At 32.2% G+C, this 72,089-nt stretch overlaps 3 protein-coding genes and 2 long non-coding RNA genes across 14 annotated transcripts; 1 reads left to right on the top strand and 4 right to left on the bottom strand.

Moving 5' to 3' along the window:
• Positions 1 to 17,687: 17,687 nt before the first annotated feature.
• On the bottom strand, positions 17,688 to 20,040 carry LOC137806708 (uncharacterized). 5 transcript variants are annotated; one of them, XR_016519489.1, is made up of 4 exons: positions 19,795 to 20,040; positions 18,922 to 18,979; positions 18,566 to 18,833; positions 17,688 to 18,086 (listed from the first exon to the last, which is right to left on the bottom strand). It is a non-coding gene; the product is annotated as an uncharacterized LOC137806708 (long non-coding RNA). The 5 variants fall into 5 exon arrangements; XR_016519488.1 differs by lacking the exon at positions 18,566 to 18,833 and adding an exon at positions 19,528 to 19,579 and having other exon boundaries at positions 19,795 to 20,034; XR_016519490.1 differs by lacking the exon at positions 18,566 to 18,833 and having other exon boundaries at positions 19,812 to 20,029.
• A 21,286-nt stretch (positions 20,041 to 41,326) lies between these two features.
• Positions 41,327 to 43,520, bottom strand: LOC150028710 (uncharacterized). The gene is made up of 2 exons (XR_016519491.1): positions 42,410 to 43,520; positions 41,327 to 42,213 (listed from the first exon to the last, which is right to left on the bottom strand). It is a non-coding gene; the product is annotated as an uncharacterized LOC150028710 (long non-coding RNA).
• A 1,787-nt stretch (positions 43,521 to 45,307) lies between these two features.
• Positions 45,308 to 46,308, top strand: LOC137806707 (uncharacterized). Of its 3 annotated transcripts, none has more exons than XM_068606949.2 (2): positions 45,308 to 45,459; positions 45,835 to 46,308. In XM_068606949.2, the coding sequence occupies exon 2, from the start codon at positions 45,848 to 45,850 to the stop codon at positions 46,052 to 46,054; it is 207 nt and encodes a 68-aa protein (XP_068463050.1). In that variant the 5' UTR covers positions 45,308 to 45,459; positions 45,835 to 45,847; the 3' UTR covers positions 46,055 to 46,308. The 3 variants fall into 3 exon arrangements, with proteins under 3 accessions (XP_068463050.1, XP_068463052.1, XP_068463051.1); XM_068606951.2 differs by having other exon boundaries at positions 45,336 to 45,709; positions 45,803 to 46,308; XM_068606950.2 differs by having other exon boundaries at positions 45,338 to 45,709.
• Positions 46,309 to 48,707: 2,399 nt separating this feature from the next.
• LOC137806705 (autophagy-related protein 8C) lies at positions 48,708 to 51,666 on the bottom strand. The gene is made up of 6 exons (XM_068606947.2): positions 51,454 to 51,666; positions 51,338 to 51,387; positions 50,858 to 50,913; positions 50,727 to 50,779; positions 49,090 to 49,208; positions 48,708 to 49,005 (listed from the first exon to the last, which is right to left on the bottom strand). The coding sequence occupies exons 2-6, from the start codon at positions 51,372 to 51,374 to the stop codon at positions 48,911 to 48,913; spliced, it is 360 nt and encodes a 119-aa protein (XP_068463048.1). The 5' UTR covers positions 51,375 to 51,387; positions 51,454 to 51,666; the 3' UTR covers positions 48,708 to 48,910.
• Positions 51,667 to 63,811: 12,145 nt separating this feature from the next.
• On the bottom strand, positions 63,812 to 70,066 carry LOC137806704 (putative beta-1,3-galactosyltransferase 3). 4 transcript variants are annotated; one of them, XM_090300364.1, is made up of 12 exons: positions 69,386 to 70,066; positions 69,149 to 69,295; positions 68,409 to 68,499; positions 67,325 to 67,393; positions 67,018 to 67,132; positions 66,834 to 66,897; positions 66,386 to 66,458; positions 66,146 to 66,266; positions 65,103 to 65,190; positions 64,902 to 65,027; positions 64,578 to 64,687; positions 63,812 to 64,295 (listed from the first exon to the last, which is right to left on the bottom strand). In XM_090300364.1, exons 2-12 carry the CDS (start codon positions 69,265 to 69,267, stop codon positions 64,147 to 64,149), a joined length of 1,125 nt encoding a protein of 374 aa, XP_090156490.1. In that variant the 5' UTR covers positions 69,268 to 69,295; positions 69,386 to 70,066; the 3' UTR covers positions 63,812 to 64,146. The 4 variants fall into 4 exon arrangements, 3 of the variants coding, with proteins under 3 accessions (XP_090156490.1, XP_068463045.1, XP_090156489.1); XM_068606944.2 differs by having other exon boundaries at positions 67,018 to 67,137; positions 67,320 to 67,393; positions 69,386 to 69,813; XR_016519522.1 differs by lacking the exons at positions 68,409 to 68,499; positions 69,149 to 69,295; positions 69,386 to 70,066 and having other exon boundaries at positions 64,578 to 64,817; positions 67,018 to 67,228; positions 67,320 to 67,393.
• Positions 70,067 to 72,089: the final 2,023 nt, after the last annotated feature.

Below are 72,089 nucleotides of genomic sequence, written 5' to 3'. Positions count from 1 at the left end.
TCTGGATCTAAACAGATTGAGGTGTTAGAAGAAAAGTGCAAAAAAAATTGAAGCAAAACTCGAAATAGAAAAAAAATGATAAATCAAATTCAAACAGTGTGCAATTATGGTGCAAAAAAAATGGTGAAGTGGCATCAGATTTGAAAATTTTATCATATTTAATTGATACACTCTTTTAGCATGATTCCAACACCAAAAGTTAGTTAAGATCTTGAGCTGTCTGTGGTTTAAAATTAAAATTAAAATTTAAAAGATCCAGCTCAACATAAATTTTTTAAGTCACGCATTTGAAACCTCAAAATTCCAGTAGTAGTGTTTTGGTTTTATTAATCCAATTCTAGTACCATTCATTAGGTTAATTTGTGTGCTATCGTTTTGTTGTGTACCTTATTTTGTTTGATTGTGAATTTTTGTTCAATTGCTCTTTCAAGTTGTCATATATCAACTCCTTTTGCTGTATTCCAATTTCAAATTGATTTTTGTTGCTTTAACTTTTGTTGATCTCATTTCTTGGTGGATAAGTAATTCAAAGGTGCATTGTTATGTTTGGAGCTAACATCTTTGGTGAGAGTTTTATTACTTAGTAGATGCTGATTTGAATTCTTAAAGTTGAATATCCTTGAGAGGTTGAGCAAGAGGACAACAACAAGTGAGCTAAAACACTTACACAAAGAAGGACTGCCAAAAAGAAAAGAAGGATTGCATAGAATAGGAATTTCTAAATTTTGTCAATTCAATTTTCTTTGAGTTGTAATTTGCAAAACCTTGAATAATTAGTGGATTAATTACACATTAGACGATGAGTGTGTCTTCAAGGTTCAAAGAGCCAAGAAGCCTCACCTTAGGAAATGCCTAGTTTACAAGCTTTTCTAGATAGCAATTTTTTCTATTAAGTGTTTTTATTGCTTTGTATTTGTTTGATTGCATTAAATTGTGTTTTCATTCTTGATTGTGCTCTAAGTGAATTACTTAGAGAAAGGTTTGTGAAAGTCTTGAAGGATAGAATCTGGCTAGGAAAAGCTTGGTACTTAAGTAATCCAGGGAATCTACCTACATTACTCCACTTATCTTTCTTTTGGTAAATTCCTTTTAACACATAACTTTAACCATGTCTTCTCATTCTCATCATTCTAGTGAAAGTGATAGAGATGTTGAATCAAGTGTTTTCAAGCTTTGAAGAATCCAAATTCTTTAAGTTTCATGGAAGGCTGGATGTACTTGTTGTTGCTGAGGTGTTCTAGAATAGGATCTGGGATAGATTATCTGTGTAAATCCACTATTGATTGAATCCAAAGCTTAAGTATTTTCAAACCTTTTGAATTGAAAGTGTTTTTCAAACTAAGTGAAAAACAACCTGTTGTTTTGTCGAAACAACCGATTGTTTAATACTTAGGTGTTTTGAGAAAGGTTGAAAACTGTTTTTGATGGTTGACTTGCTGTCAAACCAAAACAACCGATTGATTCGCACATTCAACCAATTGTTTGTTTTCAAACCATAACATAAAACTGTTTTGAGTGTTGACTAAGCTTTAAATGATTTTATAACTGAATGCGCTTCTGTTATAAATGCTTTACCAATCTTTTAAAGCTATAAAATGTTTGTTCAGCTTTTGTCACAAACAACAACTGAGATTTAATCATAGAAAAACATATTTGAGTTTTTCACTATTTTTTCTTTTCAAGACTTAAAGATTGCTTTGATCAAAGAGAGAGTGGAATAGGATTTCATCCTGTATTGATTTCAGATCATTCTATAACAAGTGTAATCCTTCTGTACTTTGTGTAAATTCTGGTGTGATAGGCCAAAAAGTGTTGTGTGCAATTGAGGTTGTCAAGATCAGCATTCTTGGTGGTGTATGTGCTGAGCCAAAGGAAGTGTGCGTCTTGAGGGGATCAAGGTCACTTCTTTGGTGGTGTGTGTAAGTAATCTAGGTTTGATTGCTTAGTGGATTCTCCCAATGGTTTCTGGGAAGACTGGATGTAGCTCTTGGTTTAAGAGTGAACCAGTATAAACTGTGTGTGCAATCTCTCTTTCCCTTAAACTCTTTAATTTCAGTTTGTATGTTTTAACTGGTATAAACAACCGATTGTTTATGTGAAACAACCCATTCTTTTTCTGGTGTTGTGCTACATTGCTTTGTGTTTTTGCCAAACTGAGTTCTGAATCAAGTTTTCTCAAAGGAATTTCATTCTAGACTAAAAAGTTTGCAAAAACCCTCTTTAAACTATTCACCCCCCCTCTAGTTTAAAGCCATACATTCTAACAATTGGCATCAAGAGCTTGGTTCTTGAAATTTATTCAAGTGTGATCCTAAAACTGTTTTTATATGGCTGATAGATTATTCTTTGGGGAGGTTGCTTCAATTAACAGACCACCTCTGTTTTGTGGTTTGAACTACCAATTTTGGAAAGTCATAATGAAAACCTTTGTGGAATCCCTTGACAAAGGAATTTGGGATGCAATTGAAAAGGGCCCTTTGTTCCAAAATTTGAAAAAGATGGATCTTCCATTGAAAAATCTTGGTCTCAATGGACTGATTCTGAAAGCAAGAAGGCCAAATTTGATTGCATTGCTAAAAGCATAAAAACTTCTGCCTTGAATTCAGATGAATTTTTCAGGGTCTCTCAATGCAAATCAGCAAAGGAGATGTGGGACACCTTGGAGGTAACTCATGAAGGTACCAATGAGGTGAAAAGAGCCAGAAAGCATACTCTAATTCAAGAGTATGAAATGTTTAGAATGCTCAAGGATGAGACTATTGCTGAAGTTCAAAAGAGGTTCACTCACATCATCAACCACCTCATGAGCCTTGAGAAAACCTTTGAAAAAGAAGAGCTAAACATCAAGATCCTCAAAAATGTCTTGATAGATCTTGGCAACCTAAGGTAACTGCTATATCTGAATCAAAAGATCTAACATCGTTGAGTATGACTTCTTTGTTTGGAAAGCTTAGGCAACATGAGTTGGAGATGAGTAGACTCAATGTTCAAGAAAGTGAAGACAAGCATGTGAGGAGCATTGCCTTAAAAGCTGTCAAGCACAGAAGCAAGCAAGAATCCAGTGATGAAAGTGATGAAGAGAAACTTAGCTTGCTATCTAGAAAGTTTAGAAAATTCTTGGAAAGGAACCGCAACACAGACATCAACAAAGAAAGGTATGGATACAAAAATTCCAATGATTTTAATTCCAATAACTATACTTGTTTTGGTTGTGGTGAGCAAGGGCACATAAAGGCAGATTGCCTAAATAAAGAAAGCAAGGAGAAGAAGTCAAGCTACAAAGAAAAGAAAGGAAAGTCAAAAGGGGCCTACATAGCTTGGGATGAGAATGAAGTCTCCTCATCAAGTGAAGAAGAAAAGGCAAATATATGCTTGATTGCAGAAGGAGATGATGAGTCATGTAGCTCAAGTGAAGTTAGTTCATGTTCTTCTCTAAATGCTGAAATTTATAGTAAATTGCTTGAAGCTTTTAAAGAAACACATGATGAAGCTAACCGATTGGTTCTTTCAAACAACCGATTAAAAGGGCTTAACAGCTGGCTTGAAAAGAGAGTTAAGGCACTTGAAGAAGAGCTGGAAAAATCAAAAAGTGATTTTGAAAATCTGAAAACTCATTGCAAAAACCCTTCTTGCAAGTGTGACACTCTCATTTGTGAAAATTGTGAAAATCTTGAAAAGAAAGTACATTATCTTATTAGTACTGTGGATAAGCTTTCAAAAGGAAAATCCAACTTTGAGAATGTCTTGGCATCTCAAAACTGTGTTTTTGGAAGAGCTGGATTAGGTTTTAATCCACAAAACAAGCAAGATAATTTTTCAAAACAACCGATTGTTAAGTCGAAACAACCGGTTGTTACATGCTTTTATTGCATGAAGAAAGGCCATTCTGTTAGATTCTGCAAAATAAGGAAATTTTCTGTTCCCAGAGGCTTTATGAAATGGATTCCCAAAGGTTGTGAGGTTTCAAATGATAAATATAAACCAAATGGACCCACATTTGTAAGGGGACCAAACCTTGTTGCTTGAATTCATGTTTGTGCAGGGAGTCTAGAAGAACATGAGGCACTGAGTCATCTGATCAGGTTCTTGGAAGGAAAAGATTAACATTGGAGCTGAATCAATGTTATGTACCAGTCCATGTCTCTCCATAAGTCAAAAGAGGCTTCTTGATCACAAACAAATGACTCATTGAAGAAACTTCATAAAGGATAAGACCTTCCTTATCTCTATCTTTAATTCTTTTTAAATTCAAACTCATGCTTAAATGTTGTTAAATGTTCAATTACATATACATTAAATCTTATCTGCTCATTCTTAATAATTCAAAATTTGTTATACTGCTGCAGAAAAACAACCGATTGTTTCCACGAAACAACCAATTGTTTTCTCTTTGACAGCACTGTGAAAGAATGGATTTAATTCTTTTTAAAATTCAATCTGTTGCAGATCTCAATTATGAAAGAATCCTGAGTCAATAAAGCTGTGTTGAAAGCCTGATCATATTCTGGAGGAAGTTACAACATGTCATAAAGGAATATATTCCAAAATCTTGAAAATTTAAGAGCCTTTATGACTAGTCAAAGATCAGATGTGATGACCATGTGATTTTCTGCTTTTTCTGACGTTTTCAGTGCAGGTCTTGGTCAAGTCTTTTCTCTTTGAAGACTAAAACCCACTCACTTCAATTGAATGTAGTTTGATTCAGTTTCTCTTTAAATTCTGGTGCAGCTGTTCTCTCTCACCAGAACAATCAATTGATTCATCTCTTGCAACATCTCTTGCTCTCCTTGTGTGAGTCTTCTTTGCCTCATTTTCTGCTATCATGGAATCCACTCCTCCTACATCAAAGAGGATAAAAAAAAGAGCAGTGAGGTCTGGAGGGATACTATGGGGCTGGTTTTCAGGTGACAATGAGCTCATTGAAAAGTATCGTTTTGAAACTAGCACAAAGGTGATCAAAAACCCCAAAGTTGTTTCCTTTGATTGGCTGAAAAGCCAAAAGCTAGACAATGTGAGGAAGCTTCTCAAGGACCAGCTGCTAAGAAGGTTATTGTAGATGAAGGGAAACATATACCATGATTTGATTCGGGTATTCTACACCAATCTCAAGTTTGAGGGAAACAATCTTGTTTCTCATGTGAAGGGTGTTGACATGGAGATCACTCATGATGTGTGAACTACTGTAGCTGGTCTGAAATATGCTGGTCTAAGGATCAACAAGGGAAATCTTGGAGTAGTGGAGGATTTTAACAAAGTCCAATACTACAAGAATTGCTTGAAGAATCAACAAGCCCAAGTGAGAACTTGTTTGGTTAGAGGCTTAAAGCTGGATGAAAGGGTGTTTGCTCTTATTGTAACTTGGATTCTTACTCCAAGGGGGAGCAACCATTCTGTCTTAACAGAAGAAGACCTTGTATACATCTACTGCATCATGAAAAAGATCAAGATCAACTAGATCCACATCATTAAAGAACACATGCAAAAAGCCATGAGGTTAAGTGATTACCACTATCCCTATGTTGTTTTAATCTCTAAATTCTTGCTCTATTTTGAAGTGAATCTTGAAAATGAGTCATCTGAGCTGGTTAAGTCAATACAAGAAATGGACAATGGCTCTCTAAGAAAGATGGGATTCACCAAAATAAATGGAAAATGGGTGAGCAACGATGGTGATCAAGGTGGTTCATCAAGTGCTGCAGCTGCTGATTTTGATGAAGAAGATCAAGATGCTGAGATGGATATTCACCATGAAGAACAGCCTGCAACAAATTTTGGTGCTGGAACCAGTGCAGGAGATCAAGGAGATGAAATGCCATCCATGTATTCTTTTGAAAGATACATGGTAAATAGGCTTGATGGCTTTGCTGAGAATCAAATAAATCTCCATGATTTATGTGTGAGCAACTTCCAGAGTATAGACAACAAATTCAACAGCATGGATACTCGGTTTATGACCTTGGATGAACAAATTGAAGCTGTTCAAAATCAGATCTTTGAACTCCAGTATGGCAAGGATGTTTAAAGGAAAAACAATCGGTTGGATTCACGAAACAATAGATTGTTTTTGGCCCTGTTTCAATTTAAGAGCTTTTGTTTTAAATTTTTGTATAATCTGGAACAATTGTCTTTTTATCTCTTCTTATTGTCGATTTGTAAAGACAAATAGGGGGAGATTTTATGTTGTGTTGTCTTTTATTATTTTTTATTTTATGCAAAACTCTATGTTGTGATGTTGTGTTTAAGTGAGCTTTATTTCTGCTGTTTTTTGTACTGATAGACTGGTTTTTAATGCTACTGATATGTTGTTTTTGTTCTTCTGCTCTAATCTTCTATCAGAGATATTGTGCATTGCTTAAACTTTGTTTTGCAGGAACTGCTCCAGATTCAATCAAATCCAACACAAGCAACCAAGGATTTGGCTTCACCAAATAGGGGGAGATTGTTGAATCAAGTGTGTTCAAGCTTTGAAGAATCCAAACCCTTTGAAGTTTGATGGAAGGCTAGTTGTACTTGCTGTTGCAGAGGTGTTTTAGAATAGGATCTAGGGTAGACTTTCTGTGTAAATCCACTCTTGATTGAATCCAAAGCTTAAGCATTCTTAAACCTTTTAATTGAAAGTGTTTTTCAAACTAAGTGAAAAACAACCTGTTGTTTTGTCGAAACAACCGATTGTTTTATACTTAGGTGTTTTTAGAAAGGTTGAATTTTTTTTTTGATGGTTGACTTGTTGCCAAACCAAAACAACCGATTGATTCGAGTATTCAACTGATTGTTTGTTTTGGGACCATAACAGAAAACTGTTGTGTGCTTTGACTGAGCATTAAATGATTTTATATTGATTACGCTCCAGTTTTAAATGCTTTGACCAGTCTTTGAAAGCAATAAATAGTTTGTTATGTTTGTGTAACAAAAAAGAAAAGAGATTTAATCAAAGAAAAATAGATTTGAGTTTTTCACTGATTTTGCTTTTGAAGAGTTGAAGTTTGCTTTGAGATTGCTTGGATCAAGAGAGTGTGGAATAGGATTTTCATCTTGTATTGATTTAAGATCTTTCTGTAACAAGTGTAATCCTTTTGTACTGTGTGAAGCTAAGAAGTGTTGTGTGTTCTTGAGGTTGTCAAGATCATCATTCTTAGTGGTGTTTGTGCTGAGCCAAAGGAAGTGTGTGTCTTGAGGGGATCAAGGTCACTTCTTTGGTGGTGTTGTAAGTAATATAGGGTTGATTGCTTAGTGGATTCCCCAGTGGTTTCTGGGAAGACTGGATGTAGCTCTTGGTTAAGAGTGAACCAGTATAACTCTGTGTGTACAATCTCTCTATCCCTTGAACTCTTTAATTTCAGTTTATATTTGTTAACTGATATAAACAGACGATTGTTTCAACGAAACAAGCGATTTTTTTTCCGGTGTTGTGCTAAATTGCTTTGTATTTTTTGGCAAACTGAATTCTGATTCAAGTTTTCTCAAAGGAATTTCATTCTAGACTAAAAAGTTTGTGAAAACCCTCTTTAAACCATTCACCCCCTCTAGTTTAAAGCCATACTTTCTTACAATTGGCGTCAAGAGCTTGGTTCTTGAAATTTATTCAAGTGTGATCCTAAAACTGTTTTTATATGGCTGATAGACTACCTTCTGGGGAAGGTGCTTCAATCAACAGACCACCTCTGTTTTGAGGTTTGAACTACCAATTTTGGAAAGTCAAAATGAAAATCTTTGTGGAATCACTTGACAAAGGTATTTGGGATGCAATTGAAAATGGTCCCTTTGTTCCAAAATTTGAAAACGATGGATCTTCCATTGAAAAACCTTGGTCTCAATGGACTGATTCTGAAAGTAAGAAGGACAAATTTGATTGCATTGCTAAAAACATAATAACTTCTGCCTTGAATTCGGATGAATTTTTCAGGGTCTCTCAATGCAAATCAGCAAAGGAAATGTGGGACACCTTGGAGGTAACTCATGAAGGTACCAATGAGGTGAAAAGAGCCAGAAAACATACTCTAATCCAAGAGTATGAAATGTTCTGAATGCTCAAGGGTGAGACCATTGCTGAAGTCCAGAAGAGGTTCACTTACATCATCAATCACCTCATGAGCCTTGAGAAAACCTTTGAGAAAGAAGATCTAAACATCAAGATCGTCAAATGTCTTGATAGGTCATGGCAACCTAAGGTAACTGCTATATCTGAATCAAAAGATCTAACATCATTAAGTATGGCTTCTTTGTTTGGCAAGCTTAGGGAACATGAGTTGGAGATTAATAGACTCAATGTTCAAGAAAGTGAAGACAAGCATGTAAGGAGTATTGCCTTAAAAGCTGTCAAGCACAAAAACAAGCAAGAATCCAGTGATGAAAGTGATTAAGAGAACCTTAGTTTGCTATCTAGAAAGTTTAGCAAATTCTTGAAAAGGAATCGCAACAAAGACACCAACAAAGAAAGGTATGGAAACAAAAAAATCCAATGATTTTAATTCCAATAACTATACTTGTTTTGGTTGTGGTGACCAAGGGCACATAAAGGCAGATTTCCCAAATAAATAAAGCAAGGAGAAGAAGTCAAGCTACAAAGAAAAGAAGGGAAAGTCAAAAAGGGCCTACATAGGTTGGGATAAGAATGAAGTCTCCTCATCAAGCTCATCATCAAGTGAAGAAGAAAAGGCAAACATATGCTTGATTGCAGAAGGGGATGATGAGTCTTGCAGTTCAAGTGATGTAAGTTTATGTGCTTCTCTAAATGTTGAAAATTATAGTGAATTGCTTGAAGCTTTTGAAGAAACACATGATGAAGCTAATAGATTGATTCTTTCAAACAACCGATTGAAAGAGCTTAACAGCTGGCTTGAAAAGAGAGTTAAGGCACTTGAAGAAGAGTTGGAAAAACAAAAAGTGATTTTGAAAATCTAGAAACTCATTGCTAAAACTCTTCTTGCAAGTGTGACACTCTCATTTGTGAAAATCTTGAAAGGAAAGTGCATTATGTTGTGAGTACTGTGGATAAGCTTTCAAAAGGAAAGTCCAACTTTGAGAATGTCTTAGCATCTCAAAACTGTGTTTTTGGAAGAGCTGGATTAGGTTTTAATCCACAAAACAAGCAAGATAAGTTTTCAAAGAATTTTCCAAAACAGCCAGTAAAACAATCGATTGTTAAGTCAAAACAACCGGTTGTTACATGCTTTTATTGCATGAAGAAAGGCATTTTGTTAGATTCTACAAAATAAGGAAATTTTTTGTTCCTGGAGGCTTTATGAAATGGATTCCCAAAGGTTGTGAGGTTTCAAATGATAAAAGGAAACCAAATGGACCCAGATTTGTAAGGGGACCAAACCTTGTTGCTTGAATTCATGTTTATGCAGGGAATCTAGAGAAACATGAGACACTGAGTCATCTGATCAGGTTCTTTGAAGGAAAAGATCAACATTGAAGCTGAATCAATGTTATGTATCAATCCAAGGTACTTAATAGTCAAAAGAGGCTTCTTGATCAAAAGGCATATGACTCATTGAAGGAACATCATAAAGGATAAGACCTTCCTTATCTCTATCTTTAATTCCTTTTAAAATTCATATTCATGCTTAATATATCTGGTTAAATGCTTAATTTCATTCACACTGAATTCTATCTGCAAATTCTTAAAAGTCAAAATCTGTTTTGCTGTTGCAGAAAAACAACCGATTGTTTTTTCGAAACAATCAATTGTTTCCTCTCTGACAGCACTGTGAAAGAATGGATTTAATTCTTTTTTGAATTCTGTATGTTGCAGATCTCAATTATGAAAGAATCCTTAGTCAATAAAGCAGTGTTGAAAGCTGATCACCTTCTGGAGGAAGTTACAACATGTCATAAAGGAATATATACCAAAATCTTGAAAATTTAAGAGCCTTTATGACTAGTCAAAGATCACATGTGATGACCATGTGATTTTCTGCTTTTTCTGACGTTTTCTGTGCAGGTCTTGGTCAAGTCTCTTCTCTATGAAAAACTAAAACTCACTCACATTAGTGAATGCAGTTTGGTTATGTGTTTCTTTAAATTTTGTTGCAGTTGGTCTCTCTCACAAGAACAATCAATTGAGCCATCTCTTGCAACATCTCTTACTCTCCTTGTGTGAGTCTTCTTTGCCCCTTTTTTCTGCTGTCATGGAATCAACTCCTCCTATATCAAAGAGGGTCAAAACCAGAGTTGTGAGGTCTGGAGGGAGATTAGAGGTTGGTTTTCTGGAGACAATGAGCTCATTGAAAGGTATAGGTTTGAAACTAGCACAAAGGTGATCAACAATCCCAAAGTTGTTTCCCTTGATTAGCTGAAAAGCCAAAAGCTAGATAATGTGAGGAAGTTGCTCAAAGATCAATCTCTAAGAAGGCTCTTGGAGATGAAGGGAAACATATACCCTGATTTAATCCGGGTATTCTACACCAATCTCAAGTTTAAGGGAAACAACCTTGTTTCTCATGTGAAGGGAGTTGACATGGAGATCACTTATGATGTGTGGACTGTTGTTGCTGGTCTGAAATATGATGGACTAAGAATCAATAAGGGAAATCTTGGAGTAGTGGAGGATTTTAACAAAGTCCAATACTACAAGAGTTGCTTGAAGAATCAAAATGCCGAAGTGAGAACTTGTTCGGTTGGAGGCTTAAAGCTAGATGAAAGGGTGCTTGCTCTTATTGTAACTTGGATTCTTACTCCAAGGGGGAGCAAGCTTTCTGTCCTAACAGAAGAAGACCTTGTGTACATCTACTGCATCATGAAGAAGATCAAGATCAACTGGATCCACATCATCAAAGAACACATGCAAAAAGCCATGAGGTTAAGTGATTATCACTATCCCTATGCTATTTTAATCTCTAAATTCTTGCTCTTTTTTGAAGTGAATCTTGAGGATGAGGCATCTGAGCTGGTTTAGTCAACACAAGAGATGAACAATGGCTCTCTTACAAGAAGGGATTCACCAAAATAAATGGGAAATGGGTGAGCAAAGAAGGAGATCATGGTGTTTCATCAAGTGCTGCAGCTGCTGACATGGATTTTCACCATGCAGAAAAACCTGAAATCAATCTAGGTGTTGGAACCAGTGCAAGAAATCAAGGAGATGAAATGCCATCCATGTCTTCTTTTTAAAGATACATGGTAAATAGACTTGATGGTTTTGCCGAGAACCAAAGAAATCTTCATGATTTGTGTCTAAGCAACTTCCAGAGTATAGACAACAGGTTCAACAGCATGGGTACACGATTTATGACCTTGGATGAACAGATAGAAGCCTTTCAGAATCAGATTTTCGAACTCCAGTATGGCAATGATGATTAAAGGAAAAACAAATGATTGAATTCACGAAACAACCGATTGTTTTTGGTCTTGTATCAGTTTAAGTGCTTCTGTTTTTCAATTCTGTATAATTTGGAACAATTATGTTTTTATCTCTTCTTTTTGTCTATTTGTGAAGACAAATAGTGGGAGATTTTATGTTGTGTTGTCTTTCATTATCTTTTATATTTCTGCAAACTCTATGTTGTGTATGAGTGTTTAAGTAAGCCTTATTTCTGCTGGTTTTAATGTTGCTGATATACTGTTTCTATTTTTGCTCTACCTTCTATCAGAGATATTGTGCTTTGCTTAAACTTTGTCTTGCAGGAACTGCTTTAGATTCAATCACATCCAACACAAGCAACCAGGGATTTGTCTTCATCAAATAGGGGGAGATTGTTGGATCAAGTGTGTTCAAGCTTTGAAGAATCCAAACGCTTTGAAGTTTGATGGAAGGTTGGTTGTGCTTGCTGTTGCAGAGGTGTTTTAGAATAGGATCTGGGGTAGATTTTCTGTGTAAATCCACTCTTGATTGAATCCAAATCTTAAGCATTCTTAAACCTTTTAATTGAAAGTGTTTTTCAAACTAAGTGAAAAACAACCTGTTGTTTTGTCGAAACAACCGATTGTTTTATACTTAGGTGTTTTTAGAAAGGTTGAATTTTTTTTTTATGGTTGACTTGTTACCAAACCAAAACAACCGATTGATTCGAGTATTCAACCGATTGTTTGTTTTGGGACCATAACAGAAAACTGTTGTGTGCTTTGACTGAGCATTAAATGATTTTATATTGATTACGCTCCAGTTTTAAATGCTTTGACCAGTCTTTGAAAGCAATAAATAGTTTGTTATGTTTGTGTAACAAAAAAGAAAAGAGATTTAATCAAAGAAAAACAGATTTGAGTTTTTCACTGATTTTGCTTTTGAAGAGTTGAAGTTTGCTTTGAGATTGCTTGGATCAAGAGAGTGTGGAATAGGATTTTCATCTTGTATTGATTTAAGATCTTTCTGTAACAAGTGTAATCCTTTTGTACTGTGTGAAGCTAAGAAGTGTTGTGTGTTCTTGAGGTTGTCAAGATCATCATTCTTAATGGTGTTTGTGCTGAGCCAAAGGAAGTGTGTGTCTTGAGGGGATCAAGGTCACTTCTTTGGTGGTGTTGTAAGTAATCTAGGGTTGATTGCTTAGTGGATTCCCCAGTGGTTTCTGGGAATACTGGATGTAGCTCTTGGTTAAGAGTGAACCAATATAACTCTGTGTGTACAATCTCTCTATCCCTTGAACTCTTTAATTTCAGTTTATATTTGTTAACTGGTATAAACAACCGATTGTTTCTGCAAAACAACCGATTGTTTTTCTGGTGCTATGCTAAATTGCTCTGTGTTTTTGGAAAACTAAATTCTGATTCAAGTTTTCTCAAAGGAATTTCATTCTAGACTAAAAAGTTTGCGAAAACCCTCTTTAGAGCATTCACCCCCCTCTAGTTTAAAGTCATACTTTCTTACAAGGTGTCATAAATTTGAAGTATTGAATGACAAAGTATGTATTAAACTAACATTTCCTTAAATTCGATTTCCTCTTTAGACTATATGTTATATATTATTTTCGTACAGTGCAAGCAATTTTGTAGACAAATCTTGTCTACAGTGAAATAAAATGCATTATGTTATTATAAAAATCATCTAAATACAATAATAATAAAAAAAACAATTTACAGTTTCATGAGTTCACAGAACCTGGAAAATCTTTACTTTAACAAACTGCACACCGATGACCACATGTTGCAGCTCTCTTGATGACAAAACTGCATTCAACTGATCAAAATAGTTCCCAAATAAGGTACACTCCATGTTCAAGTTGTTGTAAATTAAAACTAAAATTGTAAGAACACACATTTTGGATTGGTTGTACTACCAAATATTAGCTTACCCATAAGCTTCAATGGAGATGACATTTAACTTAGTTGATGAGCCTGTTCTATTAAGCTCTCTTTTAGTGCCTACACCGGTCAGTATTCCAATAATATCAGGAAAAACAAAATTATGTAAGCACATATGGAAACAAATATGTTGAACTCAAACCATATTAAGTAAACTTACCCACTGAGTAGTCAATATCAAAATCAGGGGCTTTTAACATAGATATTGAGGTATTGCACATGATACCAAATCATTACCTACACAGATTAGCTTAGTTCCAAACTGGAAAATTACTTTTGTATTGGTGACAGGTTGTTTTATAAGATCTTGAATTAGTAGCCACACTAAAAAAATTGAAGGAATAAACCTTATCCTAAAAAATATCGTTTTGAAATTTATAAATTAGTGTTCTTCTAATATAAACATGAATTTTATCACCCTGAAAGAGAACAACAAAGATTAACTATGATTACAACAATTTATATTAAACTTTTGTAGAAAACAATAAGAAAATAAATGATAAAATAGTTTACCTCCTTATCTTGTATGACCATTTCCATTGAGAATGGAAACTTGGTTTTCTTGAAGTTCGACACAAACCACAAACGAATGATCCTTGCTATCAGGATCCAATTTTCATTTTTTTGATTCACATCTTTGATGGAATTTGTATTTTTTCTTAACAAAGACATTGTAAGGGTGACTTTTTAAGAAATTAAGTAAAAGGAAAATGCACAATCAGCAATGAATAAATAGAATAAAATGGGACACTTGAGGGGTGTCCCAACCCGTATACAAAACCACTCATAGCTTAAGCAAGCAAATAACCAGAGCAAAGATAAAACTAAACAAAGAACTTAAGTTATTTAGAAACCCTTGCCCCGCATCAAAAGAGAGCTGCATAGGTTCAACATAGAAGAACTATTACAAAGTTAATCACTTAACAGTTATTGATAGGGTGATCTCCGCCATAGCAACTATGTCCAAACAAAAAGCACGGCCACAGTTTGCTTCTCAAAAGCAACCCATAACAATGCATGCTGACAAAAGGTTACCTCCATGTTCCCACCTGAATCTTCTTGTATTCTATTTTGCAATGTGAAACAAAGAACGTACCAATATATATATATATAGAAGATGTGCTACTTAATTATTTTGAAAAAGAAAAAAAACCTACGAATAGTAAGAAAACATAATGGAAGTATTGTCAGAAAAAGAAACCATTTCAATTTTGCAATTGGAAATAGTTTTACCTAAGCAAAAACATGACTTTAGTTAAAAAATGTCCATAACAGAAAAAAGTACAAAAATTAAAGATCATGAAAAATAATTGATGATTAATTTATACCAAATATACATAAAAACAAAAAGTCCATCACTTAAGGTTCATGAAAAAGAAAACATTTTTGAAAGAATCAAAATTTAAAAAGGTCGAATACAGTTTTAGTAAAATACATACTCTAAGCGTAAGAGTGTCAGAAAAAGAAGATAAACTATAAATAAGACTGAGTTGTGCAATTTTGAATGAATGAGAAACCATATTGAGTTCGAAAACGTATAAAAGTAAACATTAACAATATAAAAAAATCTTAACTTTTAAACTGTGCAAACAAAATTTCTTTCCATTCCAATGAACATGGCTCTACTTTAAGCATTACCATTAATGAAATTGTTGTTTGACTTTAGAAAGAGAAACTCGCAGGGAAATATAGTTTTCAGGTTGTATACTGAAGAGATTTAAATAGACATCTATCTATAAATAATCACCTTAAATAATTGAACGTCCAAACAATATGTCAAAAAGGTAAAACATAAAGTACACCATTTTAAAAATTTAGAGAATGATTTCAGAACCCTAGTATGTGAAAGAATGGGAACTTTACATAGGTTTGTTTTTCATAATTGCAAAAGAGCCTTTATATTTAAAAAAAAAAGGAACCCTTGCCTTGGAAATTTATGAAATAATACACAAATTGCAAGAATACAAATTTTACCTAATAAGATTGACTTTTCAAATTTAGAATCAAGGAAAAACCCTGATAACTACGAAAATGTATAAAAACAAACATTACCCATACCAAAAATAGAAATAGAAATAAGAATAAACAGAAGTTTAATTTAGTGAGAAAATGTGCACGCAACCAAAAAGTGCAGAATCTAAGGATCATGAAAAATGAAAAAATCTGATAAATCTACATATAAAAGGTTTAACACAGTTTGGGAAAAATCAATATGCTAAGCACAACATTGTGAGAAAAACAACATACAACAGAACGAAACGTGGTGTTTTGAAATGTTAAAATAATCACAATCCATAATGACTCTGAAAACGTATAAAACAACATAATCGGAAATCACTAAGTTCTTACCACTTTCATTGAACGATGTAGTGTTGCTTTCCCATGTGTACAGAAGAAGGAAAAAAATCTTACCTTGATGGTTGATATATGGTGGATTTAGTTTGACAAACATGGAAATGAAGAAAAACCTATCAAAGTAGTGATAGCTGTGACAGAGAAAATGTGAGAAACAAAGAACAAAGAGCCACATTTATCAGGTAAGGTAATCAGGTGATAAATAAAATGCAAGACAGGCGATGAAGGCAGAAAATTATGTGTAAGTTTAGTGAGAGTAGAAAATGACACGTGTCAGATGCATAATGAATTTGAGAATGAATCATCTGATCAAATTTTTACTACTTCATTTAACTTTTTTGATGAACGATTTAAAGACATTAATTTTTCATTTCATAAAATATTTTCAAAGTTCTTAGACATAATAGAGAGATTGTAAGAATACAAAGTTTACTTAAAATTTGTTTAAGAAGCACCAAAAGTCTCATTTTAATTACACTGTCTGATTCCATGAATGGGCATTCATGGTTTGTATTTCCTAAGTTGACGAAACCAAAACAAAAAAAATCAAATATACATAAAATTTTAAATAAAAGAAATATAAGAATATGTTTTGAATAAATTCCTGAAATTGTTAAATCTGTGACTTTAATACATGTAAAAATGCAAATTTTATTAACCCTTTGTGTTCAGAATGACCTAAAATGAAACCTTTACTTACCTTTTCGCTTCATGCTTAGCCATGTAGTCGCTATGGTTCCTAGTTCACTATTGGCAAGACTAACGAAAGAAAAATAAAGGTCTTAAGGGGTCGACCATAGCCATGAACAAAAAACCATAAAAGTAGAAATATAAAGCACAAAATCTGCATGTGATGATAAGGTATTGTATAAAAAATCCCTAACAGAGTAAGAACTCTACAACAATGGAGACAGCACAGTAAATAAATTTGTAAGAAGGAATGGAAGTAAAGCCATTTTTGGACCGTGGTTCTTTATTCGCTGGAAAAAGTATGAGTTGCCTTTAATGGACTGTTGAAGGACTTGAAAAAAAGGACCATTGATTGACACTATGTGTAGCAAACCTAATGGTCTATTTGCTTTTTCGAGAAAGCTCCTCACTCAAACCAACCTTAATCTCATCATCATCTTATTAATATTTTAAGTTAACTAAAATGAAAATCTTTTCTATTTAAATTCATTTTCAAGGTTAATATTCTTCTATTCATAGTGATATAATATTATTATATTATTATACTTAATTTTTTCCTTATTTCCTCTTTTTAAAGTTCTTAGACATTTATTTTATTGTATTTAACATTTTTAAATTTGTCTTATTTTTTATTAAAGTACATAAATTATAATTGTCCAAAGAGTACAAAAAATGATAAAGTAACACATTGAAATAAAAAAATACGACATAATATATTCCATAATAACAAATAACATGAAATTACATAAGTTTAGAATGTAAGTACTCAAAATTTCATAACTAAAGAACAGTAAACATGATAAATGTTGTCCACAAAGTGGACATTACAATAAAAATTATAGAATTATATTGGTGTCCTGGCCAGCAACTACATAGTCTTATGTGGGATTAATATATCTTGTAGTACTTCTTGCAATGTCAAATGTCAAATAAATAATTTTTAAAATAAGAATTATTGTTAAAAGTAAAATTAAGTACATCAAATTGAATGAATAAAAATGTATGTTTCTTAACAGGAACGTGATTTTGGTGAAAAACACATTAAGTTCTGCCACCACCTTTGTCATTAAATTCAAATGATAAGAAATGAATATTATTTTATATTCATAGAAATATAAAAAGAATAGAAATTCATTGAGTGAAGTAAACATGCATGCACCAGTTCTCTGCTAAATCAAAAACAACTAATACATGATTAAATATTAATAATATAATAAGAAACACCATTACCAAATATTAAGACAAAATAAGCCATGAACAAAAAATCACAAATATGTTTTTATGAAGTTTAATGTACTGCCAATTGTTTTAGGGTTAAGCATTTTTATTTATGCAAACAACTTAAGAATCTGCCAGATAAGGAATGAAAAAATTTAAGCAGTAAGTATCCATATTGTAAATAATAAACAAAAAATAAACATAAACATTAACAAAAAATTTAAATTGTTCTGGTTTCCACCAAAGAGAAACCATTAGCCTGAACGACTAACAAACATAAAATTTACAGTTGTGAAATAAACCAACAAACATATTAGTCTGAATGACTAAGAAAATAAGGAACATTCCTCAAATAAATGAACCAAAATAAATATTGTTTTCATTTCAACCAGATGGAAATAATTAGCCTAAAAGGCTAACATAATGAAGACAAAACAATGCTTCCAACCGATGCCAAGTTTCACAGTTCTACCAGAAAAAGATTTGGATAAGACCTAGTACTCAACCTCCTATAGAAATCCATGTATAAACACCTTTCTGAACATCCATTTGCCAAGGTATTCCACAAATGTCGTAGGAACATCCTTCAATAACATCCCAAGTAATAAGTAAACAAAAATATATACGGTATAAGGCATGACATTTAAAAAGACATGAATGAGAAAGTGACCACAGCAAAACCATACATTTTGATAATACAGTTTTGAAGACTAACCTTGTATACAGTGAAAAAAAAGTACATTACCTTACAATAAAAATGAGAAAAATACCAAAATAAAAAACATAAAATACAATTTCATGACTTCACATACCTTCCAAAATCATCATTTTAGCATATTGCATAGTGATAACCACATTATGAAACTCTCCGGGTAACAAAAATGCATTCAGGTAATCAACATAGTTCCAAAAAAAGGTACACTCCATTTCAATGGAGATGAAATTTAACTTAGTTGATTTCTTTGATCTATTAAGAACTCGTTAAGTGCATAATGATCTGAGCATTGCAATAACATCTGGAAAAAAAATATATTGAACACTAAACCATAATAACTAAACTTACCCACTAAGTAGTTAGCATAAAAAACAGGGGCTCTTCACACAGGCATTGGGGTGTGTTGAGGTCTTGCACTTGAAACAAAATCCTTACCTAAATAGGTTACCTTAGTTCCAAACTGAAAATTAATTTTATACAGGTGAGGGGTTGTTCTATAAGATCCTGCATTAGTGGCAACACTAAAAAATTGGAAACAATAAACCTTATTCCAAACAATATGGTTTTGAAATTTATAAAGGAGTGTTTTCCTAACAGAAACATGAATTATATGACCCTAAAAAACAACAATAGAGATAAAACATGATTAGTCAGAATTTATATCACAAGAAAACAATGACAAAGCAAATGATAAAACAATTTACCTCTTTATCTTGTATGACCATTTCCATTGACAACGAAAACTTGGTTTTCTTCAAGTCACTGACAAACCACAAACAAATGAACCTTGCTATCAGGATCCAATTTTCATTTCCAAGATTAACATCTTTGATGGAATGCATATTTTTTTCTTAAAAAAGACATTGTAAGGCTCAATCGTAAAATAAAAGGAAAATACAGAATGAAATTGGTGAACTGTGAATCAAACAACATACACACATGCATCTATATACTAAAGATGTGGAAACCCTAAATATTAAAAAAAGGTGGAAAACATAGATACTAAAAACAATTACTCTATTCACGATTAAACACTAAAAAAACTATAATAAAAAAACCCATGCGTACAAAAGAAGGAAAAAATCTAACCCCGGTGCTTGAACATACGCTGGATTCAGTTTCATAAATATGGAAATGAAAAAAAAAACTATCAGAGTAGTAGTCGTTGTGATAGATTAACGAAAGACCAAATGAAATGAGAGAGGAAAAAATGTGAGAGACACTAAGCAGAGAGCCACAAACACTCCTTTATAAAGACCGATGCCTCAAAAAACGTATAAAGACAAACATTAACCATGAAAAGTGGATACCTTTAACAAAAATACTTGAAAATACGCTGAAAAGTGGAAAAAGTTGGAAACCCTATACAAAAAAAATAGTCAAAAAGCGATTAAGAAAAAGATTAACAATAGAAATGAAATGTCTTTGAGAAGAAAAAATTGATATACAGTTCAGAAAGGATTAAAAGCCGAAACCCTAGCTAATCAAAAAAGGAAATTACTCCATTAACGATTAATACCTCAAAAAACCTATAAATCAAAACACCCATGCATACAGAAATAGGAAAATATCTTAACTTGGTGCTTGAACATACGATTGATTGAGTTTGCCAAACATGAAAATGAAGAAAAACCTATCACAGTACTGATGGCTACAACAGAATACCATAACCCAAATGAAATGAGAGAGTGCCAAATGTGAGAGACAGAGGGCACACAGTTTCAAAGTAAATGAAAGAGATAGAAACAAAAAAAGGTAATGAAACATAAAAAATGAAAACACGATGCGTGAGAATAAACAAAAAAGAGAGAAACGAAAAGAAGTAATAAAAAGCGGGAAACGTGGTGAAAGATTTTAAAATGAGAGTTGTGCCACATGTAAGCAATGAAGTGTGTCACTTGTCATTCCCATAATGCATTTGAGAATTTTATTTTGGGTTAAATTTGCATTGTTTTTACTTTGATTTATTTTTAACTTTTTTTCTTGTGCTACCATATTTCAAAACTTGCCTTCAGAGTCCTCTCTATTTGTATTATAGATAGATTTATATATAAAGAAAATATTTTAATTGAACAATTTTACTCTTTAATAATTAAAAAATAATTTATTTATTTAATAAAATAAATAATCAAATAATTTCTTATTATTTCAAAATAATTAAATAATTTCTTTAAATAATAATTATATTTTTAATATTATTTTTATAAAATTTAATTTTTTATTTTATTTTTATATTTTTAATTAACTACTAAAAATAAAAATAAAAATTTAATAAAACAAAAATATAAATACATATAAGTATTTATTTTCACTAGTATAATAATTGTATGTGAAAATTCACGTTTCAAGATAATTCTTACTAATTATAAAAGTGTGCATGTCATGTCACACACTAACTATTTGCATTTTAGGTTTAATTACATATTCGTCGTTCAAAATTTTGTAAATATTACCATTTAAGTCTGTTTTAAATGTCTTTACCATTTTATCAACCAAAACATAAATGTGATACATTGTATTGTTGGCAAAAGAGTGATTAGTGGTAATTGTGTAGAACTATACAGACATGGAATAGTGTTAGAAAAGGAATATATAGAGTTCAGTTAACTACTTTAGTAGTCATAAAATCTATTTGTCCACCCTCATTACTGTTGGTTCTGCATGTGTTATGGAGTATGGAGTGATAGACATATACTCATATCTTCACCTACATAGCTGAAAAGGATGGGTAGAATATGGTTGATAAAAGATCTTTATCAAAACAACTTAAAACAACATGTTTGAAAAGAAAATATACAACCACCTTGACGATTCTCTTAAGTCTATATCATGAAGGCTAGTTAAATGGTCTTGGCCCAACCACCTTCATCAATATTAAAATAGTTTAATATATATATATATATATATATATATATATATATATATATATATTTATAATATTAATCATAGTTTATCACTACTAAATATGTATAAAATTAGTCTTAAAAAAGGTTTAATGTTTTAACTTCTTATTAATGTAAAAATAATTTTTTTTTAACTGTGAACACTTTAAGCTCTAGTAATAATATTTTTGTATTAAAATATATTATTATGCTTAAGTTATAATAAGAATACAGAATGATAATAATAAAAGTGATGAGGAATCCTTTGATAAAAAACATATTCATAGGCCTTTAGGTTTTCGTAAATAGGTTTAGTAATATTTTCATTTCTTAGTTTTGTTTCTTGCACTTGAAGAAATGTTATCGTAATGGTAACTTTGTGATGCAAGTGTTTTCTTGTATTAAAGTTTGATATTGTTGTGCCTTTTTAGTATTAATAACTTTGTGATGCAAATGATTTTTTTTAATAAACTTTATTGTTGTTGTGCCTCTTTAGTACTAGTGACCTTGTACAACACATTAGTTTCACTCTATCATTTTGTTATGAGAACATAAGTGATGTTGAATTTATTGAAGTAGTTGGTTGGATTTTTTGTAATGTGGAATACTTTTGTAACAATAATTCTTTGGTTTGATATTCTTTTGATATTCACTATTCATATGCCTCCGGTTGAATTATGAATCATTTTGATATTTTAACTACTTGACCCTCGTTTATTTAACAAACTTTGGACAACAATGAGAACTTCATACTTATTTGGTTGTTGGATGTATGAAAGTCAAACTTCAATGTTTACTGTAGAATAATGTTCTCTGTTTACTATAGAATAATGTTCTCTATTCCTTTGAGAATCACACAAACTCTACTTAACTTTTCTTTGAGGAATTATCAACACTCAATTCTCACAATTCATGTCTTTCACTAAGTTGAGGCAGCTCAACAAGGAAATTGATAAGGAATTGTCCTTTATAAGTCTTCAACTTTAGAAATGTAGTTTGAAGTATGATAACTTGGTGGACCATGCTAACATTCTCCCTATTAGTTAAGCTTTTTGCTACACTTATTTGATTGGATAATCAATTTTGACAATGATATGAAAATTTTGAAAGTAGGGTCTTAGTCTTCTTGCATAATGAATGAGAGTGATCAGAAAAATATTCTTGATAACTTGGTATACCTTCTAATTGAGTTGGAGCATTATAATGCTTATACTTTCTAATTTATTTATATACGAGGATTGAACTTAATATTTTAAAACATTTTTTCACACTTTTCATTCTGTGAACTTCTTTGAACTTGTAAACAACTTAACAAATGGTTTTAATAATGCGAGTATGTCATTTAGACGTTCAACTTCTTTAATTTGGTAGGAACTCCTTACGGATAACATGACTTCACGTTTTCTAGAACTTGCTTCTATTTCGTTTTGTAATCATATCCAAGGAACTTTCCTCCAGCTACAACCAAGAACATATTTTTTAATATTTAATCTCATGTTGTGTTGTCTTACCTTAACAAAGACTTTCTCTATGTACTGGGTGTGATCCTCGTTGATGACCAACTTGATGCCATGTTGTCAATATATACTGTTGTTGTGTTGTTGAGGAGTTCTTTGATGACCTTTTTCCTCAAACATCAATATGTTGCCTTTGTATTTTTTAAGCTAAAAGATATTACTTTGTAACACTAATCAACTCCATCTATCACGAAGGGTTCTCTTTTCTTAGTCTGTTTGATTTGATTGTACCCAAAATAGACATTTAAGAAGCTGAGGAGCTCATATGTGTTGTCGTCTAATCGATCAATGCTTAATATATTAGTGTAGCCAATGCACATTCTCCTTTTGTCATTAGATTTTCTCACCATGACCATATTGTCAAGCCATATTGTGTAAGTAACTTTCTTTTTGAAATCATCATTTATTAACTTGTTGACTTCTTGTTTATTGTCAATCGATAATCCTTCTACAACTTTCTTTTTTCTTATGGGCCACTAGTTTGGACTAAGGGAGAATGACGATTTTGTGGCACATAAAATCCAAATTGATTCTTGGTATATTTATTACACTCCATGCTAACAAATTGGACTTGGAGGGTGAGAACTTCTTTAATTTGTTAACATAACATGAAACTTTCTTTTTGTACAACTCAAGTGCATTAACTAGGTTGTTAACTTATTTGAGAATTTACTATGAGTTCGTCAAAAGATGTTCAGTTCTTTTTGAATTTGGCACAAGGTTTAGATCAACTTCCTCTTCACTGAATGAACTTTAAGTTCTTGGCATTGGCTTAATGTTGTTGCCTTGCTCCATAGGTGATGGAAAAACATTCTTCTTCTAGTAGTGATCTTTGTAATTTCTTCTTTGGAGGGATGATAAAGAAGATCTGAGGAGCGAAAGCATTAAAGAAACTCAATAGGAGTTTTCGTGGATTGAAGTGGAGTTAGAAATTTGTGACAGTCAGAGGTGAGGCCAACTCACTAGGAAAGAGTCTAGGCTAAGTCTTGAAGGAGACTAACCTACAGAGAACTAAAGAACAAGTAGAATGGCAAAAACTAGGCAGCATTTCATTACTAATTCCAAGTTGAAAATACTTGTACAACAGACTCCTGTTTATAGGAGAAAGTGTCTCAAAACCTCTCAAATGAGAGTGTGACAAGTGTTACCACCTTATTGGTGCAAATCCTCTCCATTGAGGAGAAGACATGTGGAGCATCATGCCTTCCTTGCTTACATTTCTATTTCCATCCCTCTTTTACTATTGAGTTCTTTGATTGAAATTGATGCCCGTAGAAAATTCATTTATATTGATCCCTCACATATAAAATCCTTAAGAATGTTTCCTAAATATCAATCCCTCACATATTTATAGAAACAACTTAGAATCACACTCAAGCGTTAATGCCAATTAACATTTCAAGTCTATCCCTAGCACTCAAATATGTTAAGTATTGTTGTTTAGGTCTGAACCCTAAAAATACCTCCCAGTCAGATTTAAGATTCTCAATTTGTCCCGGAAAGTTAAAAGTAAAAAAACAATACCAATAATTAATCAAGAATTGAATATTAATATATAAGAGATCACCTCAATTCATAAGAGTTTGAGCATATTACTCCTAATCCCAAAGGGTAGAATTAGTCACGCATATTTCTAGCACCTTCCATTCTCCCAATTGGGTTACAATTCACTCTATGATATTTTCCTCTCAATTTGACACACTAGGGTTGAGCCTCTAGCCCCCTATTTATCCTAATTTTATAGGGTTAGGTCGCTTCCTATGTCGCGCTGATGGGCTAAGTGATACAACATAAAAAAAGTCCAATCTTTCTGACGCATTCTCGCTCAAGCGAGATACTCCTATTTTGAAATAGTCTTTGTCTGCATCTTTTTCCATTTTGGGACCTTCCAACTTTCTCTTTTTAGCTCAAATTATTCTCCTTTACTCCAAATCTTCAATCCTCCCTAAAAATATGCAATTAACACCAAATTTGGGAATAAAATGCTCTTATTCAAATAAAGATCATAAAAATGTAAAAATGTATAAATTCATAAATTAGGGATTATTCTATATGTAAATTAGCAATAAATCCTCATAAATGCCTATATTTTAATATGAAATATTACTGAAATTAGACATTTATCACCCATGCTTTCTGTTTTATATATACACCTTTGTAATTACTCTTTAACACACAGAGAATAATACATACTCTTTTCTTTCTATTCCCGTTAACTTTCTTTTTGTTCTTCTTTTTCTCTTAGGGTTCATCTAGCCCTTTTCTTTTCTCTGTTTTCTTTAACAGTGATTGAATCAGAGCGCCTTGTTTTCTCTAAGGGCAAGTTTCATTGTCATCTTCATATTGCTTCTTCAGCACCGATTGGACTAGGGTTATCACACATTCCACCATCTCCAAAAGGCGCTTCTCCATCTCTGTTTTGTCTCAACCGTATTATCTTTTGTAAATAAATTACATAGAAAACATATTACATTAGATAGAAAACATTGTGACTTTAAGTTGAAGGAGAGAGAAAAATAAAGAGGATTTTATTATTACTGAAAGCATGCAAAGCAGTGTATATATACACATGCGTATATAACAAAATAATAGATATTGTATGGTTTGCCTAAGTAACATTTCCTAATGGTAGGGTTAGCTTAACCATTAAATTAATTATGAAATTATGAAAGGAAGACTCATTAAGAGGCTTTATTAGAGTATTGGCAAGTTGTTGATGGCCAGGAATATATGAGAGTTGAAGTTGATCTTGTTGAAGAGAGTCTTGTAAAGTGAACATCAATATCAAAGTGTTTGGTTTTTGAGTGCATGATGGGATTAACAAGTATAATAACACCCAAATTATCATTATAGATTTTTGGTGTTGAAAAAGATACGTACAGTTCTTGAAGAAGATTACGAACCCACTTGATTTCAGTGAGTGCGGTGGCTATACTTCGACATTCTGCTTTAGTAGTACTGCGTAAGACTGTCATCTAGATCATAGCCCCAGTCAGCATCAACATAGGCAGTGATGGAAAGATTTGAAGATTGTTGGAGAAGGAGACAATGTGACCGAGTTCCAGCCAAATATCTAAGGATGCATTTGACAACTTTCCAATGGTAAAGTTGAGGATTATGAAGAAACTAACTAATTTTGTTCACATTATTACTCTGTTTGTATTCATGTATATAATGTGCATGCAGATGGACAAAGATGAAATTCCCTCGTTTGTATCTGGTCCTTTGCACGGATGTAGTTGCGAGGAAAGACGAGTGAAGGGATGCAATGTATCCTCGTTGAGTTGAAGAGAAAGTGAAACACCATAGGAAAAGCCACGTAGGATCCTTTTAATTTCCATTTTTACCCCCAAATGAGCTTGTGGTTGTGCACAGTATTTGAATAACAGGCTTTACCATTCTCAAAAATAATTTTCTTATATTAATAATAATGAAAATTATTATCAATAATAATTTTCTTAATATAATATAATATAAATTAAATTAAATAATCATGAATAATGTTAAAATTATTTAAATACATTAATTTAACTAACAAAATTAATTTAAATTAATAAACTGAAAAATAATATAATTATATTTAAATTTTTAATTTTATTTATTTATTTATTTCAATTTTACATTATTTTATTATTTTATTTATAATTATAATTTTACATTATTTTAATTCACTGAGATATACACAAAATTAATTATTATTCTTTTTTCCTTTTTTTATACACAAGGGTAAATTTGTAATCATATAATTTACACTATTAAAAATAATTCAAAATATCCTTACAACCATCACATCACTCACATACTTCAATAAACTTTTCTCACACATTCACTCTAACATACTCCAATCCAAACACCCTCAACTTTCTTCACACTTCCACTTCCTCACACCCTCAACTTTCCACTCCCCAATCTAAACAAAGCCTATAAGATAATTCAGGTCAAATGATTAAGATGTATTGGAGTCAACCGATAATAGATCTATATATAAAGGGATCATCGATAGTTGTTGTTCCATTGTTAGTGAGACGTGTAGATGATATCATGGGTTTAGGTTGTGGTTTATATGAGAGCATTCCTGATTTTTGCAGTAGGTCCCTGATGTACTATGTAAGGAACCATTAGTAGTCCAAGAAACTCTAATGCCTAGGAAGTAATGTAGACGACCAAGGTCTTTGAGTCTAAAATGTTTTTTTAATGAAGAGATTAAGAACTGTATAACGCTAAAAGAACTTTCAGTGATAAGAATGTCATTAACATAAATTAGAACAAATAATGTAATAGTGTTATCAGTTTTGATAAATAGAGAAGAATCTAATTTAGTTGAAGAAAAACCAAGGGAAGAAAGAGTAAGACTTATCTTTTGAAACCAAGAACGTGGTGCTTATTTAAACCCAAATATCGCTTTGTGAAGCTTGCATACCAATTTGAAACCACTCTGAAAACTTGGAGGTTGAAGCATGTAAACGAATTCTTGGAGATCACCATAGATAAAAGTGTTGTTGATGTCAATTTGGTTGACATGCCATTGTTTGGATAGAGATATAGTTAAAATGATGTGAATGGTTGCACGCTTAACCACGGGACTGAACGTTTCAGAGTAGTCAATTCCTGCATGTTGATGGAAGCCTTTAGCTACAAGTCTAGCTTTGTGACGTTGGAAAGATGATGTGAGTTGATTTTAGATTGTTCCATTTTAGAGGTGACACTTTATTTATGATTGAGATTTTTAACAATTATATGGTGAGACCTACGGAAGATTCCCACTGGACACGAACTTAACCAAGTGGAAGTAAGTGTGGAGGTTCACTTCCAAAGACAAAAAGGAAAATCACATAATAAGGTGACAATGATGCATAGTACGGAAATTGAAAGACATGAAAAGAAACACAATAGCATGACGGAAACCGAAATGAAGAATGAAGCAAAACAAATATGGGAAACACAAATGAAAGTGGCGTGTGGAAATGGTAAAAGAGATGAAAGGAAGAATGCTTATGGAGATGGAAGAGAGTTGGACACGCCACTTAGAGTGTGGTTCTCCAAGATGAGTGTAGAGGTCCGCCAATTGAGAGCTCTCAACTCACTCAAGACAAGACCTAATGATGGCATTTTCATGTGTTCTTCTTGAATCAAAGTAGTAAAACGTGATGCGGAAGCAATGGGTGAGTGAAGCAAAGCCCTCCTGGGAGTTGTGTTGGCTTTGAAGGTGCATGAGGAGTGTGATGTTTGAGTGGTTCGGCCAGCTCAAGGGAGAAAGGTGAAAGGATTGAAGTTTATAGCCTAGATTTCTAGGAGAAGTAAAGCTAGTGCACAAAATTGGCAGCATAACAATACTCAATTAAACTTGCAAAATACAATGAGATAGCCTTCCTATTTATAGGCCATCTTGGACGTAAAAGGTAAGCTACTTTCTAATGAAAAGAAAACAAAAATTAAATGTAAAACCTAAGCTATGTGCCATGTGCAATGACCGGCCACACTAACCTAGTTTCTAGAATGTTTCCTTCACAAAGTGCTTTCTACACTATCCTATCTACTAAGTACCCCTAATGGGCCTTTATGCAACAAAGCCTTCTTTTCCCAAACCGTAGCTTGGCTCATGTGTGTGTGAAACTAGACGGTCTAGGACTCTTCATAGATGCTCCTTATGTAGCCATGGCTAGACGCTCCCTTGTGAAGCTAGACGCTCCATTTGGAAGACTAGACGCTCCTTTGAGAGGCTAGACGCTCCTTTGTGAAGCTAGTCTTAGTCTTTTGGCTTTCATAGTGTGGTGAGCTTGGGCCCTCTTCCATCATCCCCTCCCTCTTGAAAAGGATTTGTCCTCAAATCCAATGCTTTTGCTTAGGGGAATGGTTGTGGCTGGATGGTGTCCATCATCTCCTCCTTCTTTTGAGAAGATCTATCCTCAGATCTTCAGGCTTGATCTCGGATAGCAGCATCTTGTTTCTTCAAAGCTTGTCCTCCTGGATCAAACGTCCACCTATAGAAATAATCAAATAAAGCATAGGTGTTAGTTTGCAAATTAATTTTACTAGGTTGCCATTGTTGTTTGTCTTTTGGTGTTGGCAACCTTGGACAAGATTTAATCATCTTTTGTATTTTAAAATGGTCATTTGTGGTTACTTTCTCTTGAGGCATAAATCCTATAGGAGATGGTAACAACTTAAAAGAAGAAAGATGATTGAGCACACACATAACTTTAAAAGTGGAAGTAGTTTTGTGAACTACTTGATGGTATGTTTGCTCATCTCTAAAATTGTGTGTGCACTTCATGATTATTCTAGGCATAATAGAAAGAGCTATATTTTCAAAAATATTTTGACCATGCGTTTGAGGATGGTAAGCATTTAAAGTGTGCAACTTAGTTGCAAGTTTTCCAAAGGAAATCCTCAAATCATGGTTTGCGAAAGTTGGAGCTCTATTCAATACTATGCTTGAAAATAAACCATGAAGATGTATCACTTCTCTAGAGAAGAGTTTATCCATAACCATGAAGATTGAATTAAAACCTTTTGTTGTCCTAGGGAGTTTTAAAATGAAATTTGTATCTTCCCAAGGATCATTTGCAAAAGGTGAAGGAGTATAGAGTTCATGAGACTTCACTTTAGGTGTAGTTTGAAAACATGAGTTGTACTTAAAGTAATGTCTTTGAACCTCTTTTCTCATGGGTGACAAAAGTTTTCCTCTTAAAAGCTCTAGCGTTTGATCAACTTTCTTTTGTCCCATGAGTTCTCCTTCTTGATCTATGCAAGCTTCTTGTAAGGACTTTTCTTGTGTGCTCATGCTTGCAAGTGTTCCTTTACAAAAGGAAAGGCTAGGTTGTTCAACAAGAAGCATGTTTGTAAAGGTATTTTCAATATGCTTGACTTGTTGAATGACCTTGTGGGAAGGAACACTATTCTCCCACGCCTTTTGTTTCCCAAAATTTTTTTCTTTTTCTATTTTTTCTTCATCCCTTTTGTGTTTCATTTGTATTTGGTCTTTTACCACTTGGGAATGTGGTAAAGGGCTAAGTACAAACCTTTTATGCTTGTGGATAAAAGAAATCTCGTTAGTTAGACCATTATGTGAGGTTTTCTTATCAAATTGCCATGGTCTACCTAATAAGATGTGGCAAGCTTCCATAGGTACTACATCACATAAAACATTGTCTTTGTAGTTGCCTATAGAAAACTCGATTTCCACTTGTTGGTCTACACGTAGTTCTCCATCCTCATTGATCCATTGTAAATTGTAAGGTTGTGGATGAGGAACTACTTGTAGTTGTAATTTTTCAATCAATCTAGTGCTACAACAATTGCAGCATGACCCACCATCCACAATAAGAGAGCATATATTTTCTAAAACATTGCATCTAGTATAAAAAATGTTCTCTCGTTGTGTCTCAATGGGTGCACTAGGTTGATTGTGGAGGATTCTTTGAATCATCAATAAGTCCCCCTCCAAGGGATCAATCCTTTCTCCTTCCCCTTTTTCTTGGGTACTAGGTTCATCTTCACCACTTGTGTATTCATCTTTTCCTTTTAAAAACAAAATTCTTTGGTTTGGACATTGTGCTTGCACATGCCCTCTTCCAAAACATTTAAAACATTTGGTGTCCCTAGCACGGATGTATGGGGTGGAGGGATCTTTTACTAAGGGTTTGGTAGTCTCTTTGGGTTCGTCTCTAGGTGTACTACCCTCCCTTTTAAAGTCTTTCTTGGGATAAGAGTTGGAGTAAGAACCTACCCTTTGACTTGAAGTTTTGCGTAAATTTTGTTGTTCGACTTTAATGCAAAGTTGAACCAAATCATTCAAGTCTTGATAGGGTAATAGTTCTACTCTATCCCTTATCTCAAGGTTGAGCCCACTTAGAAACCTAGATATGGTGGTGGTTTCTTCCTCTCTAATGGATGCTCTCATCATGTAGAGCTCCATTTTCTGTCTATACTCTTCCACACTTAAGTTCTTTTGTTGGAGTCTTTGGAGCTTGTCCATCAACTCCCTATGGTAGTAGGAAGGTATGTGGCGACGTCTTAGGGCTCCCCTAAGGTCATTCCAATATTCTATGGAAGGCTCCCTATGAAGACGTCGGTCTCTCTCTAAAAAGGTCCACCAATACATGGCATTGCTTTGGAAACTAAGGGTTGCTAAGGGTACCTTCCTTTCTTCACTCACCCTATGGCAAGCAAAGAGTTGCTCTACTTTCATCTCCCAATCTAGGTAGGCCTCTACATCTTCCTTACCATAGAAATGGGGTAGGTCTACCCTTACTTCCTTTGGGCTCTCTTGCTCCCTTTGTCTAGTTCTTCTAGGGGGTGGTTGGTAGTAATCATTAATTCTAAGGCTTCCCTCCCCTAGAGTTGCAATACTTTGTGATGCATGAGTATTTGTTTTTTTTTATTTTTGAGATTTTTGGGATTTCTCTTCTTGAGCTCTAGCCAACTCATTAATTTTGTTTTCATTCTCCAATTGTCTAAAAGAGATTAATTGTACCGCTTGGGATACTTCTTTTAAAAGAGTTTTCAAAGATTTTACTTCACTTTCTATAGACTTTGGAGAATGAGAAGAAGAAAACATGGCTAAAACTTTGTGTATATAGGTGTTTTACTTGGAGAAAGTTTAGGAAAGTTAGAGAAGGGAGTTTTCCAGGTAAGGGAGGTGAGTCACAATGGACTACTTAAGTACCAAGCCTTTTCCTTGCCAAAAACTTTCCTCCAATGACTTCACACAAAATTTTCTCTTAGTAGAACACTTAGAACACAAGAAGTTGAGAAATCAAAAAGCAAGAAAACTATGTAAGCTAGATATGCAGCAAAACTAGTCGGTATAGCACAAAATTAAACAATACTAAACATGCAAAACGTTTCTACCAAAACAAAAGAAATACAAGTTCAAACAAGCAACAAATTACTAAGCAAAAATGACTATGCTATTCGGCCCTAGGTGAGGCTTCTTGGACACTTTGAGCCCTTGAAGACACACTCACCGTCTAAAACGTAATTTAAAAGAGGTAATTAACAATAAACCAAGTTGTAAAGGAGATAAGAAAACCCCCTTTGTTGTTCCTCTTTTTGGTTAGTGCACTTTCTTTGTTGTCTTGATTGTTGATCTTCTAGGTGTTTGTAGTGTTTGTTTCAAGGAAGCTTGTTTCGGCCTTAGCTTTGACTCCTCCTTAGAAAGTTGGCTTTAATTCTCCAATTTCCAGCACCTATTCACAAGGGCTTAACCTTAAACCAAGTCAATTTCCATGCACATAAGCACCAAGAGAGAATTAAATTCCAGCACCCAAAATGAGAGGTCAAGAAATAAAAGCAAGAAACAAATTTAATTGAAAGAAAACAGTACCACCAAAAGGATTTATAATATGACAACTTAGAAAGAGATTCAAGAAATTAAAGCAAACAATTAAAGGTACTCAATAAAAGTTGGCACACAAAAGGAATTCCTAAAGAAAAGCACTAGATTAGATGACCAAATAAAAAAACAGCACCACTGGAAAATGTTGTGGGCCAGAAAACGTGTTTGTTCCCCGATTTATGCTGAGCTGTAATTGTAAAATTTGTTTCTGAAATTTGGATGCAAGAAAATTCAGGATCTTATCTAAATTTTGGCTTTGGAATCACCTAAAACGCATGCACCATTTTTTTTTTAATAATTTTTGCAAATTTGGTGTGCAGTTAGGCCAGCTGGAGCGCTCAAGATTTGCACTCTGATTTTGTAAGATTTATCATTTTTTTTCTGTTGCTTCTTTTGACCTCATTCTTTTTTTGTCTTTTCTATAACACCTTAAACTTGCATTTTCCAGAAAATCAGAATTTTCCTATGGGTGGAAAAAAAATTTTAAACAAAACAGCCCAGAACAGAGAGATGATACAGGGGAAATCTGGAAAACTGGAAGAAAACAGCAAGATAACCAAATTAACACAATGGAAAATGTAAGAATGGAAATTGTGTAAGAACTAAGACACAATTATGAACTCAAACTAAAAATAAAAAGCACCAAAGGATCAAAATAACAGCAGATTAAAGCAATATAAAGAGACCCAAAAGCAAGAAACAATCAAGCCAATAATAGGACTACTAAGAATTGTTGACAAATATGGATTCACATGACTTGACACAACATTTATAGATTCAGAAAATAAAGACTCAAAGCATAAAATGAAGCAATTATAAGAAAGCAATAAGGACTCAATTTCCTAAAAGAAAAACAGCCACACAATGGTGTAAGGAATCCTATCACAAGCTGCACAGAATTTGTTCAAGATCAATTGAACAATTGTGCTTTGGTTGGATCTTCCATAAGCACACCAAGAACAATTTAAAATATAAAAACAGCAAGACAAGTAAGGAATTGAAATGACAAAGATGAAATAAAGAAGAACTGAAATTAAAAGACCAAGCTACTCATCTTGAAGAACCAAAAGCTCATGATACCAAATGATGGCATTTTCATGTGTTCTTCTTGAATCAAAGTAGTAAAACGTGATGCGGAAGCAATGGGTGAGTGAAGCAAAGCCCTCCTAGGAGTTGTGTTGGCTTTGAAGGTGCATGAGGAGTGTGATGTTTGAGTGGTTCGGCCAGCTCAAGGGAGAAAGGTGAAAGGATTGAAGTTTATAGCCTAGATTTCTAGGAGAAGTAAAGCTAGTGCACAAAATTGGCAGCATAACAATACTCAATTAAACTTGCAAAATACAATGAGATAGCCTTCCTATTTATAGGCCATCTTGGACGTAAAAGGTAAGCTACTTTCTAATGAAAAGAAAACAAAAATTAAATGTAAAACCTAAGCTATGTGCCATGTGCAATGACCGGCCACACTAACCTAGTTTCTAGAATGTTTCCTTCACAAAGTGCTTTCTACACTATCCTATCTACTAAGTACCCCTAATGGGCCTTTATGCAACAAAGCCTTCTTTTCCCAAACCGTAGCTTGGCTCATGTGTGTGTGAAGCTAGACGGTCTAGGACTCTTCATAGATGTTCCTTATGTAGCCATGGCTAGACGCTCCCTTGTGAAGCTAGACGCTCCATTTGGAAGACTAGACGCTCCTTTGAGAGGCTAGACGCTCCTTTGTGAAGCTAGTCTTAGTCTTTTGGCTTTCATAGTGTGGTGAGCTTGGGCCCTCTTTGATGGAGATCAAGCCCAAGAGAACATGGAGGCCACTCATCAAGCTCAAGAAGAGGTGGAGGCACAAATGGAGGACGCCCATGGAGGTCAAAGTCCACCTCAAAGGATTACAAGAAGCATGTTCAAAGCCTTGGGAGCTAGAGGACATTTATTTTCTCTTTTTGTAGTGTCTTTAGTTGAAGGTGCTTAGAGGGAAACCTTAGAAACCTCTTTTGTTATAGCATCTTTTAGGTTTTAGTTAGGAGCTTTAGGGGGGTGTATTAGTAGATAGGTGTAGGAGTAGAATAGGGGGTGCCAAAGTGAAGGAAAGGATCACACCTTCCTTGCTTTGCAAATTAGCGCCGGTTCTAGATGGTTTTGGGAGGGAATTTTGAATTGTTTAGCTTTCATTTTTCAGCACCTTAGGCTATAAATAGAGGTGCCTTCCTTGTAAAATTGAGATTTGAATTCATCTAAAGAAACTATACTCAAAATTGGAGTGAGCATTTGGAGAGCTTTTGAGCTTCTACTCTAGTCTTATCTTGAAGGACCATGGTTTCCTCAAGTGGCGGCTTGCACACTCATCTAGGAGCATCCATACTTCTACTGGCGTGATCATCCAACCTATCTTCCATCTTCATGAGCATTCTCTTCTCCTTCCTTTCTTCTTCTTCAATTTGTTCATGTTGCCTTGAGTTTTGAGTTGTTTTTTGTTTCGGTTCCTTTAATTTTCCAGCACCTATATTCTGTTTGTTTCTTAATTCTGTTCGGTACTTTTGTTTTTGATTCAATTCTGTTGGGTGTCTTCTTTTTATTTTCCTTTGTTGATTCAATTTGACAATATTTGGTTCATCCAAATGAGTTTGGGATTTGGTACTTGTTATTGGTGAGTTCTTGATTTTAGAACCATGATCCAACTTCTAAGAAAGTGCCTCTATATTTTCCAGCTCAAGGTGATTCCTCAAAGTGTCAAGAATCTTGTTCTATGTGGCTATTGGAACCACATCACTCTTCCATCACCTAATGCTTAGAGCAAACTAGCCTCACACAATTTGTGCAGAGTTTTCCTTCTTTTATAAATTCAACATGCAAATACAAGAAGTATGGCACCCTATTTATAGGAGATGGTTCCTTGAAAAACAAGAAGCAAGGGTAGGATGGGAAAAGCAAAAGAAAGGTGCGGCCTTAGCATTGACCAAGTCAATGTCGCACCATAAACCTAAACTTCTAGAAGTTAGGTCAAAATCCTACCCTAAAGGTTATGCTCAAGCTCAAGTGATAAGCACACCCCCTATTATGCTAAAGGAAACTTATTCTACTGAAATTACAAATAAAGACAATAGTTGATGCTCTGCCCCCAAGGCTTGTGCTCTACTCCTTGTGATCCTCTAGGGCAGGCTAGGCCTTGAAGCATTGTTTAGAGATGAATCCTGACCTAGCCCCGTGTCTTGAGTCATGCTCCTAGTCATCCTCCTAGAAGGTTGGGCTTGGTCAGTGGGCGCACTCTCTTCTAGGTCCTCATCAAAAGATCCATCAGACTTATGCTTAGTTTTGAAAACCCATTTATACCCAATTGTTTCAATATCATATGGTGCTTGGGTGAGTGTCCAAATGTCATTAGCTTGTAGATCATCTTACTCTTCTTTCATAGACACAACCTAGTTGGGATGTTGTAGAACTTCTTTTGATTGTTGAAGAAAAAACAGTGACCTCAACATTAGAGGAAAAAACATGTGGCTTAAAATTCGAGATTTTCCTCTTATGATCATGAGATGAATGTTCTGAGCAATGGGAGAGGTAGTAGTGGTTGGATGTTGTGGTGATAAGTTGGGAGAAGTAGTGGAGATGATTGGAGATGGGAGTGAGGTAGGGGATGATGGTAGTTCATATGAATGAGAGTTGATATCATTTAAAAAATGAGAAGGGGAGAGGGTAGAGGATGATGGAGATGTAGATGAAGTAAATCAATAATAGTTAAAGAAGTTGGAGATGAAGTAGCATGCGAGGAGAAGTTAACAATATCAAATGAGATTAAACATGTTGAATATGGAAAATTAGATTCATTAAATACAACATGACAAGTGATGTATTGCTTACCTACTGTGGAGACACATGCATGTCATTTGTAGTAAGGACTGTAGCCAAGAAATGAGTAAAGACAAGAACAAAATTGAATTTATTCTTATTAAAAGCTCTCATGAAAGGGTAACATGCAGAACCAAAAGTTTTATAAAAAGAGTAATCAGGTTGTTTCTTAAAAAGCAGATGATAAATATTATCAAACTTGATAATTGGTGATGGTAATGCATGAATAATTGTCACGATAGTAGTTGAGGCTTCGCCCAATATTTTAGAGGAAGAGATGCATGAGCCAAAAGAGTTAAACCTACATCTGTAATGTGGCGATGGTTTCGTTCAATTGACCCATTTCGCTAATGGGTGTAAGGACGTGTTAAATGATGATTAATTCCATTTTCATTAAGATATGACTTTAAGCTCAAAAATTCTTTAGTGTTGTCAATTTGAAAAGTTTGAAGATGAAAACCAATTTGTTTTTCAGCAAAGAATTTGAAAGATTTAAGAACTATGGCAACTTGGGACTAACGTTGTAATAGATAAAACCAAGAATATTTTGTGTAGGCATCAAGAAAGACAATGTAGTAGTAAGAACCATTAGAAGAAGCAATGGGAGATGGTCCTCAAATGTCTATATAAACGAATTGTAGGGGTGTAGTGTAAACAGTGTATGAATCAGAGAAGGGTAACTAATGAGCTTTGCCAATAATGAAAAAGTCACATAAATGGTTTTTTTTAAAAGAAAACAAATGTAACAGTGCTTCATAAAATGATGAATAACAATACCATTAGCATGACCAAATCGTTCATGCCATAATGTATATGTAACATTTGCAGGTAAAACAATATTGATATTAGCAGTTGGTTGAGAGATAGGAATGAAATATGAAAATATTGTTACAATTGATGGCTTAAACAAAGGGGGGGTGAATTGTTTATAAAAGCTTTACGCAAATATTTGATTAAGAATGAATCTTTATTAACCAATCATAAATAAAAAAAACTAATGAAGACAATTAAACAATGATTCAGAAAGCTGTTCCAGAATTTTAATCGGTTGTTTATAGCAGCAACAGAAAATGAATTTACACAAACAGTTATGAGAGTTAAGAGATAGAGAGATTCACACAAACAGATTATACTGGTTCACTCAACCCTGAGCTACATCCAGTCCTCAGTCAAACCATTGAGTATTCCATTATGTAACCAATCACATATTACAACAACACACCACAAAAAGGTGACTTTGAATCCCACTAAGCCTACTCACCTCCTTTGCAACACTTCACACCTCAAGCCAGAATCCCACTGACTTTACAGGATTTTACCAACACTTACACAGGTTTATCAAAGTACAATTACAGAAAACTAAGCAAGAATAGAAAACACCTGGAATTACAAAACCAGAAGCCCTATGATCAGTTCTTGCACCAGAGCAAAGCTTTAACAGCAATCTTGCTAAACTTTGAAAAGCTTCTTTCAAAAAGCGAATCTTTAAACTCTCTCTTGATTCCACAATATTGTGTTAAACTCGTATATCAAACATTTGAAAGAAGGCTATATTTATAGCATTTGAAATCTATTCGTTTAAGGCAACATAACAGAGTCAAATCAGTTTTGTTCTCGTTTAAAACAGTTGAAACAGGTTTTCAAAAAATTGTTAGCGCAACACTCATTTAACTGGTTGAAACCACGATTTAACCGGTTGAATGAGTCAGGTAGTTACATAACCAATTCAAAAAACATTTTCAAAACCTCATTGCCAGCTAAGTGACAAACAACCGATTGTCTCGACAATTCAACCAGTTGTTTTCCCTTTGCATGGAAAAACACTTTGTTTCTTTTAAAACTTGTTGATGAAGCTTTGTGTAGGAATCAAGAACTAACCTTACAAAGATTCTAAACACCCTTATATAAACCCAAACCTAAAAAGCAGCACAGTTTCAAACTTCATGTGGATTTGATACATCAAAGCTCCCATCTTTAACAATCTCCCCCTATTTGATGGAGACAAATCCTTGGGATGCTTTTAGGAATGTTCTTTGTTTAGAATCTGTTAAATCATGCATTCCTTGAACAAACACAGGGTAATCTAATCCAAAACATATATGTACCAGAAACTAGTTCTCACTAAGTGACTTCCAAAAGGAACATCAATCAAAATCAGATGAGAACCTAGCAAACATACAAGAGTGCATAAGAACAATTGGTTATATAACAGGGATAACTCGTTGAAATTTTGTAAACCAGAAATAACAGTTTAACATACTTCAAATTTAAACCAGTTAAAACAGTTTATTATAGCAATGTTCAAAAGCAGTAAAAGCATAATTAAGAACATTACAAATCCCAACATATTTCTCACGCTATTTGTCTTATCAAATAAACAAAAGGCAGGATGAAAAACAAATTTAAGAAAACCATAATACCAATTGTTACTTGCAGCATAAATCTATGATGTACCCGAGTTATGGCAGTAGTAAAATAATCCAGAAAACCAATGTGTGTAGCAGCAGATCAATGGTGTATCAGAGGTATGACAGCAGCAGAGCTAAAATACCATAAACTCCTGAAATTTCAGCAAGGAGACCACAATTTCTCCTCTTATCTTTTCTCCATCCAGCAGTACCCAACAATGGAGTACTTCAAAAGGTTCATCTTCAACTTGGTCAAATGATTGCTCAAGAGGTGGATTTGGTAGAAATATTCTCTCTTCTGTTAAGAGCAAACCTTCCAGACGTTCCAAAGATACATTCACAAATATTCATCAACCCCATGACCACCAATGTGGTTGTCATTCATAAAAAAACTTTGAATTTCAAGGAAAACAAAGAATATATCTCTTTTTGATCTAACTCAGAGGAACAAAGAATGCATATTTGACTCATAAAGGGTTATGAAAGAAAAGAAATAGTTGTAAACATGCATAAGAAATCATAACAGCTTTATTCAAATGTGCCAGAGGTAAAACAATCGGTTGTTTCGTGAAAACAATCAGTTGTTTTTTTAAGACAGCAAGAAAAAGTTATTTTTCAAAGCAAATCATCTTTCAAACATATGGGAAATGCATAATGAAATACATTCATACCTTTGCATTACCTCACGCATGCTTAGAATTTCATTTGATCTTATGAAGCCAAAAGCATAGGATGAACATATGCAACTTACTTTACATAGCTCATGAACTTTGTCAAGAATTTGAGTAAGGTGTATGCTTTTGAACCATAAACATCACTTTGATTATTCTTGATCATACCACGTGTACCTTAAAGGTCCTGCAACACAGAATTGATGCAAATACAAAGCAAGTATAGTAGCAAGATAACAAGACACACACAACTAGTTTTCTGCATATACAACATTAGCAGAAAAAGTGAAGTGTTCAAGCTTTCAAGTGCAGAATAACAACAACATAATGCACAATTTTAAAGCTATCTATACAACCAAAACAAACATAAACTTCTCCCCCTATTTGATCTACAAATAGACAATGAGAAGGGTTGTACAAAGTAGAAATCAGAATGATAACACAGTAGTCCAGCAGTACAAAAAAATTTGATATTTCAAGAATAGAACATGTCATAGAGCTTTCAAGAAAACAAGTGGGTAAATTTTTTTATTATCAGATTCTAAGGCACACTCAGTGTATATTTGTCCAAAAGCAAGATTTGAAAAAGAGAAAGGTTTAATCATGCATAAGCAAACATGGCAGCATTATACAAAGATGCCAGAGGAAAAAACAATCGATTTTTTCGAAGAAACAATAGGTTGAAATTCTGTGATAGGGATTTTTGAAACATAGAAAATCCAAATCCTTCGCCAGAACCTGAGAAACACATATACATGTTAAGGCACTCATCTTTTGAATGATAATAGAGCAAATATTAACCATAAACACTTTACGGACACACAAAATTAAACTTAAGATTGATTGTCCAAGCAAAGAAGAGAGATAGAAACAATTCTTTTAAGAACACATGTGTATATTTGACAAACAGTTCTAAAATCCATAACACCAGTTCTAACACAAGAACCCGCATCCATGAAAGCCAGTTTCAACATATTCTTCATTATGGAAACAAAGTCTCTTATTGTTTTCCCTTTAGCAGTCATTCTTCAAGCACAAAAGTAATTATTGGTTGCCAAGGATACCTACAAGAAAATAATAAGAAGCAAGATTTGGTCCCCTTATGAATTTGGGTCCAATTATGTTAGTAGCAACCTTAGGAACCTTCAAAATCTTAGGAACCCATTTTAAAATACCTTTCAGAAATGAAACTTTTCTAATTTTACAAAATCTAACAGAGTGACCCTTTTTCATGCAGTAGAAACAACAAACAACTGGTTGTTTCGACTTTTAAACCGATTGATTTTTCGTGAGGTTTGAAAAAGATTCTGAAAAGCTACAGTTTTTGTTTTGTGGGTTAAAACCCAAACCTGATTTCCCAAAAACACACTGTTGAGATGCTAAAACATTCTCAAAATTTGATTTCCCTTTTGAAATAATATCAACAGTTTTCACAAGGTACAAAACTTTCTCTTGAAGGGTTTTACAATTTTTACAACAACTTGAATCACAATTGCAATAGGGGTTTTTATAAATCAGTTCAAGATTTTCAAAATCAACATTTGCATGACTCAAATCATTTTCCAGAACTGTGATTTTTTCTTTCAATTTGTTGTTTTCACTTTTCAATTGGTTATTTAAAAAGGGCTAATCTTTTAGCTTTTTCATAAGTTTCTTGAAAAGCATTAAGAAGTTAAAAATAATTTTCACAATTGTTGGAAGAAGATGTACTTACTTGGTTTGATCCAGATTCTTCTTTTGTCATAAGACAAACCTTCTTTCTGGATTCTGAAGAGAAAGATTCAACAGAAAATTCTTCTTTGTCCATCAAGGCACTCCTTCGATTCTTGTGATACTCTTCAAGGGTATTCCACATTTCTTTGGCAGACCTACATTCTGAAACCTTGAGCAATTCATTAGAATCAAGTGCAAATACAATGATGTTCATAGTTACACAATCAAGATGTTCTTTTTCAGAAGAAACATTTTTAGATATAGGCATGAGATAGTTATTTGTAATAACATTTCATATTTTTCTATCTATAGATTCAACAAAGAATTTCATTCTTATGCACCACAAATCATATTTCATACCACAAAACAAGGGTGGTTTGTTTAAACAGACACCTTCCCTAAAAGAAAAATTTTCAGCCATTAAAAAAGATTTAGGATCAAAACTTGAATAACTTTCAAGAACCTAGCTCTTAATGCCAATTGTTAGAATTGATGGCTTAAACAAAAGGGGGGTGAATTGTTTATAAAAGCTTTACGCAAATATTTGATTAAGAATGAATCTTTATCAACCAATCACAGATAAACAACTAAGGAAGACAATTAAACAATGATTCAGAAAAGTATTCCATAATTTTAATCAGTTAAAAGTACGTTTTAAGCGGTTGTTTATAGCACCAGCAGAAAATGAATTTACACAAACAATTATGAGAGTTAAGAGATAGAGAGATTCACACAAACAGATTATACTGGTTCACTCAACCCTGAGCTACATCCAGTCCTCAGTTAAACCACTGAGTATTCCACTATGTAACCAATCACAAATTACAACAACAACACATCACAAAGAGGTGGCTTTGAATCCCACAAAGCCTACTCACCCCCTTTGCAACACTTTACACCTCAAGCCAGAATCCCACTGACTTTACAGGATTTTACCAACACTTACACAGGTTTATCAAAGTACAATTACAGAAAACTAAGCAAGAATAGAAAACACCTGGAATTACAAAACCAGAAGCCCTATGATCAGTTCTTGCACCAGAGCAAAGCTTTAACAGCAATCTTGCTAAACTTTGAAAAACTTCTTTCAAAAAGCGAATCTTTAAACTCTCTCTTGATCCACAGTACTGTGTTAAACTCGTATATCAAACATTTGAAAGAAGGTTATATTTATAGCATTTGAAATCTAGTCGTTTAAGGCAACATAACAGAGTCAAATCAGTTTTGTTCTCGTTTAAAACAGTTAAAACAGGTTTTCAAAAAACTGTTAGCACAACACTCATTTAACCGGTTGAATGGGTTAGGTAGTTACATAACCAATTCAAAAAAAAGTTTCAAAACCTCATTGCTAGCTAAGTGACAAACAACTGATTGTCTCGACAATTCAACCGGTTGTTTTCCCTTTGCATGGAAAAACACTTTGTTTCTTTTAAAACTGATTGATCAAGCTTTGTGTAGGAATCAAGAACTGATCTTACAAAGATTTTAAACACGCTTATCTAAACCCAAACTTAAAAAGCAGCACAACTTCAAGCTTCATGTGGATTTGATACATCAAAGCTCTCATCTTCAACAAATAGATATAAACCATTCCTAAGCGTTCCGTGAAGAAGGATCTCCTTTGTATCCTTTTTTTTTTACAAAACAATGGTGAGGATGAAATTAAAAAAATACAAAATTATCATGAGTAAATTGAGAGACACTGAGAAGGTTTTTATTGATGTGAGGAATGTGAAGTAATTTGTTCGGAGAAGAGATGTAATGATTAGTGATTAGTATAAGATGCAAAATCTATATGTTTAATATACAAATCGGAATCATTACCTGTTTTCACTGTTTTAGATCAAGTATATGGAGTTTTGGCAGTGAGAGTTGTATCATCATAAGTGAAGTGGTGTGATACACGACTATCAGGGTACCATAGAGAATCATGTGTAGTGGGAGAAGAACCAAGAATGGAAGGTTCATCATTGTCGCTTGAAAGAGGAGCAAACTGTGAGTTATTATCAAAAATTTGAGACGCAGAGAGATGATCATACCTATGCCAGCAATCGAAAGCATAGTGGCCACTTTTCCAATAGATTTTGAATCTTGGTGGAAGTAGTAGAGCTTGAAGAATAGGAAGAAGAAGTCCATGAAGGTTTTGTTGACGATCTTGCACCAGTAAAACGAAAAGATTGCTTATTATACATTGATCTTGAAGAACCCTGAATGTTGCGTTGATTAGTTGGAAAAGACTTGGTGCAAGGGAAAGAAGCAATATGAGCTTGATAAATAAGATCATTATTGTTGCGATATTTTTCTAGACGGTCTTCTTGAGCCAAAAGAAGTGCCTCAACTTCTACCGAATAATGATTAGTTCGAGAGGTTACAAAGGTAATGAAGACATCGTACTCTTCAGATAAGTCATCCAAGATGAATTCAATATGTTCTTCGATGGTTATAAGAGATCCAGCAACAACCAACGAATCTACAGATTTCTTGATATCTTGAAGATAGACCAAAATTGAACAAACTCTTTTAGGTGTATGTATGAGCATTCTGAGTTTCTTGACACGAATACGAGTCTTGGATGCCTAATGAATATGAAGATTGGACCATATTTGGTGAGAGGAAGAAAGACCAACCATGTTGGTGAGGAGGGACTAAGATATGGAGGAAAGAAGTCAATCAATGATGTTTGATCTTGATGATCAAAAGAAAGAAAAGCAGCAGAAAAGATGGAATTTAACTCATTAGTAGTAAAAGAAAATCGTGGGAGAAAAGAGGCAGAATCAAAAAATTTTGTGAGGTTGAGACTGCACAGTGTGACGTGGAAGTTATGAAAATATGTGGGCAGAAAGTGGAAGCGGAAAAATTTTAAATGGTGGTGGAGCTTGAAAAAATGCAGCAGCGATGGTTGAGGAAGCTTCAACCATATTCACTATGGATACCATGTGACTTTAAGTGAAAGGAGAAAGAAAAGTAAAGAGGATTTTATTATTATTGAAAGAAGATACATAAAAGCATTGCAAAATAGGTATATATACATGCATTACTTTTATAACAGAATAACATATTGTACATGGATTGCCTAGGTAACAAATATATTACATTTCATATGAAAGTAAATAAAATTTACAATTTAAAAAATATTGTTAAGTGTTTGGAGAATTTATATTATAAAATATTGTCTTAATTTATATACTGGCGAAGTCATGATAATTTCATTTTTAAATATATTTGGATTTAAATAATTTTAAATAACATACTTTTGATTATGTTCTATATTTGATAATATTTTATTTGAACTTTCACATTTGTTTTGAGAATTTTTATATAAGAAAAAAAATAAAACTTACTATATTTAATAAAGAAAAGTATAATAATTAATTAATAAAAATAATAAGAGGTTACAGACACCAAGTTCATAAGAGTAGATTTAGAATGGATAAATTTAGTTTCACTTGGTTGATGGTGAGCTAATTCTTCAACAAATTCATTAAGTGGTTCTTGGATAAATTTATTTCTTTTTTAAATTTGAATTTAGTGCACATTCATTATGTTACATGTACTCTAATTGTGTCATATAAGGTCATCATATCATTGGACAATAATGTGTCTTTGGCATGTTCTCCAAGAGAGTGATAAAAAGAAAAGATGAATGTATAAATGACAACAAATTATATGAACTAACGCGCATGCAATCATGCAATGTTTTTATATGAACAATGGGGAATGCATTTAAAAAGAAAAAATGAACCACCATGAAAAGAATGATTAAACATTTAGTACTAGATAAAGTAAACAAAACCAGAAATATATAATTAGAGAGTGAGAAGCAGTGAAAACGCAATCGTAAAATTGAAGTAATCGCTTTACTTTTTAAGAGTTGAGGTAGCATGAGTTTAGTTTAATGTTGGATAAATAGAGGCTCATTCGTACACAAGACGTTACCATGTTATGTAATCTTTATTCTTTTTCCCCTCTCTCTCTCTCCCTCTCTTTTCACAAACCTTTCTTTTTCTTTTTAAAGCTTTGTTTATACCACCATTGGACCACACCCATGTTTATGGTTGCTTCTGGTTCCTTATGGTTGGTTGGATCCATTAATCAAAGCCCTCTCTCACACATATTATCTTTTTATAACTTTCTTTTTGCATACACAAACCCCACAAAAACCACAGGGAACTACCAAAGCTACCACTGCATTATTTCATTACCATTTATGCAGCTTTATTTTTAATCAAGAAAAAATATGCAATAATAACAAAGTAATGAGCTTGATACTATCAGTCTAAAGATAGATAACACGATACTAGCTATAGACTAGCCTGCATTGTACCTTCAACTTATAAATAGGCCTCCCCTAATCATGCTTTGATCAATATATCTTCTTTATCTTTTTCCCCACAAAAGTATGGGTGAATAAAACAGTAGTTATCTTTTATAAAATATTAAAAACACAAGCCACAAGATGGAAAACTCCAATGAAAGATTCTTTATCCATGCATTGATTTAAGTGTCCAACAACGTTGGATGAGTATTGAAAAATACCCTTGGCCTTCTATGACAATGCCTCACAAACCACACCAGGGTAGAAGGAAGGCCTTCTTAGTGGGGAACCCAACAACTTTAATAATATGTGATAAGGTTTAGTATTTATTTAAACTTTTTAAGAAAACTAGGAAAGAGCGCACATAGTTTGCTTAACCAGATGGGAAAACTCATACAAATAGGTGAGTTGTCAAGTCCTGTTATGAAAAAGATAAAGATAAATTAGGAAAAGGAAAAGCAATGTAACATAGCCTTTCAATATATATCATTTCCTTGAGTCCTCCTTTCCATCAACCATTCTTCGGCATCCAAATCCACCTCGGTCCTTTCACTTGGAGGTATTGCTCCTGTCTTTAAAACCTTTTCTGTCTCAAGTTTTCACCACATACACTTGCCAAGTATTTCTAGATTTCAAAGATTCCCCAGTTTTATTAGATGTCTCTTGCTATTTATATGAATTCATCATCACTTGACCGATTGATGCTCTGATATATTTTGAAGAAAAGTACTTCAATTTATTCCCTCCTTGAGCATTAGATCAAATTGGCTACAAATTCAGCAAAGCTTTCACTGTTGAGTGTGTATAAGGTTTCACCTCCCTAGATTTGTTCTGTAGCAATGATTTGTTGAGATTTTGTCTCCTGGTATCTTAAAGGTTTAAGATTGTGTTTTATCTAGCAGAGTTTGACTGACAGTATTGTCTTATGCTGAAGGCATCAGGGAAAGATGGCAAGCGAGGCTCCGAGTTGGGCTGATCAATGGGGTGCTGGTGGCATTGGTGCCATGGAAGATGATGAGACAAGATCTCAAAAGGAAACAGGCAAGAACAAGAATTCAGGTTCTAAAGGTGGTTTCACCAAAGTCAAAGCAACAGCCTCAAATTGTGTCAAATGGTTCAAAGGCCTGTGCAAAAGAAAGAGTACATCCCAGTAATATATAATGTGAGAAGTAGAAATTCACCACTCTGGCAGCAGTTTTTTTAACCTTTTTTTTTCCTTTTTAATGAGTTGAAGGTGTATTAGACAGTTAAGCTCGATTAAATGGCATTATTTGACATCCAGGTGTAGTTTGTAAAGATGAAGAAGTCGTGTTTAAGTCCTTTTTATGAAATATGACTTCAACTATATCACACAAAAATTTCAAATGTCACACTGAAATTGTGTATGAGACAAAGACTATTTTGGTTTTGTCTTTTTTCTCTTCTACAAAAGTCATATACATTGAAGACAACTTAATTTGATTCATTTACTATTTATCAAAGATGATTTTCAATTTCTTTTTTTTTATCACACACAACTTCAATTATTTTAATTTTTAACCCAATTCGTACATTATAAACATGAATTTAATTATTTTATTTTTACAATGAAATCATACATGACAGATGTGATTTCACTTAAAAAAGTAAAATTATATTTATCACACACTACTCAATTAAAAAATATATACATAATTTTATTTTAAAATAATAAAAATTATCTTTGCGGTACACAGTTTTAATACATTAACAGAAAATTAATTAAATTAAAGTCATATCCTATGTGCACTATTTATGTATGAGAAAAAAAATTAAAATCTTATGCACTACTTTAGTGTGATTTAAAAAAAAAAAAGTTTATCTTAAAAGCACAACTTTTTCATCAAACCTAAGCACTATTTATCCATTATTATAATTTTTTTAAAATCTACTCGTTTTAATAATTTCAAACAATTATAATAAAAAAAAATCTATTATAGTTAATTATGGAGTAAGATGCTCTTTAAATTTAGCATTATTTAACACTGCATGATTGATTATTGATTGCGTACGAGTTAAGACATCCTTTAGGATAGTGCGTCATTGTTTTGCTTAATTATGCATGATTGCTAATAGGCTTAAAGTAAAAATATCTACTTATAACTTGCTAAAGAAATATTTTTCTTTAAATAATTTTTGGAAATCATTTCATTTTTTTTTAAATTACATTTTGATTTATAAGAACTCACAGTATAACATTTTATTATTTAGATATTTTGCTCTAAAATTTGTATTACGAAGATATAGTTTATAATATTAAAAAGATTTGTATTACGAAGATATAGCTTATACTATTAAAAAGGTATTTTTCTTTTATATATATATATATATATATATATATATATATATATATATTATATATATATATATATATATATATATATATTTTAATGATAATTTTTTTTATAAGATATATGAATTTTAAATTTTTAGTGATACTTAACATTAACATGAAAGTTTTTATGGAAAAAAAATTTAAACTTTTGTCTTGGTATGTGTGAGAGATGCTCTAACAGTATAATTAATATGTTGATAATCATTCTAAATATAATATTTAAAATAATAATTATTAAAAATTTATCATACATAAAAAATCTATCTTACATGACAATTTATAATTCAATGACAATATAAACTTTTACACTGTTCATATATTTAAATTATTCTTAAGTTTATATGTAAAGCTTTTGAGGAGTTTTTTTAAAATATATATATATATATATATATATATATATATATATATATATATTATAGAAAGAATTAGAGTTGTAGGTTATTGAAGCTGCACAATTAATTACAAAATCCTTATAAATTAACTTAGGCTATTGCTTAACATTTCAAAATCCTTACAATTTTCAAAAAATGTTTTCCAAAAATGAATGAAAAAACTTCATGATGTTATTGAAAAAATATATTTAACCACAATGTATAATTCATAATTGATTTTGCATTATTCTTGGTTAATCGTTATGGAACACCTATTGTAAAAGTTTTCGTTACAAAATTATTCTTTTGAAACAATTTAAAATAATTTTAAAATGTTTGTTCTGAAAATACAAAATTTTGAAATCTTTCGGAAAAAACAAATCGCAAGGGACTTATGTTGGAGACATGAGAACTTGTACCCACTTTCATTTCAGTACTTGCTAACGCTGAATTTACTGTACACAAAAAGAAAGGTGAAGAATGAGTTGATGAGATGATTTAATATGCTTATGAAATATCTTTTGATATTCAAAATACTATCAGCATATATAAGAAATTAAGTGCAGAAACTGTCTAATATACTGACAAACCTTCATATTGATTGATTGGTACTGGTTCTCTGTTGCAATTTCAATAATGACTCCAACAAAGAAACAACTCTCTTTTTTATGAAATAACAGATTCCTTTCCAGAAACTTTTAAAAAAACTTCTTAAAACTTTTAAAAGGACATTCAGGAAGCTTTTAAAAAGTTTAAAACTTTATAATACATTATTTTTCAAAAATTACAAAAAATTTAGAATGTTGCACCAACAAAACATGGAGGTGGGAAGGGTATGAAGAACAATGCTTTTTAAATAATGCTTGAACTGTAATTTGCCAAGACACTACCAATCTCTCAAGTCACTAGATTACTCTAAATCTCTATTTTCTTTTGTGACTTTTGAGTATCAGTAGCGTTCATCTATTTTCTCTTTTCTCCAAAACAATAAAGCACCATAGCATAGCGTACTCTTTGAGACGTTACCAAAACCAGACTAAGTTAAAAGCATCATAAAAAAGATTACAAATTTCAGTCCACCACTAAAAAAGGAATTCAACTGTCATATAAAATATAAATTCATATATTGAAATTCATATTTTTAAAACATACACATAATCAAAGAGCAGGGAAATCCTGCTCAATATATACGTAAACCATGCAATTGATATAAACAGGATAGGCATTGACTATAGACAACAGAACTTGCAGCATCTATTTACAGTGTTTATAATAAATTATTAAATTTAGTGGGAACCGAAAGTGTTCTCCCCGCTGTAAGTCATGTAAAGAAAGCCATCATCGTCCTTATTTTCCTCATAAATGGAAGACATCAATGCGGCTGCAACAAGAGATTCAGTTCATAAGTACAACTAGAATTGTCAACGTAATATTTTATAACTCAGCTTGGGTCGCGGCTACTTACCAGTTGGAGGTAAAGTGTTATTGATAAAAACAAAAATAGCTTTCTCCGCACTGACCTTGATCCTTTTTCGGACAACATAAACAAACTGACCAACAGTCAAATCCGCTGGGACAAGGTACCTGCAGCATCACAACAAGAGAAACAGAACCAAGTGAGAATCCACTAATGCACGAATAATAGCTTTATGCATTGTGGTCTAACTTACCCAACGCTGTATCAATGGCAAAAGTCTTCCTAAACTAAGTTATGAAGTGGGTGCAAACTAGTTCATAGAAAAAATAACCTTATACATACAAGGACTGGCATTTAATTATTTACATCAAATTAAACAATTATATTTTATAAATGCAACAAATAGAGAAAGGAAAATATTTCACAGAAAACAGCTGACAGGGATAGGAAGAGCAAGCTGCAAGTCAATAAAAAGAATGTATTATCTTAGAATTTAGGTTGAGCGTCCAACTCGACTCTGCAAAACTTTGTTGGTAATATGAGGACTATTCAAGTCTTATTAAGTTCTATTTAAATCATATTCCTACTTGTCGTGGAGACCTGTCTTTGAAGTTGCTACAACAACAACCTTCAAAGCAGCCACAACTAAGTTGTGAGCTAAGGGTGACCACAATTAAGACGGTTTTTAAACACCTTCCCTCACTAAGGGTGACTATAATTAAGACAACTTTCCAACACCTTCCCTCACACCTATGGTTACTACTTGATGCACAGCAATGCAGATGACCAAACAATGGATCATGGGTAAACTATGATAACATCTTAGAATTTGGACTTGGGATTAACTTAATTCCACAAAACCAACTTGTATGATGGAGTCTTCCCAAACTAACAAAGCTCTGTTTCACTTCTTCTGAAGTATTTTACACTTCAAAGTGTTTCTACACTGGTGATGAATCTCACAACGTCTTCCCCGTTAAATGGAAGTTTCACTTTCTTCATGTGTACAAGATTCCCATCCTAACACGGAAATTCAAAAATGATCCTGGTTAAAAGAATTCCCTTCCTTGATTGGAATTTTCATTTCTTCCACTGTTCTCTTCTTTTACAGCCTCTGCATCCTACAGAAAACTCTCTCTTCCATGTGTCCTGTTAGGAACTAAAACTAGAAATAGGAAAGAAAAGAAATATTTTAGTGAAAATTGAAATGAATGGAAAGAATGGGAAATAGGGGACAGATCTTTCTCATCAAATGGCATCCTCTTTACCAAGGATTTCTCCTTTCATGAAGAACAAAAGCTCAATCTACAAATGATAACCAAACAGAATGAATCCTTTTCCTTTAGCTGAAGAAATTTATCCCAAAGTGCTTCTAGAAAACTTAATCCAAACAGACCTTAAGCTGAAGTCCCAAATATAGATGCAACTTTTAGTAGTATTGCACATATTTGGAGTTGAGCTAGTACTGTATATTAATATATTCACTTTGCTCATAAAACCAAAGCATGAATTGTACCATGTTGATCTGCTTCACAATACTGTTAGATTATCACTGAGACAACAAACAAAAGAAAGCCCCAAAATATTTACAGAAAGCATCAACCAACTTCAAGAAAAAAAGAATACCCTTGAGACAGCAAAAATATACATGAATACAGTAAGTGGTATTTTATATTGTCACTAACTTCTTCTTATCAATGTCTGGAATGTCAGTTCTTTCGGCTCTCTCAACAATCACCTGCACACAATGACTGTATTTCAACAAGAGTGCCTCAAGAAAATACAAACAACCAAACAATCTAAACAAAAAACTTACCGGTATTCTATCAGGATACTTGTCTCTAATGCGAGTAGACTCAGCCTGCCTTCTTTCTGTCATGGGGAAAAACAAAATGCTCAATGAAAACTATGCAACAAAGTATGCCTTAGATACTATGAGAAAATGAAAAATCAAAAAGGAAGGAAAAAAAATTGTCCCAGGAGAAAAATTGGGTGTACAGATACAGGTATAAAAGAAAGAAAAACCCACAGTTCAGTTTACTCAGAATAAACCAGAGATCTTCTCAATTGTTGCATATACTACAATTAATCGAAATCAATTCAAATTTCATCTAGATGAATTATCTTCCCTATAATTTTTCTTTTCTACAGAATCCAAGGACTTTAAATTGCAACAATAAAAAAATTAAGCAATAGAATAGAAGTGAGAAAGGTTTGAACTGAACTAATTAAATGCAAATCCTACTAAGAATAGCAGAGTAAAAATATTGGAAGAAAAGTTAAAGAGGAAGAAGACCTAAGGGATGCTCAAGCTTGAAGGAGATTTTGGCCATGATCTCTGAAAATCTGAAAAAAGCTAAACATTAGAAAACATAATAGGGAAGAGGAAGGTTGGAAAAAGGATTGACATACCCAACACAGAGAGAGGAGACAGATAAAGATGGATGAAGGATTGGTAAATTAAATTAGGTTGAGAGAAAAGAAGAGAAGAGATGAATCTAATTGAGACCCAGAAGAAACCTATAATTACTACTTTTTTAACTATTACTATTGTTAACACTTGCAAGTTTTATTTCTTTTTGTTTTGTTTCTAATTCCAAGTTGGACCACTGTCATTCCTATCCTATTTCGCCTATCTGTTCCTTTCTAAATAAATACTTCACTCCAAACAAAAAATTTACAAACTCTATATATTAATTAATAAAAATTAAAGAAGTTGGTCACCTAGCTCTACATAACGCCTAATTAATGCTCCACTCATAGTATTTACAAAAATATTTATTCACTTTAACTTATACGCATATGTATCCATGATTCGTGAATTATTTATATTGTATCTAAACTAATTTAAGATTTAGGTTTTCAAGTAACTCATAAATAAAATAAAAAATACATTGTTAAATTTAAAGTTTTTTTAAGTTTGAGTGTTTTTAATTTAATTGTTTTTAAAAATAATTATTAAATATTTATATTTTTATATTTTTTAATTGAGTCTTTATTATTATAACGATGTTGAATGGTTTTGGAATCTCAAATATAACGTAAAAATCAACTTTCCATGTTAATAAAAAATATAAAAATTTAGATATTTAATAAAATTATTTTTTTAAATATTAAATTAATTAAAAATATTTAAATTTAGAAGAAATTTAAATTTAAATTATATTATTATTATTATTATTATTATTTATATGGAGACATTTAAGTAATGATTATGTAAGATAACAATCAAATATAAAGCTTTTAGATATTTAATATAACAAAATTTTTAAAAAAAATAATTAAAATTTAAATTTTTGAAGAATTTAAAATTTAATTAAAATAATAAGAATATAATTAAACAATTTTCTCTTAGCCTATCATTAGGATATGTCAACATTTAATAAGGGTCATGTGTTTAGGGTAATAGACAAAAGATTGAATATATAGACTAATGTATTTATTATTCATTTTTAAGACATTAGTTAATTTAGAGTATCAAAGTGTTTTTTTTTTTAAGAAGGGACGAGGGGAAGAACTTTTGTTTGGATTGGGTATGTGAGGGTGTGGGTGCGGACGAGCGAGTGGGTTTAGTAGTTTTTTCATTTCTCGCAAAATTGAGAAGATTGGTGATGATGGTAGAGGCACAAATAGACATTTACGTTGCTACCCATCCATCAATTCTAATAATAAATAAATGTGGACATCAGTGAGTTTTCAGTTTCTTTATTAGAGTGCCTAGTGCAACAGTTTCCTTCTTTCCGAGTTTTGGAAGTGCAGAATCGATTTTCTTCTCTTTGTAAATTAGTGCAAAATCAATTTTCGAATTTTCCAAATGGTGCATAATCGATTTTTTTATCCTTGTAAATTGGTACATAATCGATTTTCGATTTTTCCAAATAGTGCCGAATCGATTTCGTGACTTTTAAAGGTAGGAGTGAATCGATTTTGTGACTTTTAAAGGTAGGAGGAGAATCAATTTTCTGACTTTTAAAGGTAAAATGAGAATCGATTCTATGTCTTTTAAAAGTAGAAGTAGAAACAATTATGTCTGTGTGAGAAAAGTGTTGGAATTGATTCTGTTTTTTTGTTCAGATTGCATCTTGGAGCAGGGTTGGTTCTCTTCATCACAAACTTTCTTTTTCTTATTCTCCAGTTTGTTCTTCTTCTTCTCCTGTGCCTTCATCCTTCACGTAAATTTTTAATACTTTTGTTTCTATATAGAATTTCTTTTATTAAGTGTGGTTACTATTTTTTTATTATGTTTACTGTTTTTTTTATGTATTTATTGTTTTAAATTTTTATAAATATATTTATACTTTTATTATATTTATATTTATACTTTTAATATTTATAAATTTATTTGAATTTAACACAAAATTATTTTTTATTATAAAATAAGAGTAATTATGAATATTATATATTAGAAAAAAAATAATCAACTCAAACTTTAAAAAAATATACCATAATTCATTATTAAAATATTTTTTATTGAGAAGGAGAAATTTGTAAATTTATATTTTATATTTTATATTTTTAAAATAATTTCTAAATTATCTTCTAACTATCACATCACTCCTAAATTTCAATAAATAATCCTCACAAATTCACTCTGCCATCCCTCAATACAAACAATTTGACACATTCTAACACATCTTCTCTAGTTCTCTCTAATTCACTCCCTCCCTCGCCACAAATCTTCACTTCAATCTAAACAAGACAGTAATGATTTTTTTTTTATCAGCACAAGGCAGTAATGATATCAAAGGAAATTTTGTATAATGTTCATTCCATTATAATAAATAATTTTTATTTGAAGATTTGACTTGGGGATATCACTAACATTTAAGTTTTATTTTTTTATTTTATTTTTTATAAAATAAATTTCCTTTTATGATTTTTATTGCAATCATAATGACATTACTATTTTTGTTTATATGGATATTTAATTTATTGTTTCATAATATTTTCTGTAAAAGTTATTAATTTTTTTTCATTTCAAAATTAGAAAATGTGAGTAGCATTTTTTGTTTTAATAATTTTATAATTTATTAGTGTTGTTTTAAACATTATAAGATTTAATATACAATCAACTTTTATTATTACTTTTTCTTTATATTAATTTAATTACAATTTTAATTTATTTCAAATTAAAGACTGTTAACTTATTAATATTTGTCAATTGGAGAAAAAACTTAAATGTTATATAAAAAAATTCTCAACCCCATGTTAATAAATGTTTTCTCTTTCTAACATAAATTTTCTTAAACTTTATTTGCAATGGATTTTTATGCATCCATATTTTTTAATAGTAAATTTGAATCTTCCTGTAATGTTTTTCTATTATTATAATTATTTATTAATATTTGGTAGAAGGGATTATACCTGTCATTACCTGTTAAAACTGTGAAATAGCCAACCAAATTGACTTGATTTAGTGTGGATTGGAATGGACCTGCCACCGCAGCTCCATCATTGTTAGGTCACCGATAAGATAGATGTTACTATTGATTAATGGTTTGACCCGTAATCAAATTACTGATTAGGACAAATAAACCAATAATTAACTTAATCTATAAACATTTCAAAGATGAAATTATATTCTCTTCCATAAATTTATTTTATTCTGCATGCATATACTTCATATACCTTCGAGTTTACATTTTATATAATTTGATTTTGACCTTTTTAAATTATTAAGTGGTGTTGTTGGACTATTATAGTTATTATTCATTTTTACAAGTAATGTAATTAATTATCTAGTAAATTAAAAATTTGAATGTGTTAAGAGAATTTTGATAACTTCTATTGTGTATTAAAACTGTGAAAGTAACTAATAAACAATAAAAATTTACTTTCAAAATATATTTAAATATAATGTATAGTTTAATTCACAATAAAGAATTTTAATTATTATGTACTTTGCTTGTTTAATAATTTAGCTTTAAGAAAATATTAAAATTTAATTTAAAGATAAGATAAGATAAAAAAAAGTAAATTAAGAATGATAAATAATTAAAAAGTATAAGAAAGATATTTTAAATAATTAAGTGATTTTTTGTTGTTGTTAATTAGAAATACTTTGTAAAATATACATGAAATAAGTAAATTTGATAGAGAAAAAATATAAATAGACTTTTTTTTTATTAATTCTGTACTTTAAATTAATTGCTAAACAGTGAGAAATGTAAATTCTCTTTACTATTGTTTTCATTATCAATATTTTTTATTATTAAGTAAGGAATATTCTATTATTATTATTATTATTATTATTAATAATAATTTTAATATGCTATTATGGTCTGTAAAATTATTATGATTTGATTTTATATATATGAAATATAAATTAAGATCAATATTTATCTTTCTTCATGATCATGTTGTTTTTTTAATCTCTGTCCAATGAACAATTTTGTTAGAAATAAATATATGTTTAATAATTGTTATGTATTTAATGGTAGTTTTATAGCAAAGTGATTTTCTTTATGGTTTAATATAATGATTATTTTGATAAAAAATTATTATAATTTAAAATTTGTTATCACAGTAGATATTATAAAAAGTAAAGAAAAAAAATAAGTTTTTTTATAATTTTATTATAGTTTATTCTTAATTATAAAATTATCATAAATAATCTGTAATAATATTCAGTTTATCTAATAGATTTCATTAATTTAACTTACACAACTAGATTATATGTATATAATCAGTGAGTTGATTCAACAATCTGTAGAAAATTAGTTGAATGAATATTATATCTTATTAAGTACTTATAATGATTATTTAATATGAGATTAATGAGTTTGACTTATATAATAAAATTTATAAATTTATAAAAAATTGAATCGACTAAAAAAATGTTTATGATAAATTAATTTAGCCAAATTTCACATTTATATCATACTTTTTAAACCAACAAGGAATAAAAAACAAGATATTATTTTTTTAAGAATATTAAAAGGAAAATAATATTATTTTAAACTATCATACCATTTATAAATATTATTAGATACCTAACTTCATTAATATATTATCCATATGATTCTTAACTTATAAAATTGTATATAAAATGAATGTTTTTATATTTGTAAGAGAAATTAATATTTAATTATTAATTTTAAATGAAATATTATTATATTATTTTCTAAACACTTATATAGGTGAAAAACCAGAAAATATTTTGACTAGAGTTATTTTCAATTTTTAAATTGTGAAATAATAACAAAAGAAAAATAAATATATACAAAAATTAGTTGCAAAATTAGTGACAAAGATTTTGTTGTTCTTCAATGTACACTTCTAAATTAGTTAGTCAAATAACTTTACCTTTTTCACATTTTTCATTTCTTTTCCTTGTTGAGTTAACATTATCAGATGTTGTATTGCTGAGTATATATAATAGAGAGTTCAAAAGGGTGAACCAACAAAAGAAAAAAGATGTTGAGGGATTGAATCAGTACATCATTATTCTTCATCCATGGAATGAGAAGATTGAAAATAATTAATGTTAATGCAATGAGTTGATTTTGTTTTGTATGCATCATCCATTCCAATCCAAGTTGTGATACACTAGATCCTTGGTTTCCCACGGGCCAATCCACTGAATCCAGAACCCAGAACTCAGTTGGGAGGGCCACTGTGTGAGTCAGATCGTACCAGGACCACAATGCATGCCATTGGACAGTGCTGTGCTGTGCTGTGCTGTGGTGTCCATAGGCCATGCCAAATTACAACTCCACACATACATACATCCCTTCTCTTCACACACTACACTTTCCATTTCTCATATTTTTTTTCATATTCTCCCCTCTCTATATTCTATACACTCCTTCTACCTCTTACACTCACTCTTGAACTCTCTTCACTAAAACATAGGACACACAACAACCATGGATAATTCTTACTCTACTACTCCTCCTCCTTCAAGTTCCACACAAGCTCCTCCATGTGAGAAGGATTCAAGCATGAAGAAGAGATTCCTGAAAAGGGCCAAGGAACACAGGTCCAGGCTCTATATCCTAAAGAGGTGCATTATTATGTTATTGTGCTGGCAGAAGTACGAGCAATATTGATATTCAAAACCTCTCACAGTCACAGGCTCTCTTTAGCAGGTGGATGCCATTAACTACATCAACCCCACTTTTTTTCTTTTTTTAATTTTTAAGGTAAACTTTGCAAGTTTGTAAATCATTAGTATATTATGGGTTTATTCTGAGGGAAGGAACCATATATAAATTGGTGCTATAGATATTTCAGTGACCATGTTGAGCACTTTATTGCACCTGTGAGCACTGTCTGAAGATTCTTCCATGAATTGAAAGAGTTTCAACATTAAAGAAGATGCTAGTTCGAATTAATACTCTGGTTTAATTAGCCAGTGATGTGAATATAGTGTGACAAAAGGAGGTGGGATATCACTTGCAGGATTTACACGTTATTGTGTGAACTGACATTACTCAACTCAGCTTGTTTTCTAGTGTAAAAGAAGGTGAAAGAAAAGACACTATTTCACATGAAGATAGGGACATATCATTGCTACTAAGTACACTTGAAGTTTTGGTAAGATTTCGGTCAAGAATAAGGTTTGCCTACTATCTGCTTACTTTGCCAGTTATATTACATAAAGCTACAATAAACACTTCATCTAAGAAGCTTCAACTTTTCCTTTTCTTTTTCCACTGCTGTTTACCAATAACACCAATTATGTTTTGGCTTTTTCACTCCTCCCAACTTTCATCTCTGATCTCTTTGTTGCTACTAATTAAATACTGCCTTAGTTTTATTAACATGGGATGAATGCTGGAAACACAATGCAAGACTTTGCATACATACTATTAGTATACACAAAACAATAAAATCCATGAGTTTTATCTGACAAGCTTTTGAAAATTATTATTCATACATGCATATAATATGCATATGTGCTTCTGCCAGTTTACCAAATTATATCCCTCTCATTTCACATGCTCATCTAGAATAAAATTAATTTATATATAGAAAATAATGGTTGAAGTAAACTTTGCATGCAATGTACTTCATCTGCTATATGGTAAAGGATTGAGGTAGTGTGTCTCTGCTCCTCCTACCTGAATTAAATTATCTTTAACTGTATATATATGTTTTATTTTTTAAAAATTTATGATCTTAAATATATATTAATTTTGGGAGATACCAAAAAAATAAAAGGTTAATGCAGCAAAATCTACTTTTGATTTGCATGTGTGTTTGGTCACACATTCCAAATACTAATATATATTTATATATAAAGTAATAATTAAAACAGTTAGTAAATGGGATGGATGAAAGGAGAGTGTGATGGTAAATTTGAATGAAAGAATCTGTTGCAGATCCAGACATGCAGTTGGTTGAATACTATCTATAAATTTTCTGGACCAATATTAATTTGTGTGTATTAAAACAGAGAAGGTACTTGAAGACAGCGAGTAGATAAAGAAAGTCACAATCTTGTGTGGGCATTTATTTGGAATTGACATTTGGCCAACTCTTTGATCTAATTTTGGTATTTCCAAGTGTCCCTAGCTGGAATTGGAGATTTGGACTGAACTCCAATGACCATCATTTTGGGGTCTGTCCCCAAAATAGTGCTCAGATGCCTCTATCAACAAAACTGCATGCCCAACCAAAACATTCTATTACTACTTAATTAGAACAAACCCATTGTTGTTCTAATACCAACTCTAGAACACACTCTCTCCATCTACAATGCAACTCTTTATTGCCACCATTCTAAGCTGCCAAAGCAGTTCTTTCTGCTTTTCTCCATTTATACACTTTCTTAAACTCCTTTCTAATCACATTTATACCAAATTCATCTAATTTTAATGAACTTAAATTTTGTTTTGGTACATCAAAACAATCTCTATAACACTGAAGAGTTTAAACATCTTCTTTCCTAAAAGAAAATATGCCTCAAACAGTACAATCAACAACATTAACCTATAGCTTTAACCATCTCATGTTACAAAACACTTTTTTACAGTCTTACAGGGTTGGACTAAATCAAGTTAAATTGTAATCCAATTATTGCGAAGTAAACTAAAAAAAAAAAAGATTGTTCCTAGTTATTTAATTAATTTTGCAATTGTTTTATTCCCCTGGCTTCCTAACCTGTGGTGCCAAAGTGTTGATAAAGTAACACTTTCCCTTCAAAAACGTGTGCAAACAAATCTTCCCCTTAGTTAAGGGCATTACTGGCGGAAATACTCGAAGCAACATAACAGGTCACAGGGTCCCTCCCAACCTATGCATCAGAACTGATTAACACTGTTTGCTTCTCTCATCAAAAAGGAGAATTTAGGTGCCACCAGCTGGCACCCCAACTCTATAAAAAAAAAGACTAACACTTCATAAACATTTTTTTAGCAACCATTAATTCAAATTCATACAAAGACTAGCTTCAGCTTTAAATTGTACAGGATTATTATATCAATTTTTTTTTATAAACAACATTAAAATCTCCACATGGTTTTGATGAAAAATAACAACAAAGAAGCCAGAGTTTTGAAATTCATTGAAGGTTACTAGACGTGACAACCACCTCTTCCATGGGATTTTGTGGATCTTGTTCATTTCTTTCCTTTCCTCCCTTTTTAATCATAAACTAAAGAACTAAGACCTCTGATGTCAAAAAAATAGAAAAGAAAAGAAATTCTGTTCAATATACTTTCCTAGTTATTCCTTCTATGGATTTATACCAAAGACGGTTTGATTATGTATCTGTCCATCTATCTCTGCCTTTGAATGTGGAAGAAAGTGAAGATGAGTTTGATATTGACGAAATCAAACTTTTTGCAGCACATAGATATGTTGTTGAGAAACCAATTACCAAATATAATTGGTTGAATAGAGAATCAATGACATGAGTTAGCAAGACTCAATCAAATCACTACATTCACAATTTCACACCAACCACTCACAAACTTTCTAAAAGCCATTTCATACTATTTGAATTTCAAATGTGGTTGGCAGCATACCAACTTACCCTCTGAGACTCATAAATATAAAACCCTGGAACCTGGACTCGTTTTCTTGTCTCACTGCCCTTCTCTTCTTGTCACACTTCAAAATATGCCTTTCTTTTCCCTTTGTTTCCACTCTCACAATTTAATGTGCCCCCTCCTATTTTTGGCTGAGTCGTTGGCAAATTAAATGCCACCATATTTAAGGCTCTGCCTCTCTCTCTCCCTCTCTCTCTTCCATTATATTTTAGGAATCTCACAGGACACTCTATACTTCAAAGGAACATGCTTTCTTCATCAAAATTTCCAAGTATTATGCTTTCTGGTGATGATATACTGCAGTTACCATTGGGGTGGGTAAGCTTTTCTTATCACATTAATTAACCAATGCTTGTTTCTTTCTTAAGAAGGTGCAGGAATGGAAAGTGGTGGAGGATCAGACTTCAAAGAGTACAATTAAGAACTTGAGATATTGGTGCGGTTCAATCAGAAGGCAGTGTTTTGTTATCCAAAACTCTGTGTTGTTTGATTGAGCCGTGCCAATATCACATGTAATTGATCTCAGACTATCACATTTTCCTTCTCTACAAATCTCTTTTATTACAATGGCGGCACCAAAGATCAAATCTAAGACTTCATGCATACTACTCAAACTCTTTACTACAAGGCCAACTTTAGTAAGTTTTTCTCCTTGGTAATCTGCAACACCATTGAGTTTTATTATTATTCTTGTGCTTAGAATTCATTGGTAGCAAAAAGGAATTGTAAATGAATGTTATGCTACCTAATTTGGGTGAGCAGCTTATTAGGATTTTTTTTTGTGTCTCAGAAAAGCAGTGACCAATATTTTGATGTGGGATGGTGAATTGGTAGAGTAGGTAGGGAAATTATTTTAGCTTTTTTATTGTATTTTCTGTTTTGAGGATGGTAGGGACTTCATTAGAGGCAAATCAATGAAGTGGGAAGTGGCAATTGGCAAAGATAAAGGAAAATGTTACTTTTCCCAACATCAAATTGAAGGTTGTAACTTGGGTCAATGTAATTTCAAAATTAATTCATTCAATAAATAAATTATTTCTTTTTCCATTTATAATTTGGTTTATCTTTTCATTTGTAATTTAGTTTATTTGATGTAAGATTACCAACATATCACTCAAAAATAAATCTCTCTTTACAATTGCCTTTCTCTTCTGTTTACATTTAAAGCACCAACATTCATTTGGGCATGTTTCCAACTACAAGAGGTCTCAATGATTTGGTCCTAAAAAAAAATCTTTTGATTCTGCACAACAAATAAAAGGTGGGTTCAAATACACTTGTGTTAAAATAATTGGAAGATAAATGATTTTGTTTATTTACTATGTCACTTTTTTATTTTTTTATTTATGCTCGGTGGGTTAAGTAAACATTCACAATTTTCGTTCTTATTTATTAATAACTTGCTTGGTCAATGCATATCATTACATGTCTATGTGTGGCAAGTGTAAATGCGATGCTACATTTATAAATTACAAAGACATTATATATAGTTATTTTGATTTTGATTATGTATGCATAGATTAGACATATTTAGTACATTGTATTTACTTAATTAAGGAACGCTTGTTCTTTTTAAAAATATATTTTAAACGCTTAACAATAATACTTTAATCAATTAAGGAATAATATAATTTATTATTTTGAGATACTTAGATTTAAGAAAACTATTAAACTTACAGATAATAAACTATTATGTTAAATTTATAGTTTATTATCATATTGATTATGTTGAAAAATAATTAATTTTTATTTTATTTTTTAAAAAATATTTATACGAATAATTAATTATTACTTAAAACAATAGATTAATTTTTTCTTAATAAATTTTCAAATTCATTCAAATGAATATAATTGATTAACTGTATTTTTTTAAATAAAATATATTATTTTAAAATAAAAATAGATAAATAAATAACTGATATACTACATTATTTTCGAAAATGTTTTTAATTTTTATAAGAGTTCTTTAGAATTATTTTTTGAGCTAAATCGAGAAGTGTTATTGAACCAAATGACATTTACAAGTTCTTTAGGAATATTTTTTTTTTCTTTTACTCATTTCTCTAAAATACCTCATATTTTATATTGTGCTTGTATATTATTTTTGGTAGATTTACGTAACTGTATTCACTGTTAATAATAGCGAAACAAATCAATATTAGGTTGTTTATATTGAAACTTTAACATTTATAAAGAGAGAATAAAAAAACTATAAAAAAACTCTGGTATTCTTTATTTGTTTCATATTTCTTTTATTGCTCTTTTTTTTCTCTCTTTGCTTTAAAGAATACTATCGAAATTGCTTCTTAAAATATATTGTAAAGTGGTTAATTTTTTTTTAAAAGCAATCATTGTTAAAAGATTTCTCTAATTTATTGGTGCTTTTTCAACATTTCTTGAAGTTCAGAGTGTTTTGGTTGCTGAGTTTTATAGAGTTATATATGCTATGCAGGAAGTTCAAAACATGAGACCTACTAATGTTTGGCTTGAATGTGATTCGTCTTGGTTTGTGCTGCGTTTACTGCTAGAACTAATGTTCCGTGGATGCTTCGTAATCGATGAATACTTGTCTTAATTTCTATAGGACAATCAGGTTTAGGATTATTCATATTTTTCGTGAGGAAAATGCATGTGCTGATAAGTTGGCTAATTTAGGATTCATTCATAGAGAATCATTTCATTGGTATAATAGACTTTCATCTAGTCTGTTCTTAGAATTCTTTATGAATAAGTATAGTCTACCTATGTATCGTTTTAGTTAACATGTGGGTTTTGGTCTAGTCCCCCCATATTTTTGTATTTTATTTCTTTTTCTTGTTTTTAATAATATTTTTTTCATGTGATGACAGATGATTGTTGTTACTTGAGGTGTCAGCCTAACTGAGATGTCAAGTTGCATAGCGATGTCTAACATCAAAACTTTTATAAAAAAAAAATTTCTCTAACCAATTTATTCTCCTTTTTTGTTGATATTGTTTAGCCTGTATCCTTAAAACATTACTTTTAATTATATAGACCATTTTAAAATTAATGAGTAACATTTTAAAAAAAAAGATAAAACTATATGCTACTGCATATTTAGGTCGTTATTTTCTATAGTGTTTACTTTTTACCAATTCAAGACCTGCTTTTCTTTTTTTAAGTTAAAGATTTGTGTATAACATTAAATTGAATTGAATTATATTTTATTTTATTTACCAAATCTCCCTGCGTTTCTTTCATTATTGTAAATGATTATTTTGATACCTTTAATTGTTGATTCAATAAAAAGTTGTATATTAATCTTACGAATACAAACTCTATATAGAAATATATTTATGCATATCTTTTCATCATTTAAAAAATGTGATTAAAGAATTAATCTAACATTTTTTTCTTTATCATTAATGAAAAATATTTTTTCTAATAACAAATTTTGAATATCATGAATTTTTTTGGTTATTTATTATAAAAATAGGTGTCAGTTTCTTTTCTTTTTTTCAGAAGTTATATTTGTATTTTCGCATTAACAATCATATTCTTTATTTTATTTTTCTTTTATGAATGAACAATTTGTTTGCAATAACTTTTAAATTCATTACTTATAATCATAATAACTAAAAAATTGTTCTACTTGATATTAAGAATAACATTTATTATATAATAATATTAGATGTGGAATTACTTTAAAAAATATAACAGTTATTAAAAAAAATAAAATTGAATCATTGTTTATTTAATGACTCCATAAATTTTGTTGTGAGGTAAATAAATAAAATTATATTAAAGCTGTGTAAGAAAAAGAGAAAAGTAATAATTATTGTGAAGCGTTAGACATGACAGAGAACTAGAATGTAAAGCCCTCCAGCCACTAAACAACAAAAGAATGGGTTGGTTATTGCTGCTACTATATATACTCTACTGCATTCTCTTCTTCATTATCTTCTTCATTCTCTTTGGCAGCTGCAACTCAGTTCAGCAAAATTGTATGGCTCCCAAGCAGCTACACATATCAACTATCTTAATACCATTTTCATCCACCAACTACTACTCTCATACTACGTCTATGGCCTGCACCATTCGTCTGTTCTTCAAGGTTTCTGAATTTTCATTGCACTACTTGTTTGGTTTATAAGGCTGCACTCCACAAAGCGTTTTCATCCTCCCCACAACGCAGGTGAACTTCTTTCATCCTCTCTACAGACCTGCAGATTCCACTGCATTTCCAATCAAACGAAGCAACACATACGTTACCAGCCTGTGCCTTCCACTCGCAATCTGCAGGAGGGTAGCACCACTACTGTTAAATACATAAACTTATGATCTTGTCATCTAGCCAAGAAAAACCATGTAAATTTATCATTTTGTCAGGTTTACATGGAATCACAGATTCAGAAAGAAAACTAACGACATCTCAAATTACATGAACATTCTGATGATAGGCTTTTCATTGGTTGCTCAGATTTATATATAATGCTTGTGAAAAAGTATTGGATTAATTATAGTGGGTAACATGAATTTTCTCTTGAATAGATTATGGTAAAATAAAAATCAACATACCAGGGGGTGTGCCACAACACATTCTCCTATCATCAACATGATCCACGTCTAAACCAATAAACCAAGATCCCAATGAAACATCTTCGTTGGCATATTTATGTAGCACATCCCTGGTATTTGTAAATCAAACTGTTATCAGTCCATCAAAGTAGCACTAAATGCTACATTCGTTGGTATAATATTCAATTCTTTCCTAGTAGAGGAGAGTCCATGAAGCTGTTAGTCTGCACTTGTTCCAACCTAATGAAAATCTCAATAATTGACATACAAACACCCACTTGCCTGTGTGCTTTAACAGTTTTGAGCAAGGAAAACAAGACTTACTGATTTATTGATATATAAGTAGCCAAATCTTTGGAAATGGCATATAATTGTCCTGTAGCATGACGGAAGTACTTGTTTCCCACCTCTCCAAACTTCCAGTATTCTGGTTCATGGTATTTAACTCCCCTGTGGTAAGATGGTTACACTAAGGAAGTGTTTTTAAACTGCAACCGAAAAAATATAATACACAGGCTTTCTTACTTCTGAGCAAGGACAGGACCGGATTTCATGCACCCAACATACACCCGAGGTTTCATTCGGTGCATACTCAAAGTCAATCCAAGTGTTGCTGAGATTGCAAAAAGGCACAATAAGCACAATGAGGATAGACAATGAAGTATCTATTATGAAGTGTAGTCAAACAAAATCTAAAATAATCATTACTCAAGTGAATTTTATGCCTTTCACTTTTCTGTCAATTTTTATTAAAGTCCATCCAATTAAGCAAACATTCCAAATACAACTATGAGAGCAACATCACAATTACAAGAATGTTCTATAGAGAATGTACCAGCTCTCAATCCATAACACTGCAGAAAGCAAAAAAATATAACAGTTCAATATACCAAACATAGAGAAGAATCTAAGCATTGCCATGACTTTAATTGGAAAGTAACAAAATGGTGTCAGGTCAGGCCTATTGCAGATAGTATACACAAACCTCAACTTTTTAATGTATACAATTAAGGAAGCTGCTGATGGATAAATGAATTTAGTTGTACAACAAGATTGACGATTTATGCTCTAATGTAAGCACAGGAATACAAGGTGACAAAATTCAAAGTCAATGGTTCGTCGAGCTACCTGTTAATGCACAAGAGTTTCTCCCACAAACTAAGTCATGTGATCCCTTAGATACTTTATTTTATTTTATTACTAAACAACATCTTAGGCAGTTTTACTAACAAGCGAAATACATAAAAAGAAATTTACTAGTCTATATAAGTCTCGTATAATTTGGGCTTATGTTCCTAAGCTAAATTACGAAGTAAAAATAATAGAATTTCTAACAGTAATTTTTTTAAGTCTTCCTCATTCTGTAATCATATTTATAGAAAATTTGTAATAAATTTAAATGATTTAGCGCTCCTTTTTAAAGAAATAAGTTATTTTTTCTGCACATATCATGTGTAAAAACTGACTTAGATTTATCACTTCAACTTTACCAGTTACTTTCTCCCATAACTCCACATATCATATTATCAATGATTAAGCGTACACGCTGAATATTTTTTTCTATTTACCTAAATTGACATGAACATCATCATCAACTTTAACATAAAATTCCGCATCCCACAAGGCAACAGCAGTCGAAAAGTAGGTCTTTGTCTTAGCTGATAGTTCTAGGTATCCCTCAACGTGGTTCTGCTTAACACAAATGTATTTTGTTTCATCAACCAAAAAAAATACAAATATATATATATATATATATATATATATATATATATGCATCTAAATTAAAAGGGGAGGGAGAGAAAGATTACCAGCCTCAAAAAGTCAGCATGAAGCTTCTCCTCTGCTTCAATAGCTTTGTCAAGAATGCCACCAGATGTAGAACTATAGACAAAAAAGGCTAATTAAATCTCTAGGTTATGGTTACTTAGCATCACACAAAAATACGAATTCAACCAACCATATTGGAATTCATCATGGATGATCCCAAAATTTCATGACATTGTGTCATTGATTTTTGACAATAATTATTTATAGTTCCATCTAGTAAAAGAACAAGTATACAACCAATCAACACAAAAAGAGGATAAATAAACACAACTTGCATCAGAAAGAGAGAATACAATTATATGTTTGATATAATTTGATAATTAGGCCACAAAACAAAGTTCTGAGATCATATGAGAAAATAAGTGCAACAGAATCATCAAAAGTAGGAAAGCACAACAATAAAGGAAAGTGAATATCAGGAAATCTGACCTGTGACCTATAACGAATCGTATGATTATGCCCTTTTCTTCCTCCAACTTCTGTCTTTCATTAGCTAATGAAGTTCCATTAGAAACCAGTTTAGATACATGATGGTATGGAATTACTTAAGCAGGCTGAAGGGGAACTTCTATGAGAGGAAAAACTAGAAAGTGATGAAATATCATTAAATCACCTCGTGGCATCCAAGTTGTACGAACAGAGTCTCTTCGTTTCCTGCTACTGAAAGCTGTATTGATCCCTATAACCATGAAATATTTTCTCCTAGTACTTGATTCAATTGTCTCTGACTTCCCTGATACAGCACAACCATTCAGCATAATTCAGGAAGTAGCAAAGCAAATTTATGATTCAGCTCCAAAGTAGATTTTGTCTTACTTGGTCTCCTGAAATTCATGTATAGAAATGGATTAGCATTATAGTTGTTTGATACGTTACTAAGTAAATCCCATGCAAAGAAGCTTTGGCTTGGCTTACTTGACATCATTCTTGACAACATTCTGTGTATTTGAAACTTCCACTTTACTGTAATTTGAGCTTGGCCTTGCAACCTTAAAATAAAGGTAAAACATCAAGCAGAACATGTCATCATTATAGATCTTTTTTCATAAATAGAACAAGATGCAGCTGATAGTTATATGCCTGAGATTTAAACATTATATATACTAAATTTCAAAAAGCCACCGGAGAAAAATGTTTAAGATAAAAAGTACTAACCCATGGTTTTAAATCCCTAATATAGTGCATATCATCCAACACCAAAAACACTACAATGGGATAGTGGATGGCAGGATATGCACAATGGATAACATTCATAATTAAAATATTGTCATAGGTCTCTTAAACAAAACATACAAATAAATAGAAACAAAAGTCAAATACAAGCTTCCTAGGCAAGAATCATCGATCATCATGTCCACTTTACTGCTATTATTATAGCTGTAGATGTCATTGTCAAAACAATCCCAAACATAGCCCCGCCTAAAAGGCCTTAGATGAATCTGTTCCAAGGCTTTTTTTTTAATGAGCAGATAGCACCACTATAGTGTTGCTATGGCCACTGTGTCATACACTACAACTGCTACATTAAACCACTCATCAATAGCCATTCAAAACTTGGGCCAAATACAACCCTTGCAAAGATCCTCAAAGTAAAAGGAACCTTTTTTCTTAATGAAAAAAAAATCCAAAAAAGAGAAAACTTCTATACAAACTAAGCAGAGGAGTTCATTCTTACAAGGCGAAAAGAAGTTCACAAATGTCGGGCTTAATTCTGAAGGCACATTCATCCCCAATGAAATAAATTACCAAAAACAAAGATATAGTGACATTTTCCACGATTCTGTTACGAGTGCACATGAATAATGAACTAACCACAAATATAAACAAGTGTAAATATATTACAAATATTTTGGTTTTTTATATCCTGATCATTTCATGGGGAAGGAACTTCTACTGTTGTTACAAATTCCAGTACTAGTTCTACCTATTACGGGATAGGGGACAAATGGATGCATAACATACAAAAAAATATAACATGTGCAAAAGAGTAACTGATACACTTACTGGATTTAGATTACAACCATCAGAGTTTAATTTTATTCTTTCAATCTCACTAGTCCCTGAAATTTCTATATATTCAGGCATCGACCATATCCTGAAACAAAATTATGGTTAGCATTACACGTATATCATAATGATTAGTTCCCTTAAGATCTATTTTAAAATAACTACTAATAGCTTAGAAATCGGAGAAAAGAAGGGAACACTTAATTTATTAACTCAGCTTCATAAGTTGATATTTGTTCAAACAGGAACAAAACCAAGGGCGATGAAGAAATGTAAAAAAACTGACTATGACAGGTCACGCCATATGTAAGGAAGCCTTCGTTTAATTAAACTCAACGCAATGTCTACATTCAATTAAAACTTGACAATTTTCAGCAACTACGTAAAGAGAGAGGGGAATAAAATATACATACCCACCAATCAGCTTTTTTTATTAAGCGGTAAAGAAGGAGATGCAAGAAGTGGAAGAGAGAAAAAAATAAAATGAGACTGAATAACTTTGGTACATTTAATGAAACCAACAGAAAATCATGTGGAGAATTGTAAGCAAACAATAAAGAAGAAGAAGAAGAAGAAGAATGGAATAAATGTCCTAATGCAGAAGACACAGGTAAAATGTTCTTTCTTAGAGCATAACCCCAGTTTGCAGCTGAGAAAGAAACTCGATCACTCGCCGAAAATAACTAAAAAATGATAGAACTTGATGCTCAAATATACAGACCCAGAAGCAAATGTACCTATTTGTGAAGAACATTCCGGCACAGAAGCTTGCCACACAGAGCAGAAGAGCCCATTTCCTCTGCAGGACGTTCCTTGCACTCAGTTCTGCAGCTCCCCCCTTGCTCTTCATAGACATTCCCCCTCCCCTCTTCTCCCTCACCTCACTATACAAAAATGCACACAGTATTAAAAACCCAACGTGTAACAAAGATCAAATGAATGCAGAAATTATAAAAAAAAGAAGCAAACTTTACAGCTTCTGTGGCACCCAGCCACTATCCGGTTCGTTGGGGGCAAGAGAGGAAGACCCACTAAGCCCCTTTATCTTCCAGTCTTTCGGAACAGTTCCTTGTCAACAAACGCTTCTTAACACCACAAACGTTATTCGGAACCAAACTTAAAACAACAGATAACGGCAACAGTTACTCAAGTGTTCCATCACGGTTTCTCTTCTCAGATCTTGTTCACCATCAGTTATGTTTCTCTCCTAAATTCCTGGTTCCACAACTTTTCAGCTCAACTCTGTTTATGGTATACTTCATAAACCCCAAATCATTAACACTAACAAAAGTGTGCCCCCCAAAATAAAATCCCATTAAGAAAAGGGGAAGAAAACTTGGTGTGATTAAGTAAAGTTATTTGGAGAGAGGGGTGTTTTGGTTGCTTATAATTTTCCTTTAAAAGTGTCGGTTGGTGATAAGCGAGTATTATTTTTACCATGGCACTTGAGGTTTTGTGGAAAGTGGGTTGAATCCAGTTCAGATGGATCCCACCCGAGTCTTTTCTGGTTTGCCTTATGGTCAAAATCTTCCCCAATTAGAGATGCAATTCAACCAGATTGTGGTGCTATCCAATCCACCCGTAACCGTAAAAAAAACATCTATCGTCTCAGTATTTTTCCACTTGTAACGCTTCCACAACTCTACACATTCTTCTCCTAATACTAAATGCATGAGGTTTTATTATCACTCTTATTATTGCTATTACTTCTGTTCATTCTTTACCTTCTCCCACCAAAATTGTGCTTTATCACACTTAACTATAAATAAAATCTCTCAAAAGTCATCAATCATATCATAAAAAATAAACATTGTTGGACTACTTTCTAAATTTAGTCACCAATTATAGCAAGTGTTGAGCAATAACCAATCTTTCCATGTATCAAGCAAATTATACAAAATTAAAAATTATCCACATCTTATACAGTCCCAAACTAACTAAATCTATCCATGATATAGTTTTAAAACCTTATCTTAAAAATGTTTGACACTCCAAAATACATATACAACATTTCAAATAATTTAGGACTATTCAACACTCAACAATAATCCAAAAATATTCTAATTCAATTCACTTTTTAAAATTCAATACTTCCAAATAACTATTCAATTCACATATCAAATTTTTTTTATACTATTTAGATTACAAAACATTTTCAATTAGTTATTCAAAACATAACATGGTGTTAAAGATACAATATCTAATTACAATTCTAGATAATGTGTCAGAAAACAATTTCTATATAACTTAAGAATTGTAAATTCTAAAAATAATTATTAGTCTTACCAATATGTTAACTCCCTTTATTCAATTGCTTGTTCACTAAACCAAAAGAAGAGTAAGAAGAAAGTTGATGCAATCCTTGGATGCATCACCATGTTTCTTTTGATTTGTAGTTTTGTTGCGGATTGTTGGAGGTTTTGTATGGCTTCAATTGAGGAAATAAAATTGTGTGGAGAAGGTGAAAGAAGTAAGGTCAACTCCTAAGTTGATTCTAACTTAGACACACAAAAGTGCTAACAAAGAGATAGTGTAGAAGACAATTGTGCTAAAATTTGGACAGCATTTCATTATCAAATTCTAAGCTAAAATGCAAGTGTATGAACACCTCTATTTATAGCCTACTTGGTGCCAAATTTCAGAAATATTTCTCCAATCAAAACTAGACAAATGACACTCTCTAATTGGAGCAAATCCTTTATATTCCTAACTTTGACAAGTAGCGAATTGGTATTGGTTGAAGAGTCTCTCCAATGAGATGTTGCCATATGGATGGACATATGTATCACACCTTAGTCTAACTCTATTCGAGTTGGAGTCACATGTTCCATATGTTGTCCTAAATTGCATTCCATATTTTCCACGTGTGTGTTCAAGGTTGCAATTCCTACATTGACTTCCAATTTCGTCTAGGTTGCAATTGGGCTTAAGAAGACCCAATTGTAACCTCTTTTATTTTATATTTTTATCCTATTCTATTAGGCCTAATACATGTCCCAAATAAACCTATACAAATTTACAAGCCAAAATAAATCTATTATACTATATATAAAGGAAAATTCTCCCTGCACATTTATACCTTCACATTTGTTTAATTCCAACAACACCTTTCTGAATACGATGGAGAGTATGATGTCTTCTTCTTTTTTAAGTGTTGGTGATTCGTTGTGGTGGTTGATTGTAGTGGTTGTGGAGAACGTTGGTAGTTGATTTGGGTTGATTTAGTAGACAACACACATTGAGTTATTGGTTTCACTTGGATTAGGATTTTGATTAACAAAATATGGTGATGACTCAGTGAGGATTGCCACTAGACACGAACTTAACCAAGTGGTTAAGTAAGTGTGAAAGTTCTATTCAAAAGTAAAAGAAAAAGACTCACACAATGAATAATTGCAAACGGAATTAAGCATTCAAAAAGATACTAGAATTGACGAAATTTGAAAACATGGAATTAGAGAAGAAGAATGAAAAACTTAAATGGTAGTAGACATCCATGGAGGTGGAAGAATGGAGAAATCATTCCACTTGGAGGAGGAGAGGTCCAAGATAAGTGATGAAAAGAGTCACCACTTGAAGCATCTTTGCCAAGATAAGACTCAGAGAAAAATAGCTACTCATAGATTCACTCAAGCAAAGTTTCTTTACTCAAAATATGTTGTGATTTACAAGAGGAGG

The sequence above is a fragment of the Phaseolus vulgaris genome, chromosome 3 (assembly GCF_051622355.1).
Source record: "Phaseolus vulgaris cultivar YP4 chromosome 3, ASM5162235v1, whole genome shotgun sequence".
Classification (NCBI taxonomy): Eukaryota; Viridiplantae; Streptophyta; class Magnoliopsida; order Fabales; family Fabaceae; genus Phaseolus; species Phaseolus vulgaris.
The sequence above is the reverse complement of the archived record's forward strand: the minus strand, read 5'-3'. Positions and strand labels throughout refer to the sequence as shown.

Bases quoted from the DNA above. Each gene is read 5' to 3' on its own strand.
- LOC137806707 (XM_068606949.2), top strand. From the start codon at position 45,848: ATGGCAAGCGAGGCTCCGAGTTGGGCTGATCAATGGGGTGCTGGTGGC.
- LOC137806705 (XM_068606947.2), bottom strand. From the start codon at position 51,374: ATGGCCAAAATCTCCTTCAAGCTTGAGCATCCCTTAG. The intron at 50,914-51,337 runs GTCTTCTTCCTC...TCCCCATGACAG, and splicing joins CAAGCTTGAGCATCCCTTAG to AAAGAAGGCAGGCTGAGTCT. The intron at 50,780-50,857 runs GTAAGTTTTTTG...CATTGTGTGCAG, and splicing joins AGTATCCTGATAGAATACCG to GTGATTGTTGAGAGAGCCGA.
- LOC137806704 (XM_090300364.1), bottom strand. From the start codon at position 69,267: ATGTCTATGAAGAGCAAGGGGGGAGCTGCAGAACTGAGTGCAAGGAAC. The intron at 66,267-66,385 runs GTAATCTTTCTC...TGTGTTAAGCAG, and splicing joins ATGCTGACTTTTTGAGGCTG to AACCACGTTGAGGGATACCT. The intron at 65,191-66,145 runs GTAAATAGAAAA...TTGCAATCTCAG, and splicing joins TGATGTTCATGTCAATTTAG to CAACACTTGGATTGACTTTG.